The sequence below is a fragment of the Centruroides vittatus genome, unplaced genomic scaffold, assembly GCF_030686945.1.
Source record: "Centruroides vittatus isolate TY-2023 unplaced genomic scaffold, ASM3068694v2 contig_10, whole genome shotgun sequence".
NCBI classification, from domain to species: Eukaryota; Metazoa; Arthropoda; class Arachnida; order Scorpiones; family Buthidae; genus Centruroides; species Centruroides vittatus.
The window spans coordinates 790,804-851,751 of record NW_027120658.1 but is presented as its reverse complement, the minus strand read 5'-3'; the positions used below and the strand labels follow the sequence as shown (position 1 = coordinate 851,751).

General features: G+C 29.2%; 1 protein-coding gene across 8 annotated transcripts; it reads right to left on the bottom strand.

Moving 5' to 3' along the window:
• Window positions 1-362: 362 nt before the first annotated feature.
• Window positions 363-47,940, bottom strand: LOC136969120 (probable splicing factor, arginine/serine-rich 6). Of its 8 annotated transcripts, XM_067263747.1 has the most exons (10): window positions 47,729-47,868; window positions 47,517-47,643; window positions 37,406-37,458; window positions 28,902-29,000; window positions 22,637-22,720; window positions 14,530-14,660; window positions 9,478-9,633; window positions 8,859-9,030; window positions 6,470-6,523; window positions 363-1,282 (listed from the first exon to the last, which is right to left on the bottom strand). In XM_067263747.1, exons 3-10 carry the CDS (start codon window positions 37,448-37,450, stop codon window positions 1,058-1,060), a joined length of 966 nt encoding a protein of 321 aa, XP_067119848.1. In that variant the 5' UTR covers window positions 37,451-37,458; window positions 47,517-47,643; window positions 47,729-47,868; the 3' UTR covers window positions 363-1,057. The 8 variants fall into 8 exon arrangements, with proteins under 8 accessions (XP_067119848.1, XP_067119406.1, XP_067119347.1 ...); XM_067263305.1 differs by lacking the exon at window positions 47,517-47,643 and having other exon boundaries at window positions 47,729-47,938; XM_067263246.1 differs by lacking the exon at window positions 47,517-47,643 and having other exon boundaries at window positions 47,720-47,937.
• Between the last annotated feature and the right edge of the window lie 13,008 nt (window positions 47,941-60,948).

Genomic DNA, 60,948 nt, shown 5'->3' with positions numbered 1-60,948 from the left:
TTTCTAATTAACTTTTTAAGAAATTTTCTGTTTGAGTAGTTTCACTTACGTCAGAATAAGATTCGATCGGATCGGTTATTACGAAAGAACTTGACGACGTTGGCTTCGTCTGGCACCCCGTAAATGATGCCAGAGGAAGCCACGATAATCCGCCTAAAACGAGTTTCTACACTATACTAAAAGGTTTTTGTGGCCAGCTCGGTCTAGACACACGTTTTTGGTTAAAATATAAATCCACTCGCGGACGCATTCGAATTTTTCCTATTTGTGGTGGTAATGGGTTCATCCACAAATTTTCTCCATAATTAATATCGAATAATACGAGGTGAGATGATGACCGAACCGGGATAAATGAAACAGAATTTTAATATATCGAATGATTTTATTAAATGAAATGAATTACAAGGATAATTTCACATATGTAACAGGAAATAAAGTCGAAAACACTGGCAATTTTGGTGTATTTGTGCACTGTGAAACTCACTACGGAAAGAATAATAGTAAATACGTCTTATTTTATATTCTAGTTGGTTAAATTTTCCAACGATGCACGACGAAATTAATATTAGATTTTTAATAAAAAAAATTTTAATCGCACGATAATGGAAAATTAAGTTTATTATGAGAATGGAAGAATTATGATTAATGGAAATTTTTTAAAATGCGAAATGGGATAAATGAAATTTCCTCCTTAATGTTCCAATGCGTTGTATATTTTCCAAGTGAAATAATGAATAATTTCTCCAATTTCGTTTTTTTTCTATATAATTTATATAAAAAAAAACGTAACGGCCGATCTACTTCGGTCGTTTTACCAACTGAAATAACATTTACTCCTACCTCACCTAATGCACAGCACAACGTAACGTTTGGCTATTGTTCCGATGCAGAAATTTAACGCCGTTTCGTTTATACTCCTGCACACCGAAGAAAGTTTAGGATGTATGTGTATAAGTTTATATGTATATATAGTTTCACTGTGCACTCGACAGATATGTTTAATGTGTAAACTTTATCCATAAACATTAACACGAAGCACCGACAGCGTGTCTGTCTCTTAACGCGAACGACTTCTACTTCTGCTGTGGCTTTTACCTCGAACGCTTCTCCCGTCTTCTTCGCCGCTCACCCCGTCCTCCCCCTCTTTGCTGGCGCTGCGACTGCGGCTGCGACTGCGACGGGGCGACACGCTGCGACTGCAACTTCTACTCCGACTTCTACTGCGACTCCCTTCTGGCTCGTCTCTCTCTTCGTTCCCGTTCTCTTTGTCCGTGTTTCTCACCTGAAATTAAACAACGTTCGCAGTTCAACAGTACTCTTTACACACGCAAAATCGATCGTGTAATTATTTCACCCGTTCCATGCAACTATAACGACGACACAATTCAAATAAAATCGCTTTTCTATTTATACAATTCTTTCCTATCATTTACTTGCCACGATAATCCCTTGTCTTACATACTAAATACAAAATACAGTACGTTACTTTTAACTTAGAGTTAGGTAAATTAAAGCAGATTTTGCTAAAATGAAAAACGTTCCATGTGTCAACTTATATAAAGATGGATTACATTTACGGTGCCTTTTGAAGTACGGTTCCATAAAATTCAATTAAAACTGTAAAATGAATACTTTCTGGTAAAATCATTGTTGACTTTATTATTTTATGAAGTAAACAACATATATTTTCATAAAAATTAAAAATATCCGGCATTTTTAATATTCGAATGGTTTTCCTCTTGATATTTAATTCCCAGAGGAAAAACAAGTTTATTAATAACGACTGCCTTCTAATTTAATTCTTTAAATTTCTGTAGCATAAATAAAATTACTTAGAACCGGCAAACACGACATTTACATTAAAAATACCGTATAACTCGGCACATAAGACGAGGTATAAATTTTCGTGGAAGTTTTATAGTTTTAGCATATATCTGTCCTATAAGACGACCCCCAAACTATCAACGGCCTATGAATTTAGTTTAGATCAGCGATCATCATCTGAATAATAATACTGTATAGCCTACACGGAATTATATCCTATTTGTAATTTTTCGAATAAACAAATTTTATTTTCTTCCTTGCTATTGTTGTAAACGTTAGTACTGATTCGGGTAAGGACCTTGACTATTCACAAAACCGTCGTATGGACTATTCTATTTTGTGGACATACCCAACTCTCTACTAGTAAATAATTACGGTTTGTCCGTTTTTTATAATAGTTTTAATTTATAATTTGTATCTGTCGTGTAAGACGACCCCGGATTTTGGGAGTCTTTTTTTATGATTCAACTATCGTCTTATCTGCCGAGATATACGGTAGTTTTGTTTTAACGGTAACTGAAAACACACATTTAAGCGCGATTAAATATATTTTTTTCGGGAAATATCTTTAATTATAGCAATACGGTAATAAGTTTTGAATTTTATACTTCTAAATCTACAAATTATCAAATATTTTATAATTAGCAATTTATATCCTGTTTATTTAAAAATGTCAATAGTAAATAACAAAGTCAGAATTAAGTTAATTAAATTACTTAATTTCTACTGATCTCGTTAACTTCAATTCCCAAAAAATATATCGTCTGAAACAACTTCCGAACCATCGCACTGCCTCGAGTTCTTCCGTACCAAAAAATTCATTGTAATCATAATCCTCGTTTTATAACTAAGCTAAACGTTTATCATCTGCGTTGAAATCAAAAGTTAATATGTACAGTACTTGTAATATATTAAAGAATGTGTGTGTGTTAGTGTAAATATTTGAAAAAAATTATATACACAGTACATATACATAAACACTATCAAAATGAATAATTAAATAATTGCTGGAAGCTAGCAAACATCAAAACAAATTCCAATTAGTTATAGATATTTCCAATTAATCCATTTCTGTTTCTAATTTTACCTTCTAATCTCAAGTGTCAAATATAATTACTTCAATAATACATGAAATTAAATATTTAGTATTCCAATGTCCAATTTAACATTTTCGTTAATTTGTGATTATAAAGTTTGTTGTGGAGTTTATGAATAAGTAACAATTAGAATATAAACTTGTTTCCATTTGAATTCTACAAATTTAAATGGAAACAACTACCTTGAACAATACAAACACTTATTTTCCACAAACTTTTACAGTCCTTTTGTAATATTTTTGCAGTTGCAATTATCCTATTTAATTATATTAATTTTCCTCTAGTTGCTTCCAAACTACAATAGAATCAAATAAATAAAAGTACCATCTAATTAGCAAACTTAGCTTCACTGTTGTTGATTTAAAATGTATCAAAATGTTATACAAATAAATTTAGTATCATCCATTCTAGGTTAACACTGACAAAAGATCTAAAAAAGATCATCAAAACTAAGGAATTTGAATTAATATGAGGAAAGAATTCAATGAAATACTTTCCTGGGAATCTAACACTGTAAAACAAAAAATTTTAGAAAATTTCTTTAAAATAAATACCTGAAACATAAAACCTCCTTAAAAAATTATTTAAATTTAATTTTTCATCAATTTACCTAAGATGTAACATCAATATGTCCTGTTAGATATATAAAAATTCTGATAAAATAGAAATTAGAGAATATTCAATAATGTTTAAAACATGTTTTGACATCAATAAGCAATCATAATGTTATATTTCTGTCTTTTCTATTTCCCATATAATAAGAAATTGTTTATAAAATACAAATATTTTCAATTTCAAAAAAAAAAAAAAAAAAAACCCTGAAACAGCTTATTTTGTATCATATTCATTCTATGTGTATTTTGGATTATTATTCCGAAAGACATTGTATATGAAAAATTTCACAGAAATAATCAAATAAAAACTTGTTTTTTGAAGTAAAAATGTTTTATGCAGATTTACTTATAAAGTGTGTCAGTGGGTGGTAGAATTTGGGCCATATGGACCTCACTCTCTGGAGAGTGAGGTCTATATGGCCTGCAAGTCATGTGGACAACTGTTAAGAAAAGAGAGACAGATGTACTGTACAATAGCAGAAATGAGTGGTGAAAGAATTTTTGTGGTCCTATTTCATTACCTATGAGCATCATTTACTGGAAGAAACTGTAACTATGCTTATAATGTTTTAAATTCAAAATAATTATTCTAGGTCATTTTCAGCATTTCTTAAAATTGCATGTCAAAGTTCTTTTGAATATGAATTTTTGAAGTGTTCCCAATTTTTGGTTCACTCTCTATATATATATATCTTTATTTTGTACTTTTACAATGTACATTTTTAGTTTAATAACATGTCATGTTCACATGACTTAAAATGATAAAATGAATATAAAAATTATTGCATTTTCATTAAGAGAGAAAACCACTGATTTTATTCAAGCATTAAAATTTTGAAGGAAATAGTGCCAAACTTAATGAAACAAATTTTAGATAATCTGAAATAGCTTTAATATTATATATCAAGTATTTAAATGATCAAAATTCGAAATAACTAATTTCAATACATCAAAATTCAAAATAACTAATAGTAATTCTTTTATAAATTATTGTAAATGTACAATATAAATTAATTTAAGTACGGAGGTAATTTGGTCTACAATTTTTAGAAAACTTTTTATTTAGATACATGCATACAAAAGATGCAGATTATATTAACAAAAGCAACCATAACTTAGATTTCATGTTTAAAAAATATTTGTCATGGACATTTAACTGGAAACTCAATTCTGTTCAATGCATTCAAATAGAAAAAATGTTTTACATCATGAGCTGCATTAATGAATATTGGAAAAAATATTAAATTTTATATCAGTTCATAAATTCTACATAAATGCAATTATATTTTTTAAACAAGAAATTTTGAGGCCTTAACTAAGTTAAATGCATGTATTAATAACTCCGCTAGTACACATCTCCATAAACAAATACTTAGTATAAAATCTTTATGTCAAACATGTCCAATTTTATTTAGTTATACAAGCATTATTAATAAATCTATTGTAAATGTGAGTTTCATTTAGAAACTCACAATTTACAGTTATATCTATATTCACTTAAAATATTCCAATTATGCATTAAGAACTAAAAAACATTGTCTAAATGCAGATAGGTAGATTAGATAGGTAGTAGCTAGTGTTTAAGTACTGTATTTTAAAACTAAACTTACATAAATTTTACCTATTTTGATTAATCCTATAAAAAAAAGATTAAAAAATAATTGATCAATTTGCAAAATTACTTATTTAATATGCCATAAAAATTTATAAATACAACTATTAATTATTACAAATATATAGCAAATATTGTAATGCTTGTAACTTATGTTATTCTTTCTTTTAAATTTATAATACAATAATTAAGTATATATAACAATTCATCATTAAGTCAACAATTTTTCTTCATTATCATCTAGTACAGGGCTTCTTAAACTTTTTTTATTCACGACCCCATTTATGATTGTGATTTTTTTAGCCCCCCCAAATATAAAATAAAGATATATAAATATTTTACAATATACATATGAAATAGAATGAAAATATACATATATATTGAAGATATATACAAATTTGCAAAAACAATAATGGTGTACTACCACAGTTCACTCTTGTGTTACAATGGAACAGAGACAACTGAATACACTGAAAAGCAACAACACTACACTAGTTCACATTACAATCAGTGTTGCTAAATCATTGTCTCGCTGCACCAGAAGTGACATAAAGTGCAACTCACAAAACCTATGACACAAAGCATGCCATTTTCAAACTCTCACAAATTATTTTCAATATTTTGCATTAAAATCTCGTGACCCCAAATGGGGTCGCGACCCATAGTTTAAGAAGCCCTGATCTAGTACATAAAATTCAATAATTAAATTATTATTTTAATTAACACTTTAGTTTTAAAAACTTATAAATGTCAATCTTTTCAAATAATTATAGTAGTTAAGATGAAGTAAACATTAAATATTTATAAATCTGACAATTTTGCTACAATACTTCCAAGAAGAAAATTGTTGTTACAAAAAAAACTATCTGAGGATTGTTGACTTAATGAAATTATTGTATTAAGGTAACTATTATCTAGCTTTCAACATAACATAAAAGCTATTAATAAAACAATAAATCTATTGAAACAAACTAAAAATGCCAAATGTAATTTCTAAGCAAATACAGCAGCTGAATTTTAAATCATATAATACTAATTTTTTTGAAGACTAACACTGAATTTATACCAACTAAAAAAAAAGCAATGTGTTCTCTTAAGAAAAGTAATAATATATGGAGGAAAAAAAAACAACAAAATTTAAAAGCTCTAAGAATAACTTAATACAAATGTTGTTAATTAATACTTAGCAAGGAAAATATAAAAACATAAATGAATAATAAATGTGCTTATGGAAATAAATCAAATCTTCTAAAATGATGTTTCATAAATATTACTGTCTGCGAATAATTTTAGATGACACAAATCATTTTAAAATAACTTACTGGATCAGTTACAGGGTCACTGTTGGCATTCTGAGGTGGCATATCCGTTTCAGTCTAAAAACAAATGTTAATGCTAAGTTGAAATATTATAAATTTAAACTTCTAAGACCATGTGTTGTTAAGTTGTTCAAAGCAAAAAAGCTTTAAAAAGATTTAATATGCCTATCTATAATAAAATTATTTTGATCATCAATTATCTAATTTATATAATGAAATTCTGATTTTGTTTCTCTAGGCAATAAAAATTTACTGCACAAAATCAATGACAACTCTTTATCAAATGTATTTAAAGATGTCAATTAATAATTTAAAATATACAATTTATGATATTCATATGCATATATTTATTTAAAATTTTTTTCATGATTTTAGTTTTAAAACTGATTTATTTAAGATAGATTGTCAAGTATTAAACTAATATGAATGACAATTATTAACATTTTGTTTTAACTATAAATTTTAACTTAATACATTAAATAGAATAGATTCAAAACTACAGAAAGAAAATCTCAGAATATTGAATTTATATTTTTAGAGAAACATGCTTATGAAAGTTCTTATTCATTCAATAAATATAGTATTTTTTTTTTAATCTTCTAAAATTAAGAGTAATATTAGTGCAAGCAATGATAAGTTGAATTATAGCATCAAATTTAAAAAAATGTATGCAAGATACAAAACAGTAAGTTAGCATCACAAATCATATAGTAGTAAATTTTGTTTAATTCTTTTCACCCTGTGGGCACTAAGAGAAAAATCATATCCATCATGGATATGGTCAAGCCCTTAGTGGGGCAGTCAGAATCTGAAATATCCAGGACCACTCAAAAATATTCTGGTTTTCTTTGCCTACCTGCATAATGCACCACTTACCACTCTTGGTTGCAAGAGTGACAGCTGATGCCTTAATCATCCCCAGCCACCCATCCAACTGCTAATATTCAATAATTAGCACAGAAAACTTTATATCAAAATTTAAAGATAACTAAAAAAACCTATTAAATTTTTGACAAATATAAAGCTAGTTTAATTTACTGTACCTCTATTATATATTTAATAAAAAATGAAGAATTAAAATCTCACAATTATCAGAAATATCATAAAAGATATTTATGTGAAGTGAATGACTTCAAGCATCTATAAAGCATTTACTACTACTTGCCGTTTATAAATATAATGCATATTGATATGTCATAACTAAATTGCCAGTGTGTACATTAGCTTGTTTTGATTTAAATCCTGTTTCATTCTCAAACTCAATGAGCAACTTTAACATTCTATGCAACAGCTTTTTTCTTATTTTGTGAAATTTTATCTTTAGAATTATTAGACTATTAGATCTATATCTATACAGGATGAGGCAAAAGTTCCTTGCACCCTTTTTGTTCCACAAGTACTGAAGGTATATAAATTTTGTCAATGTAATTACACAGGAAGTTGTGCATTAGAAATTGAATGGTATTTTCTTCACCTTTAAAATCATCTTCAAAGTCACTTATGTTGTAACTTTTTAATGAGTAGAGGTAATGAAAGTTTGATCAACAAAGAGCATCATTTAATTAGTCTAAAACCACTTTCTGCACTCAAATAAATACATTTAGACTGCATAATTTGGAACATTAAATTTATGAGGAGTAAGAGGGTTTATAGCATAACAGTGTAAATGATTTTTAAGGTTGACAAAAGACCAATCCAATTGACTATGCACAGCCTCCCATTTTAATACATAAACAAAATTAATATATCTTCAGTACTTTCGGAACAAAAAGAGTGCAAGGAACTTTTCATTCCTGCTGTATATATGAAAACATGAATTAAAAGTGTGTGTACACACTTTTCATTCATGTCCTCTTAAAACAATTGGAATATATAGAATAATATCTACAAATTTTATTTGTGTTACAAAATGGCTGATTAATAGCCATATTATATCACAAATAAAACAGTATATTATTTGTTTAGTACTGTATGTCATGCTTGGTTTTGTAATTATATACAGTTAATACAATAACAATAATAGTTGAATTTTATTTAAAATAATTACTAATAAACTTCATTTTCAAAATTGCAAAAAAACAAAAAAAGTGTGCCTAATAATTTTTGTTTTGTATAATTACATCATTTGCTTTCTGTGTATTTTCAATCTTTATACTATTCTCTATATATTTTTCTAATAAATTATTTTAAATGATACAGTCCATTTCAATGTCAATAATTGTATATTATAATAAAAAATTTAAAGAAATATTTTCCTTAGTACTTAAGTGTAAAAACCAAAATCTTGAATTTTTTACACAAACCAAAAAAAGTTAATAATATAAATAATTGAACAAGAATTAGTGCAAGTTTTTGATAATATTGATTTTATTAAAAGTAATGATATAATTACCCTTTCTTCAGGACTTTGACTTTCTTGACGAGATGGCGATTCGTCTTTATGATCAGCAGATCGGCTACGACTTCTGCTGGGACTTTTACTTCTACTATCTTCTCGGCTTCTTTCACGACTTTTGCTACGATTTTTAATGCTCTTTTTCTTTTCTTTCTCTCTGCTCATTGAACTAAAATATTCAGTAATTTACATTATTACAGGAACTTCTTATATAATAAAATGTTTTAAAAAAATTATCATCTTAAGTATAAAAGCATCATGTGTGTATATGTAAATTCAGGTGTTTCTTACAGATGTTCCAAGATGTTGTTAGACTTTATATATATATATATGAAATCTAATGTATGTATATGCACACAAAAACAGAAATATACAAAGTTTCATTTAAATGCAAAAAGTTGATTTTCTTTTTGGTAGTGTTGATATTTGATATCAATATAATAAAGCTTAGCAATATCTAAGAGTAATATTTAAAACACAAAGAACTAATGATACATAAAGATGTAAATGTGGCTTTTGCTTGTAGATAAAATCAATTTCAATACGTGAATCAAAATTTTTTAACTTTAGATTTATTTAGAATTTTATTATCAAGAATTCATGAAGAGAAACTAACCGAGATCGAGAACGAGACATAGATTTGGATCTGGATCTACTCTTAGTTGGACTTCTTCGTCTATGTCTACGCTCTCGGCTACTTCTGCGATGTTCACGACTACGGCTTCTGCGACTACGATCTCTGCTTCTAGAGCGACTGCGGCTGTAACTACGCCTGTAATAAAAAGTATATTTCATACTTACAAAATAAAATTGTCATAATCTTATATTTAAAAAGCATCTTTTAATAAGGTGCTCCACAAAAGTATAGAACTGCTCAAAAAATTAGTCTTTTAAAATCAGAACATGCTCTAATAGATAGAAATAGATTTTTTTGTGTGTAATTCAGCACCTAACTTATAAGAACATAATTTTAGAAAACTAATTCGTGGCTGACTGCAAAATAGCAAGGAAGTCAATTTACATACTGCCAACATAAGTATAGAATTGCCATCTTTCTCACAAGTTTGAAGTGTGAAAGTATTTTTTTTCATCATGCCTCATGGTACCCATTTAACAGACTTTAAGAAAGGACAAATTGGTGCTTTGAGAAGCCTGGTTTAAGTCATCAGGCAAAAGCAAACAGCATCAAGCATTCGAAAAAAGCACTGTTATTTGTTAAATCCTGCAAATTATGGACCAAAGTGTAGAAGTGGATGTCCTTCAAAGCTTACCCTGCAAGACTACACATGAATTATTAATGTAGCTTCTAATTTCACAGCAACCACATGTAAAATTTGAGACGATTTGGGTATGCAAGTATATCACAAAACCATTTGAAGGGTTTACACAGCAACAACATTGTCAGGTCTCAAATGAGAAGTGCCCCCTGCTCTTAAGCCTGAGCACAAAGCTGCCGACTCAATTTTGCTAGGAGAAATATGGCCACTCAATGGAATAAGGTAAGTTTTTTGTTTTGTTTAGACCTATTGTGCTAACACAAGAAATAACAATTTTTTGTCTTATAGATAATCTTTTTGGACAAAAAAAAATTTAATTTGGATGGGCCAGATAGTTTAGTGTTCTATTGGCATGATTTACAAAAAAGACAAGTACTTTTTGCAAAGGAAATTTGGTAGTGGGAGTGTTATGGTTTGGGGTGCTTTTTCTGCATTGAGAAAATTGTATTTGGCATTTGTTACCTGTCACATGAACCATGCCGACTATCAACAAGTTCTGGAAAACAAATTGCTGCCATACAAACATAGATTCAGAAGAATTCCTCTTATTTTTCAACAGGACAACACATTTATCCATGTATCATGAGATACAAACAGTGGTTTGAAAATAAATCAATTGGCCAGTTTGTTCTCCTGATTGCAATCCTGTAGAAAACGTTTGGGAATCTTGGCTGACCGAATTTATGACCAAAATCATCAGTATGCCAAGGTTGAACACTTAAAACAAGCAATTGTCACTGCTTAGAACTCCCTTGAGACATCAATCATAAGAAGCCTTATTGATAGCATGCCAAATTGCATTTTCAATGTTATCAGTGAAGGTGTGCGAATAAATTACTAAATTAAACTATTTTGAGGTATATAATTCTTTTTGCATTCATTTACTAGTCGATTCTATACTTTTGTGGTGCTTAAAATCAGTTTTTTTTTTTACAATTTCTGCTGTTTGCTGCAATATAGGAAACTATGAGTTTTGACAAATTATGTTTTCATAAATCCTGAACAATATAAGAAAGGTAGCTACATCTTATGTGTAATTCCTAACCTTCATATAGTAAATTCACAGTGGTTCTATACTTTTCTGGAGCACCTTAGTATTCAAAATAATATACAATCTCAACTAAAATGAATTCTATTAATTACATGAATTAAATATATTGCTTTATTAACTTAAAAAGTTTGCACTTAATTTATAAATTACCATTTTTTACAAAAATATTCAATATATATTTTGATACAAACTTGAAAAAAATCTAAATTTAAATACATAACAATATGTCCAATTTAAACATAGTTCTTTAAGGGCCAGTTGCACAAGTTTCATCTCAAGGTTAAATACACTTTAATTTACAGAATTACCCTTAATTTGTTGCACGAGTGTAAATCTTTGAGATAAACTGCTGAAGTTAACTGGGTGGTTCTAGGTAGTTAAAATTAATTCTGTAGATTAGCAAAGAAACAAGATGGCCAACTATCTCCAATTTCAATGTAGATAATCTTTACTTAGAATATTTAAAGAAAGATTATTTTAATATTGGCAAATTATTCTAAGGAAGATCAGATCTTATTAACATAACATTGTAATGCATTATAAATTTTGAGAATTGATTTCACTTTAAAAAGCTACAGTTTTATGTTAATTGTCACAGTTAAGTAAATCTTTTATAATGTTAAAATATTAATTATTTTAATATAAAGTACTTATCTTCTCTTGTGTTGAAACATGCCTTTAAGTTACGTTTTGAGATATCATAAACTGGATGTGGAAAAGTCCAGTGTCTAGTATCTACACTTCATGGTGTCTCAAAACACAAAGTACTTATATTAAAATGTTGTACATAAAATCCACAAAATCTCCTAATATACAGTATATTTTCATGTATACATCATACAATTTCACTTATTTTTCACTCCATTGTCTTTTTTATCATTGCTCTTGATAACAAGACTTCACAATAAAAATTTTCTGGTTAATTGGCTGATAACTATCTGATGAGTCAGAAAAACTTGTGCAACGAGCATAGCTTATTCTTTAGATCAGTGACAAGATCAAATTTTTAAAATCACAGATAGTTATTTTGTAGTTTATATGGGAATTTATGAAATTGACCATAAAAGTTTTCACAGATCTGAATACATCTATTGAAATAAATCTATTCAATTTCTATTTAACACAGATGACAGTGACAGATCATAACTTTGTTGAAGGGAATAGATATAATATTACGTTGATGTGACAGCAAGCCTTAGCATTTAATTATTGCTATAAAAGTAACAAAAGAAGCAGTTCTTTATATTTTCTGTATAAAAAATATATTTACAAAGCAAAAATAAACTTTCTAAACATCTCACAAATTTCACTTCAAATAAGAAAACTGATATTTTCAGTAATTAAAAAAATTAATGAAAAAATAATTTTAATCAATAAACAGTCCTTATGTACTCCAAATTTAATTGACCACTAGCAATACACAATAAATCTACTGAGTTCTAGCCTGTTCTAGTAACAAGTTTTTGGTTAATGTGAACCTAGGTATACAAAATGGCGGCGCTTCTGGTAATCTCGATAGCAAGTGTTTTTAGAAAATAAATGTAGATGGTGCTGATAGTAATGATGCCTTCGTATGCAAATATCAATCAAAAAATTTCATTTTGGAAACATTACGAATAATGTGAATTTCGAATTTTGGTTATGATGTAGACGGATTATGCACGTTGTTAATTTTTTTAAGGTGTCTATGTTTTTTTAAAATTTGTACAATTTACACAAAATCTTTAAAGTTATCGAGGAGGAAAATTTGTCAATGGTAAATATCATGTTAAACGTGTCCTTAATGTGTTTAATGTGTGTTAAACGTGATAAAAGTGTATTAAAGTGTGTTAATAGTGTGTAAATGAGGTAAAAATTGTGTAAATGTTTTAAATGTGTTTTAAATGTGCATTTAAAGTGTGTAAATGTGTGTTAAACGAGTTAAATTTGTCATAACCAAAGATATGTAACAGTGATTTCCGAACCCAAAAGACAACGTAAATGACACATGGAAGGCAAGGTGGCCATGGATCACAGGTGCCACCCTCTATGGAGACGCTGCCTATTGTAGATGAAAAGGCGAGAGATGTGAATTTTAAGGCTGCAGTTCTTAAAAGGAGTAAAATTTATATACAATACAGGCAAATTTTGTTTGAACCACTGATGTATACAATCTCACAATTCACTTCGTCCATACATCGATTGAATTTATAGATAATATTATGACTTTTTTATTTTTCGTTTCTGGTCCAAGAGTAGGAAAAGTAACAAAAGCAGGGAAAAAGGTAAGTAGCAAATTTACGTTTTAAAAATGTTTTAGCTTTAAAAAAAGTTTAAATATAGGTGCGTTTAGGTTATTGTCGACAGTCGCCATCTTGTTTGCACATTTGCGTGTGCAAACAAGATGGCAACTGCAAGCACCGCCATTTTGTATACCTAGGTTCACATTAACCAATTCTTTATTCAACAAACATTTTCAGCTTTCTGAGTATCATATTTACAACACTTCCTTTGAGAAGTGTTCTAAATTTTTGGCTTTCATACTAAGAAAGCCAAAAATGTTAGATAAATAAAACATTGTTGTTAGAACAGGCTAGAACTCTAGATTTATACTTTACTCCAGTTTAAGAAGCTTATTAATACACAATAAAAATTTTTTAATCATTAAAAAGGTTTTCAACATAATTTATACTATGTTGCAAAATCAATTAGATGATAAGGAATTAAATAATTTTTTTATTTTATAAATTTATAACACAATAGACTTTACTTGTTGTAAACACAGATAATGCTATCAGTTAATATTAACAAAATTAGCAAGTCCCAAAATATACAAGTTATATTACATTATAAAAACTGCTCATTGTAATCAGACTTTGGTTATTGTTTTTACTATCTTTGGGTAAATAGGACATTTTACACTTTCTTTTCATGCTAGCATGAAAGATGTGATTGATACATTCGATCATTATCAGTTATTACTATCGATCTTAACCGATGCCTTAATTAAAGTAATCATTCTAATCATTTGCTCACAGTACAGTAGTTTAAATTGCTGGCATTATGCTAGCTAAACTGGATAGCAGAAAACATCAATGGATTATAATTAATAGTCTTTGAGTTATATACTTTTAAATTGTTTCAACATGACTTTTTAATGTTAAAATCAGGAAACTAAAATTTCTCCTAACTGTAATCTTATTTCCTTAATGTTATCAGCATTTGGAAGTCCCAAAATGATTACAATATGTAGAGTCTACTGTACAACAACATAACTTTAAAAAAATTTATTATTAAAAGACTTATTAATATGTAATTTACAAAAATTAATGCCATTCAAAGTTGCATGCACAAAACATACCTGCGGTGAGATCTGGATCGGGATCGAGATCTAGATCGATATCTTCTAACATAATATCGATCGCGTTCTAATTCAGGACAATCTCTTGCCCAGTGTCCTTGACGATGACATCGATAACATTCTGCATGAAGCTAAAAAATTTTAAACATTTAAAATTATTCAAATTATCAATTTTTTTTTATTAGTTTAAAAAGTAAGTAAGAATTATTAACTCTGAAAATTATATATTTTTATTTATGCAATAATATCCAAACTTATGTATTCAAAAATTACAATTTAAAACTTTAATTGTACTCATAGAAAAAGTCAAATTCTATTTAAAAAATCAAATTATTGAAGTACTTTTTGTAATTCATTTATGTGGTTATGTTTTAAATATAAAATAGAACTTTTATTAATACAAAATATTTTAATTGATTAAAAATTGTAAATATTAAATTATTAAATATGAATTAAAACTTTTGTAAGTATTCTCAGTCATTATAACTGAGAATACATAAGTATGAAATAAAATAACCATGTAAATTTGAATCTACACAAAATTTTTGCATATAAATATATTATAATAAATACTGGCTTTATTGATTAATATATTTGAGATAAAGTATATCTTTAAGTCTTTTTTATTATATTAGTTTTTATACCCTGTAACAGAGTTGCATCTGTTTAAAGTTTTGATTTAAATATTCAAAATGTAATATGAACCATGATTTTATAAAGTTTGTAGAACTACTTTCACAAATTTTATTCATCTGAAGAAATGGTACAAGCTAGCTGAAACAGAAATGATAATTCTGTATGATGATATGGAAATAACATATAAGAATAGATACGTTATTACTTTTCTGATGTTCTTATAATTTTTATATATTTAAATTTACTTTTTATTTTTATAATGTAAATCTTGAATTGAATGTCAGCTTCCTGACATTTTTGACTCAAAAATACTTTCTTGAAAATGCCCAAAAATTATTTTAATAAACTGAAAAAGTATTATTATTACATAAACTTTTCAAAGCTTCAGAAGCATTTAATGTTAAATTAAGTCCTTTACTTAATTAAAAGTGTTTTTATTTGCTTTTAAGAACTTTTATATCAAAACTATAATAAAAGCTAAATTAAATACAATTAAATTCAAACCCAGTTTTATAATTAAAATCTAATTCAACCATTCTTTTATCAATTTTCATTTTATTTTTCTTCTAGATGTATTTTGTATCTCTTTGATGTTAATAGAGATGACAGATAAAAAATCAAATGCACTTAATATTAACTAAATTAATTAAGCTTTCGTAAAACGTTTATCAAAAAATAACTTTACAGACTTGTTTAATTAGATTAACAACATATTTTAATTAATTTACAATAAAAAAAAAATTGTAATTTTGTGAAAATTTAAATTTATTTTTAAAAACAAGATTTAAGGCTGCATTTAATAATTAGGGCCTCATTTAGGATGAACATTAATAATCAAAAGTTGAAGTGTTGAAGATTTGAAATCAAACATCCTTACTACACCTGATACGTTTAAAGCTATACATCAACCAAAGTCGAATATTATCGGACTAGAAAATACTAATAATTTAATAGACAATTTGGCATTAGAGGTAGGCGTTATGTGCCATCTCTTGATAAATTTGATAATATTTGGCTTTGGTTGCTGTATAGTTGAAGATTTGAATAAACATCTGCATCTCTGTACACTGTAAAGTATTTTTAAAAAACCACATATAAAATGCACTGATATCAAATATTTATGACTAGTATCTTTAAGACATTTTGCAATATTTCAATAAAAATCTATCATTTTAAAAATTAAACAGTATAATAAATAATATACCTTTCATTTTCCAGTATTCAATCTATATTTTAAGCCAGTGTTTTCAATCCTTTTAAAGGATCATTTTCAAGTTTAGCACAGTATGAATTGTACAAATGAAACATAGTTCTTCTTACAACCTCAGTTAACAAGTTTACCTGAGTATAAATTTGTGTAATTTATAAATTTGTATTTGTATAATTTATATTTGCTTTGAAAGAATTGAAACTACTAGTTTACAGTATAGAATAAATACTGAAAAATTAAAGGTGTAAATATTCCAGTTTCATTACATTAATATGAACTAAGAAATCTTTTTCCAGTCCTGTGAGCACTAGAAAGGATTATTTTAACACAAAAAACAGTTATACCAGTCTTTTATTTAAACAATGACAACAGTTAAAAAATGATTCTATTTTAATTAAATTAATAGATTTTTACAGAATTTTAGATTGCAATGTTTATTAAATATTACTGTTTTTCTTCATTTGCCAAACACACAACAAAGAATTATTAACACAAATCTGTAGTACATAACAAATATAATCTAGACTTCAAGAATAGTAAATAATAGCAAAGTACAGCAATAAGTCAAACGTATCAGTTCAAAAATCTTATGTGCAAGCATCTATAAAAAATTAATACTGATAATATTCTGGATCAGTAAAACCAAAATGTTTAGCAAAATTTGTCTACTGGTAAAAATGACAAGAATAAATTCAAAACCTTAAGTTTAGTTTTGAATCATTTTGCATAATTTTTTCCCAGTTAAGTCTTTATTCAACAATTGAACTATTGTGTATTTTCACAAATATTTTTGCATTCACTGGTATGATTTAAAGCTTCTCTATAAATCTTATTCAAAGAATCTCCCATTTACAATACATCAAGTTTAATTAAATACTTAAAATAATATAATTTTGTTCGTATTCACTGAGAAATATTTCCATGTTTTTTTTTTTTAATTTATGTTACGATTTATACGAATAGTTAATTCACGCACACAGTTCATAAATTGTTTTTCTAAATACTTCAAAATCCATAATGAATCAAAAGAAATTTTATGAAATATGACTATTTTTGAATATTTAATTTCTGTTTTCATTCATAAGCTTTTCAAGATGATTGTTTTGTACATAAATTTTTAATTATCACAAATAAATGTATTATAATGTTTGCTCAGAAATAACAACTTGATTACTTTTTAATGTATAATATTACAATTGTTCAATTTATGATCCTTAACATTTTCCATTGAGAGTGAAAAAGTTTAAAAAATATAATACTACTATAAATTTTGACATGTAAGTCAATCGTTTAAGCCTGAAAAATCTCCATTACAAAGTTGACTTATATATCAAGTATAAAATGCAAATCTTTGCTAATGAAATGATAAATAAGAAAACATTGTTGCTTAGTAATTTTAGCTGGTTGCTACATACTTTTCCAACTAAATTCCTTATTGACAAACTGATTTAACATAAAGCTTAATATAATAAAATAATAATGACCAGTATAAACAGATATTACACTAATTAGTGCACATGCTTCCATTAGTTTCCATTAGCTGATGACGTCACAGGCTATTGGAAATAATAATTGGAAAGAAACAGGAGCTAATCAGACAATGTTTACAAAATATTTCATTTGTGTAATTTTATGCTTACTGGGTACCATGCTTTGTAAACCATTAATGTATTATTGGTACTGTTAATTTAGGCTTTGTTTAATGTTTTTACTGGTAAATCAAATGTAACACAGAAATCTTGCCAAGATAAGATTTTTAACAGTTGTTTGGTGTCCTGTATAGATCTTGTTGCCCAAATCCCTTTTAACACGAACTATATAATATAGGTACTATATATTGAAAAGTACTATGATCAATATCTGGACGAAAGTAGTTGTGACCTCATTATAAACATAGGCTATCATAGAAACTATATTTCAGTTCTAGCCTATTGGTCAATCACATATCTGGGCAAAAATATAAAAGTATAGGCTTAAAATCTGAAATCTGAGCTAAAACTTTTCAACAAACTTATATATAATTTACAGTAACATTTTATTTAAAATAGCCATTACCTATATTGATTTTCTTAGGAATTCATAGATTTGTAATGAGAAAATAATTATTTAAAAACTTTTTATATATAAATATAAAACTATCAAAATTCATTCACCAGAAACATTTCTAATGAATTTGAAAAGTTTACAGCTTTACTCTTAAAAATAGTAAAACAAATTCATATTAACTCTCTTGCTTCCTTAATTTAATAACAATTATACAAATTACAACAAAATTATACAAATAGTAATCGAGATATATTTAAATATTTCATTAATTACAACAGCTATTTTCACATATTCAAAGTACCATATTTCTTTGATTAAACCCCAGGGTTTCATTTTAAAACATATACCTGGGTTTTATCATCTTTCAACAGGAGAAAAGTGGGTAAAAATACCTTAATTTTTTTTTGACATTTTCCAAACTATCAAAACCATGTATGTATGGGATACAGCTACATTTGAAATAAATACTGCTTTCATAGTTAACCCAATTCAGCATGTGGTCTGGTTCTTATGTTGTCATTCGTGTCTGCTTCAACATTGTTGTGGGAATTAATACCTTGTCTACCATCTTTTGGTTTAAACTCATCTTTTCTTGGAAAGAGCTGATGGGTTTGAACTAATTTCCTAATTAGCCTTTGGCCAATAAATTCTCAATTTAAAAACTTGATTGCAACTTTCCCATGCTCAAGATTCAACAATATTTATAATTTTATTTTTTTTAAATACGTCTATGAATCTTGGAATAGAATGACACAAACACCAAAGGAACCCATGAATAAACCAAAATTTTATCATACTAACATTTTTGTCTACAATGAACATTGTCAGGTATTATATATTTCTTAAATAGACCAAATAAAATAATATTCGAAACTTTGAGAACAGACATGTGCAATGATACAATAGTTCTCAATGTTATGAAAATGAATGAAGACATCAGTATGATAAAATTTTGGTTCTTTTCATTAGTTTCTTTGTGGTAAATACAACCAATTTGTGTTGTGATTAATACTTGGAATAGAGTGCACTGTTTGACTCCAAGCAATATCAAGATTAAGAATTTTAGTTAAAATCCTTAACAGTCATTCTAAACTGTATTACCCTATACAGTTCAATGTCATTTTAACTCGGGATTTATTTTTAACAGCACTTTTTTATTCCCCAGAATTTAATTGAGAAAATATGATATACATTCATATTCTCCTAGCTGCATTTTATTTAATATAAAGCAAATAGAATGTAAGGTTTATATAAATCTTTATCTTTTGGAAGCCTAAAACAAAACATTTTATACAAAAATAATTAATTCTTTTTAAAATGAATTCAGTAATATTAACTTTATTACATGTATATAAACAAAATATAATCATACAGATTTTAGTCATGTAGCTGTTAAGAGGGGAGAACAGCAATATAAGTTTTTTTCAACTTTTCATTTTTAAAATGTGATTTCAATATGATGTATATTTTTATAATTGTATACAGCCTTTTTTTTTCTTTATTATTCTTTATAAATGTATTTCTATCTTAAAAATATAACTGTTATGTGTATTTCCCATAAAATAATAAGTTTTAACATGCTATGATCTGAAAGGAAATTTAATATGATTAATATTTATAATTTTGTTTTTTCATGATCATATTTGTAAGTTATCATAATTATATCAATTATAATTATGTATGTTTATTATATCTTAAACTTTATTCAGGCTGATGATCTAATAAAAATACCAATAAACGTCATTCTTATAGCATGTATGTTATATAACAAACTACAGTTAACATCAACTTTTAACTCTAATATTAAAATAAATCTAAAGATAATGTTTTCAGAGACTACAAGTAACATGTCATTTATTAATGATTAAACTAACTGCTGTCATTTTTTTCCCTTACTAAACTCAAATATTTTGTTTAGTAAGTGGTCTTTATTACGGATGAAACAACAAAAACAGCATCCTGTTGTTGTTTTAACCTGTTTGAGTGTTTCTTTTCATTCTATAAAAAGAATAATTTATAAAATGTCTTCATAAATTTTTAGAATGTCTACACACTTATAATTTAGGAAAAATTTACAACAGCAAATCACTAATAAATGAAATCCACATGTGCACAAATAAAATTCTTACACAATGATTTTTTGTTCATAGAAAATAAATTTTAACAATAATTAAATGGACATATATTGATTATATATCTTAAACATTATTTATTTTTATATTATTTTAAATATTTGTGTGATAAACACTTTCTTAAATTTTTTATATTTATAGTATAAAATTGTATTATTACACTTCAACTGTTTCATATATTAATGTTGCATGTAAATAAACTATTTGTAATATTAAAAATTTCATTCATCTATATTTAAGCATAAAAATTTTTTGCACAAATACTGTAAAGTAAGATTTCCATTCTGCTGGTACACTATAATAAAATATAGCATTGTAATATTACAATGCTATATTTTATGGCAAAAATGTATTTTCTAATGTAATCCAGAATGTTTTGCACATTTAATTTAAAAATTTGATAATATATATATGTATATATAAAGCAGATACTAGCTCAGCCAATAATTAATCTAATACACAAAAAATAACACCTTTTACTTATAGCTGAGATAATTTTAATGAGAATACTAACGTTTTCGGCTTACTCAATAAGCCATCTTCAGGTTCTAACTTTCGAAAAAATGGTTTTTTCGAAAGTTAGAACCTGAAGATGGCTTATTGAGTAAGCCGAAAACGTTAGTATTCTCATTAAAATTATCTCAGCTATAAGTAAAAGATGTTATTTTTTGTGTATTATATGTATATATTTTAAATACAGTGGAACCCCATTTATCTGGCTCAAAAGAATCCTGTCTTGATCCAGATGACTGAAAATCCATTTTATCATCATAAATAACACAGTATATGCACATTATAATTTATATTTCTAATTTCTTCTCCAATGTAACAACCAGTTTTTTCTTTTAGACATCATTTTCATAGTGTTTACTTCATGAAAGACTGAAGGTGACTGAAACTCAGGGAAATAATAGTAGCTGTGGGTGTTCAGTAAATATCATCTTGCAAATGATAAACTTATAATAAACATTAAAATGATAAACTTATTAACAGGTTAACATTTTTATTCAACAGCTAAGTAGTATTTTTTTATAATTGATAGTTTTGAAAGGTTAGAAAAGATTCAATAAGATATTAAGTAAACTGGAAGAACACTTCCACAGAATGCATAACAATGATCATCATATTCTGATTCCTAAAAAGCAAATGTATTCTCACAAACTGAATGTTATGCCCAGGCAAGAAACTTATATGAGTTCTTTGGCTTTTACACATTTATAGATTTTCCAGAAAACCTATAAATGCAATTACATATTTTTTTCTATTGTATTTTGTTTTACAATCTGGACAAACTGGAAATCTGGATTAACAGGATCCTGAAAAAAGACATTCCACTGTATATACGGACTATTTTTTAAGGTTTTATATAAAAAGCAATCTTAAAGAATTTTTGTCTTATTATTACTGCAACTATACTAATGACAAGGTTAGAATAGTGTATGTGATTACAACTAAAACCAAATGTAATTCACTATCAACAGAATGGTTAAAATTGGTTTTAATCTATATAATATAAATTAATTTAAAATTAAAACTTTCATGTTATTAAACCATTAAATTATAAACAAACAGCAATGAAAATAGAATTGTATATTTTGTACAAGCAATCCAAACATTCCAAAGTACATTTTCTTTATATATATACAGACTTATATTTATTTTTGGAATGTTTGTGATTTATACATTAAACTGTTGTCAAGGTTCTGAAATATAAAATTTTCCTATTTTTGTATGTTGTAAATTATTAATAAATAAGATCTTCACATGTTTGTAAAGTAAAATGGAATTTTGTATATATTATACATATAATACATCACACAAAATTCTATTTACATTTCTGATTTAATGACATTTATAAATTAAGAATAAATACATAAATTGTGTAATTACATCACATTAATAATAAAATAAAAGGATAAACCCAATATTTTAGCCCAATAATGTGCCACAAGATCAAATTTTATAACAGAATAAGTTTGAAAATTTATTGTATGAGATACTAGCTGAAATACTAGCATATGTAGATGATCTAAAATTACTATTTAAAGTTATCAAATAAACAGTAAGCAATAGATTTTCTAACCTTGCTCCAAGATCTAGCAATGACGTGCAATGAATATTTCGAGACGGAATCATCTGACACACGAGAAGACTGCAATTTCGTATACTGTAGTGCAAAACACCACAATGTTAAAGTCATGTTAATTTTTGTAGTTTATGGTAAATTAATGAAAAATTATGACAACTTCAGATAAATTATAACAAATCAGAACAGAAGTTTTACAACCACAAATAAACATGAAAATATCAATTTTATATTTATATCCTTTCAGATTTCCAATCTTAAAATTGTTTAAAGACTGGAAACCAGAGAAATTCCCGATCACACGTCATTTTAGTAATTTAGATTGTGATGTAAATATATTAATTTAAATATATACAATTATATTTAATTAATCTGAAAAACAAAAGAAAGCTTTTAATAAAAAAAAATTTTTAATTTTTTTTTAAATTATATATCATTAATTCATTATAATTACAGTAAAGTATGATATATAATCAACTTATGATTATTTGTATATTAAAAATTCTTCATAAATTTAAAGCAAATCAATTTAAAAAATATTTCCCAAATGATAAATTACATTCTCTCTCAAATAAATTATTAGATTTCATTAAGTACATTATATTACCTATTAATTGACTAACATTTAGAAATTTATAAATCATTTATTTTTCTATATTGTATTACTCATTCTATTTAATAAATAGATCAACTGTTTCAAATATTCTATATAAAATGTTAGAATATGAACTCTATCAAAAACTTAATTTCAAGAAATGTGAGAGAAAAAATTAATAACTTTTCAGCAAGCTAAATGCCAAATGACCATCTGTAGATATTTTCATTGTTGGTTTTAGTGCCACATGCCTACCAGTGGACATGATTTATATCTATTTTACTTATCAGTGACAATGTATTGGTCACATGGCATTTATCACTTTTACTGGATTGACCACTGCAAAGAATACATTTGTTCAAACACAATATATATCTCAAATGAAAAGAGTTTGGTATAATAAAACATGCAAACTTAATGCAAACTATTTATTTTATTTTGTGTTGTATTTGAAAATGAGTCAAATTGGATTATTACATTTTTCACATATGTTTACTTTTTTGGCACGTTTTCTGGTATAAGTAGCACCATACTTCCAACTGAAATTTTTATAATTAACATGACATCTCTCTATAATCAGCCCTTCAGCTTCCTTCATTAGTAAATTTAGAAAATGCTTTCATTCAGAGATTCTTATTCCAAAATGTCTATGTCCAATAATAGACACATGGTCCAAGTAAGCAAAACTTGTCTATTGGGTGTTGTGCCCACCTGTGAGCATTTCCAAAAATACACTTCATCTACAAAACTAAATGACAACAGTAAATGAAAAACATTAAAATAATGAGAGAAAAATATATTAGTCACAAAGGAAAACTAAAAAAGTTTGGTCTCGGGTTCCTGTAAATGTTTTATTGTGTGGTGCTCAACCTGTTAATTGTAACTTTAAATTTAAAAAATTATTGAAAAGATTCTGCCTACCTCAAACAATATAAATAAATATTAAAAAATAAGAAAACAATGAAGTAATCTGTGCAAATACTAATAGCAAAGCAAGTTTTTATTTAATTTCACTGATAATAGCAGGAATCATTAATGACTTCTGTACAGCAATTCTGTTGATAACAGAATTTTTTTCTTTTGTTTATTGTTTTATGTTCATTAATTTTGTTTATTCTACTTAAACGAGAAAAATAAAATTTTTGTTTATTCTGTTTATTTTAAATAATTAGAACATCATGCAGTAATATTTACAAAAATATCTCATCACTTAATTTACACAAATATATTGTTCCAAATGATTTCACCATTTAAAACAATACAGGTACATAAATATTAAGCCTGATTTCATTACTTTATCATCACTGTATGTAAATGAATCAAAATTTAATATTAATAAACAAGTAATTACTATTACTTTAACTTTGAAGTCTTCAGATGTCCTACTGTATTAATACATTTTCTAATCAGACATTATATACATTCTCAATAATATTTCATCATATAAAAAAATTATGTAGTGTAAATATATATACTTTTATCTCAAAGACTACTTTTAGATCTCCTTCCATTCAAAAGTAAACAGCCAGAGTCAAATATTTATTTCAATAAAACATTTGTTTTTTTGATATTTCCAATTTATCACTACTTCAAACTATATGCAAACTTTTTAAATAATAGAATTTTAGTAATTCAAACAAAAGCTTCACTCATGTATTATTCAATACTAAAAGTTTCAATGTATGAAACTTAACATACATCAATGAAACAAATAATATAAATGAAAATAAAATTTGTATTTATATATCATAGTAAAATATTACAAATCAAAAAACTTTTATTCTGATAATGTAATATTAACTTTATACAACTAATTAATATTAATATAATAATAATAATAATAATAATAATAATAATAACAACAAATACTTTTTTCATCAATAAATTGCAACAATTTTCTCACTTTAGTGCAGATATTGTATTTTTCACTTTTTGTTCACAAAATATATAATGATTGTGACTACTGCATGAGCCAAAAAGCTGTATCAGAACACAATGAAATAATAAAATTAAAATTGAGTTAAACAATTTTCTTAAAAAGTTATGATTACATATCATTTTATAACCAGACTTGTGGATAGTCAGGGAACCAAAACACAATAAAATACAAAATGGCAACACTCTCTACAAACAGACAGTAGTGCAAGATTTGTGCATGTGTTGCTCGTTGGAAAGTTGGAAATACGAATATTGTAAAATCGAATTTTGACAAACACATACGTTGAGAAGTTTGAAAAGCAAATGTTGCTAAATCGAATTTTGACAAACAAATCTTTGAAAAAACCCATTTACGTGTCACACGTTATTCTCCATATTTCTGGTCGCCATGTGCTAACCTTGACTGATTGACTGGAGATATCTTGTTTCAACATCGGAATGTTTTTGAAACTAGATGGCGCATCATTATAATTTTATATTAAAACTAACTTCTGAAATATAATTTGTTTTTTTTTACATTTATATATATATATATATATATATATATATATATATAATATATATAAGTTAGTTTTAATATAAAATTAACAAACAATATATATATGTTTTTGCTGATGCCAAATGAAAATTTCCCGTTTTTGAAAAAAATAATCGTGGCTATCGTATCATCTGAAATTATTATTATTATCTTGCACAAACAAAATATACATATTTATTTATTTTGTTTGTGCAAAATAATAAAATAATTTCAGATGATACGATAACCACGATTATTTTTTTCAAAAATGGGAAATTTTCATCAGGCATCAGCAAAAATTCAACCCAAAACAGCACGCAACGGAGAGAAATTTCAAAATTGGATAGGTTAATTTCACCAAAAATGCATTGTGGACAACTTTGTGATCATGGCCAAGGCTGGCGAAGTTTCAAAGATCACACTCAAAACCAGTAATACCAAAGAAGGTTGGAGAATGAGAATGAGACCTACTGTGAGTGTCGAAGTGATCCCGTTTAGCAGTGAGTCTCCGAGACATATAATCTTGTCCCAAATACGGCTTTGTTGTTTTACTTGTTTGAAGTAAAAACACAAATCTGCCTGCCCCTTTGTCCTTTAGTTACAAGCTTTCCCATCCAACCTATTTTTTAGAAAAAGCTCTTGCTAATAAAATTACTGTGATTGTTCCTAGTGCCAATCTTGTCGTTTCTACCATTCTTGAAGCAAGGGGTATCATAAATGATATTATTGGAGCTACACATCCAAATTTCTATCGTGTTTTTTCAAAATAGACATAGTTTCATTATACCCATCTGTTTCCCATTTTGAAGCAGTCATGCTTACCAACACTCTTTTGGTTGACAATAGGTATTCCATACCATAAACACTGAGCTAGAGAGAAGCTCTTTTATTAGTTACCGAAATTAACTATTTCCATTATAATGGTAATGTTTATTTACAAAAACCAAGAGTATTTATGGGCTTGCCTCTCTTGGCTATTTTAGCTGAGTTAGTTATGAGAGCCATAGAATTCAAAGTTTTTTGATCCCTGCTTTGTATGTTATCTTCTTCTATATCTGTGGTACATGGATGATGTGCTGCTAGCTGCCTTCATGCTAGAGAAGGTTCAGAGAGAAGTTATTATAACAATTTTTGTTGGCCATTTTCCCAACCATCTCATTTATGAGATGGTTTGGAAAATAGCCAAAAAGAAATAGGAAATAAATAAAGAGATCTCTTTCTTCTATACAGATCTCCTAATGGGCCTTCCTTTTCTGTTTTTCACAAGTTTGATGAACTACCATACATTATCCCTTCCACTGCCTTCCAGATATAAAAATTTGGTTATAGCCCTTATATGAAGGGCTTTTTTATACTCATCCTCTCAACTGCTTGTGAATGAAGAACTTATCCAAGTAAACTTTGCAATATGCAGGGCAGGATATTCTCTTGCTAAGTTTATTTATTGAGTCAACAGAGTCAAAAGTGCATTATTTCCACAGTCCACTTTATTTCGCAAGAAGGCAATAGTCTTTGTGTCACCAGCTTCCCATACCTACATCCCACTTCCTTATGTAAATGTGGTTTTTAAGAAATGTGCTTATACACTGTCACTGGCTCCCAGCCTACATTGCAATGATTTGAAATAAGGTTATGCTTTTTGAAAAATCTGGAGTTTACACTTTTCCTTTGCAAAATCCACTAACTGGATCAAAACTACTATATATAGATGCCATTGCCAGAATTCTCCGTATCCATCTAGCAAAGTATCATTAAGATATTATACACAGGTGTACAACTAATGTAGCCAAATAGTGATGGAATATAATTTGAATCCTCTTTGATCACAAATTTCACTGCTAAAATGCTATGGGGACAAGCAAATCTTGTTCATGAGAATCTTTGTGCATTACATCAATGTTGCATGCAATTTTCCCACACTCTACACACCAAGGCTGTGGGTTGAACTGTTCAACCTTTTAAAGTCATAAGTTGTGCAATCACGTGATAAAAAATATAGCATCAGGTGCTCCAATATTTGTGTTTTGTTTAAATTTTTTTTGTATTGCTACCAATTATTTCTATATATATTAATTCCATTAGCTATAGCCATCATATACCATATTTATTTTTTTAATACTGTGTAATTTTTGTATTTTTATTTCTGTAATGTTTATGTTCCATGCTTTTGCACAAACAGCAATTTGCAAATGCATTCTACCTGCCATATCTGAAGAAAATGGTTATATATTGTGGAAAGTACTTGTCAATTAAATGAAGCAGTTAGGGCAGGATTTTCTTGAGCCAATGATTTCATTTCAGAAATAAAAAAAAGGCTTTGATTAAATGTCCTGCAAATGTCCACTTACATAATGAGATAACTGGCTTGCCACTCCCAAACACCTTTAAATAACCATGTGGGGACATGGATTTGAGTGGCATGTTTTTATGCCAAAAATTTCTCATCCATACAAGCATTCATTGACAAATTGGATGAAAACTCTTTGGAATCCACAATAAAACTTCCAAATCTGTTGAAACAAGAAGCCATATTAAAAGAACTCTATACTATTCATTCAAACATGTTCATGTACAATTCAGTTTCTGAGCTTGACAAAAGATGTACTAAGTAGTGGGATATTTCTAGACATGCCAAAAACCAGTTGGATGAATTTACTTTAGAAAAACTGGAATATTCCATCAGCAAAAATCTGGATATTCAAAATATAATTCTAGTCTCTTCAGTCACAAAATCTGGAATTCTTAGTGAAAACTAAATATGCTCCTGTCAAATCAGTTGTTAATAAATGTTTTCTCAGTTAAAAAATTTACTTTCCTCACTGTCTGTGTCTGACCACAGATGTAATGTAGAACATACTGAGTATCTGCAAGTACAAAGTTGTGCATTTATAAAATATGAAGCTAATGGATTAAATTCTGGAAATGACTAATTTGAATTTCCTAATCATTTTCTCATACTTCTATGCAGAATAAACAGTTTCTACTTTTATACATTTTTAGCAGCACTGTTTTAGTCTTTTCTTTTTACAGAAAATTTGCATCTCAATTTTCCAAGTTTTACTTATTTATTAATTATTATTATTATTATTATTTATTATTATTAACTATAAAATATAGATATATTTAAAACTCAAAAAAGTAAAAGCATAACCTAATTCATACCTAATTTTAAGTAAAATTGTAATAATAAATTATCTAATAAATCAACTTACCCTACTACTCACAGCTGGACGATACGATGGTCCTCGTGCCCATTCTACAACAATGCTTTGCCCTCTAAGATCTCTTCCATTTTCATATTTAATTGCATCCTGATGATTAATTATATCATAATTGGAATTAAATTCATTGATAAATGTAAAAAACAAAATTCAAAGTAAGTGTTATAGTAATACTTTAATTCAAAAATACAATGAAATTCCATTCATATGTTTTTAGATAAATTAATTCCTTTTAAGTAAAAGTAAATGAAAAAACTAATTAATTTAAAATAATGTTTTCATATTAAACAAAATTTCATTGTAAAAAATAGCCTACTTTAAAATATATTGCAATATTTCTATAAATTAAAAAAAAACATTAAAGTACCGAAACCTCAAAATTTTGAAAATCTGAAAGTCATTATTTATTTAAAATAATCATGTTAATTGATTTAAATTATCTTAGAAAACTTAAAATTTATTTGTATTTTGAAACAGATTTATATTTTAAATTAATATACTGATTTGTTAGTGAAATTAAATTCCTGAAAAATATTAACACACCTTCCTTTAAACCATAGCATTATCCATTTATTTAATACACTGTTTCACTTTTACAAGAAAAACATGATTCCTAAGCATTTTTTATTTACATATTTTAAGACTATTGTAACAAATCATGATTAATTTCACCATAAGATATTGGTTGTTTTTAAAAAGTGAAGGATTTTTTTATTAAAAATAAAAATACTTATATTGAATTATGAAACATGTAATTAATCATAATAAATTATATTCATTTGATTTATTATTTAAAATTAGTTCTGTTTGTAATTTGATATGGATAAACCAACTTTCTGCTTCTCCAAAGCATACACTATTAAAATTTTGCTATTAGAAGTAAATAGATTTACAATGTTAAGTGAACTAATTATGAAAACAAAAACAAAAAAATCTATTACATGTAATATATATATTATTAATGGTTAAAATGTTTCAGGCAGACAATGAATGACATGAAAAAATTCTATTTCTAAATCATCTTTGTTTTGGAAAGTTTTTTTTTTATAAAAGTTATTCAAAAATTTTTATAAAAAACCAGAACATAAATATAATAGTTTATATTAATACAAGTGTCTACTTGTCAGACTACATTTAATCTAGTAATTTAATTTGATCTAATTTAGGCTTCATTACTTACGTAATACAACTGTAATTTTAAATTCATACCAGATAGGGAAATAGGGTTAGAAATTAATATACCTCACTTTGTTACAGCATTTTGTTCATGTTGAGTCAAACACTTTCAATGGTGCTTTCCTTTCCCTAATAAGCATTTACACTAGGGTTTCTCATTTCCCAGTCTTTTGCTTGTCCCAGGATTCTGGGATAAAAGTGAACTGTTTCCTGGGATCCCGGGACAAAATTAATTATTTTTAAGATATAAAAAATATCATGAAATCAAATGATATAATTATTTTTCGTTTTTTAAAGTAATTTAATACGTTCCGCAACCTCCAAAATCATATTAATAATGCTGTGTAAGATATATATTAAAAATTACCTTTGAATTATGTAGAAATTTTCACAAATAGAAAAAATTTATTAAAGTTTGCTGGAAACTGCATACAACAACAAAAATGACTTTGAATTGAGTTGAAAATTTAAAGAAAAATGAATTTAGATCAAACTTCTAACTTAGAAGGTAATTTTTGATTTTTTAAATAAAATATAATACAAAATATTGTAAATTTTTATAAGATTTTAAAAAGCAAAGATGGTCAATACTCCGATCACTCAATCTAATTCTTATTTTAGTAATGAAAAGTCTTGCTACCGAGAATGCCTTTTCCAATTCAATTGATGTGATTGGAATCGTGTTTAATGCATTTAAGAGAAGACAAATATTATGTGTTTTTCACCTGTATCCTGAAAGATTTCTAGTTCGTTTTTGAGATTGTAGTACTTCTTTTGTTCCCTAGTATTCTTGATTTGTCTACCTCGACTACTTTAATAGAAACATCATAGCCCAATAATTCGGCAGTTCGTTTGTCTTTAATAATCAGATTATGAAGAAAAACTTCATACTCGCTGACTTCGTACTCGTTTGTATCCTTGCCCAATTTGCACAACTTGGCGTTACGCAGTCATTGAAGCTACTGGGCATGGTTAAAAATTAAGACAGCATAAGCACAATTATTCCAGATATTACTGGTAAAGAATTTTGAGAGTCCTGCCACAAATAAGCTACGTATTGATTATTGACCATTTGTGACGTGCCATAACGAGCAAAAATTAAAAAAAACTAATAAGTAGGTTTAAAATTAATAAATACAAATGTATTCTGACAGTTTATGAGTTAATTATACTTTCTATTTGCAAAATTTCCTCAACCTTAACGTAAAATAAGAAAACAGTGAATTTTTAAGAAATCTGTGGGATTTCCCGGGATAAGAAAAATTTCCTGGGTTAAAAACACAACCGGGATCCCGTTTGAGAAACCCTAGTTTACACCACAATTGTTGAACAAGTTGATGCAAACATCTTTTGGGTTTTAACTTAAATTTGATCCTCAATATGTCTGTGTGGCAGTGTGTATGTAAGGAGCACATCAATGCCAGTCATTTAGGAGTCACTCTTATTATCAAAACTTATCAGATTTTGTGAAAATACAAAAACAATCAATAATCCAGGGGACCACTATGGTCCTGTAGGTACTAGATTAATAAACTTGCACTGTACTTAATGTCTTTTATTATTTACATTTAAAACAATACAAAATTCTTTTATATTTTATATTCCCATGTTTCATAGGATTATGTGAAGGCTATGAAAATCACATTAATCTGTATGCTATCTGAAGTTAATATTAATCATCCAATATGTCCATGCATTTTTTTAGGTGAATATAAAAGGTTATTTTTTTCGTAGAGAATAAATATTTTATTCAATAATATAATGACCGTTTTATCGAGTACTTTTTGCCATCTTTTAAGGAGCTTCAATAATACTTCATTCAAAAAACTGTTCCAAGTGCCATTTTATGTTGTCATTGGAAATGAAGCACTGTTTGTTTACAGAACTTGGAAGGGAGTGAAACAACTGGTAATCAGAAGAGAAGGTTGGATGAATATGGAAGATGCAGAATGATATCCCAGCTAAGCTCCAACAATTTTTGCCAGGTTTTCAAGATGCATGTGGCCAGGTGTTATCATGGCGGAAGATGATGTCCTTGCGATTCATCAATTTCGGATGCTTCTCCTGAATTACTGTTTAATTTGTCCAGCTGGCCAAAGTATACATTAGAATTTTTGTTTTTCAGAAGCAGCTCATACAACAAAACATCCTTCTAATCCCATCAAATTGAGAACATAACTTTTAATGAAGTCCAGCTTTTGAAGTGGTTTGTGGCAGTTCACCATGATGTGTTGCACTTGATGTCAATGTAAACAATACTTTTTTCATTCCCTGTCGCCTTTCACTTCACAAATAAGTCACTTTTCTCATGTGTTTTGAGTGAATCGCAGATAGAAATATGAGCGATATGACTGATTTCACTAAGTAGTGTGGAACCAAACATCAAGCTTCCTGATGTAACCAAACTGACAAATAATTTTCCATGCTTGATTTCAATATCTGAAGAATATCTGCAATCTTTCATGTTGTATAGCATGGATTACTATCAACTAATTAATCCTTTTATTTGATGGCTATCAATCTCAACTGACTGACTTGATCATGGTGCAACTTGAATGGAAAAATCTCAAGAACAAAATCTTGCAAACCACTTCTGGCACACATTCATGTCATCCTTACCATACCCCTCATATTTTTTGGCAGGTCTGGCACACCATTTTTGCCTTTTTTAAAATAAAAAGCATAATGTGTTGATAATGCATGTTTTGTTCACTCATCTTTAGAATGCTGACAAACAGACAAAACAAAACTAATTGTCAAGCTTTATTTTTCACATAAGCATTGGTGAAATGTCACTTGTAACCTTGAAAATGTGATTGACAACTGATAACAATAATAATAAATTTTCAGTGCCTAACTCTATCTATTGGCAAAAACTGCACAGACTTATTTGAAAATATATTGGGTTGGCCAATATTTGTTGAAATCACACGAAAACCAGAAATCATATATATCCCTATCCCTTATTAAAGAATGTATCAAGTCTGAATCTTTTTCGTTAGATTGCTTGGCTACTATTGAAAAATGTTTATCATGCCATAGAGTAAATATTAAATTCATTTATGACTCACCTGTGAATATAGTGTTTATATACATAAAAAACACTGTATATTCACAAGTACAGTACATATGTACAGTACATTCAATTTAATATTTACTCTATGCGATATATATATATTCTTAATGAAAACTGCTGACTTGCATCTTTTAATCTTTATCTTAAAGGTTATTATTTCATCTTTCATTATTTATTTCCAAATTTGGGACAATGAAAACTTATTATATCTTACCAATGGTGAAATGTCTTCTGCTCACAGCTACTATCATAGACATGACAATAAAACATGACAGATTTCTCTATCAATTTTTAAAATTTCCCATTTCCAATTATCTGTTGTAATATAAATTAACCTTTCTGCAGTCAGGTATGGTGCTATCCCCATGTAGTGGAGAATAAACACAGGAAATTTTTAAAGTATTTTTCCACGCATTTTTTTTCTCATTACCGTTTTGGAAAAAAATTTTGTAAACAGTTATGTCTAGTAAAGTCTTTTTTTATTGTCACATAATTCCTCTTTTATGTAAATTTTTTTTTTGTGGTAGTTTTTGGCAATATATGCAAAAGAATTTTGCAGATATAGCCATCATTCACAAGTGCCACACGATCGTCCTTGACAGATATATCCGTCAGTCACTGCAGAGTGGTTAAAATACACAGGTTTTCTGATGATTCTTTATCTATATTCTTAGATAAAAATTAAAACATGAATACTACATAATGAATCATTTAATGTATATCTATTACTATTGTTTCCATTATATCTATCAGAAATTACAAAATTAATTTTCTGCAATTAATATTCATAAAAAATTTTTGAAGAAGAGTTTTGTCATGTTCTGTTTTATATGTAAGTGTAGTGAAAATCTTTAAAATCTTACTTAATTTCTTATTATATTTATCTTTAATTGTATTGTAATAGTTGTACTCTCATTATATATGAATCTATTTAATTATTTCACTCATTCGATTTGTTCAATTGTACTGTATGTTTATTTTACATTGTCATCATTTATCATAATTTTGTTGTAATCACCAACTGTGTAAAAATCAAAAAATCATCTTCATTTAAATTTAAGTTTGTGTTCTTACTCAATTCAGTTTAATTACTTGTTACTATCATCATCATGTTAATTATCAAAAGTGCATATGATAAAATCTTGAAAACAAAAGTGTATCTTGTGATTCAGTTGTGAATTTTAGCACTAAAGACAGTTCATTTTGCATTTAATGATATATCCTGGTGAGAGTCTCTATTGTCTTTAATGTATTGTAACTCAACACAACATAAAAATTTTTAAATTTTAATATACGTGATTAAGAGAGATAATAATGAAAAGGCCCTGATAAAAACAAAACATTATCTTAAAATTGAAATTAGAACAATTTCTTAATACCTATTTTACAGTAAAAGTTAAAACACTAATAAATTTGATAGTTATTTTTAACTATATGAATTTTTATTCTCAAACATAACTTCTCATTTTAAATCCTAGGTACATATCAATTAAGAAAATGCATGCATAAATTGCATTTTGGCTTCTATTTAACTGAATCTATTTTTGAGAAACCAATTATTGTTCAATGAAGTTATAAAATATCTAGAAATATGAAAATCAAAATCTATTAAGTTACATGAACATTTGTAATGTGTATATAATTTCCTACACATTTTTGATTTTCAGATTTCTAAAAGTAAAAGTATCATTTATTTCAAACAGAAATATATTTAACCTATCTGCATCTGATGTCATATAACATGTATTTTACTGTAGTCAGAGCTTGCATGTTCACATAATTTTAATTATGCTTCATGGGTTATAATTTGAAATGCATGGAATTGTATAAAACACTATAGAATCTCTTTCTGCATTCAGTTTTCTGCTTCTTTTTAAAATGGCAATGAAAGATGATGTTTTAGTTCTAAGAGAGTACAACTTTTACACATTAAATAAAACATTAAGAAATAGTTTACTGTAAACCATTCAGCAAATGAAGGAATTTGAAAATGGACTACTATACATTGTGTTCTTCAATGTATTGAGAGTGGATTACCATACAGAGGAAAGGTATCTGTTAGAAAAATGAAAATTCTGAAGAAAGCCAAGTAGGAAGAATTGAAGAGGTCCTTTGAAGACACCAACAAGGATCCAATTTAATCTTTAGCCCTAAAACTGAAAATTTCAAGTAGTTCACTCCACAAAGCTTCAAAACCAAAAAATAGATTGAATATCAAAAGAAGCAGATAATTCCAGACAGAAAAGACATGCAAAGATCATTGGCAAAGGTGAAATGCAGAAATTCTCTGCAAAGTTTATTTTGGATGATGAATCTTACTTCAACCTCTCACACTCAATGATCAATGATAATAGTGAATTCTATACTTGTACCAGTGATATCTCCTCTATGTTTGCCAATGTGAAGTTTTCCAAGAAAATAAAATTTGAGGACAAAGTTTCAGTTTGGATTGCAATGGAACCAAAAGGATTGAGTTAAGCCCTAATCAGAAAAACAAGCTTTGCTATCTATGCTCAGCAATATTTAAATGAACATACATGACATGACGTTGCTCAATTCTTTACATTCAAAAGAACTATTCTCCAGCAAAACATGTCTTCTGGCCAGACGAGCAAGTTCCCACTGTGACAAAACCATACTGAATCACTGTACTGCAACAAGAAAACATCACTTCGTCAAGAAAGAGGCCAACCCTGCAAATGTGCCAGAAGTTTGGTCAATTGGAAATTTTTGAACAATTCTCAATGCAGCCATTTAAGAAAAGGAGTGGAAAGCAAAAAACATGGATCAGCTGACCAATCACAAAAAGTACTGTCTGAAAAATGTGAATCAAAGTCTTGTACTGAAAATGCATACTGAAAATAAAATCAACTACATTTAACAACAGAGTCTTGTAGAATTACAAAACTAAAAGATAATGAACAGCTTTTCATCTCCTTTCAAATGACTAGTCTATAAAATTTTCTTTTTTCCAAAAACTACATGATGCAAACTTTGTAATCTTTTCCAGACATCCATTATATCACAACTGATTGGAATAAAGTTAACATGCTCTCGTTATGAAAAAATGCTCTCATCATAGGATAACAATACCAACTAGCCCTCAATGAAGGAAAATTTAATTTAATCATATATAATGACACTTAAAAGTTTAGTTAATTTTGTAACATTTCAATACAAAAATCTATTTTAAGTACTTAAATTTTGCATATAATTCTTTTAATATTTGTTAACCTTTTGTTAATTCAAATTTTTTCTTTTACTTAATATTTATTATGATTTAAAACTTCTATCTCAAAGACTATTTATTTACAATAATTTTAATAATGATTATATTTAGTATTTCCATAATATCATTTAATAAAAGACACAAGAGTCATTACTCAGAAATGAATTTTGACATTAAAAATTCAAATAAAGTTTCAATATCATTTTATTTCAATATATTAGAAAATTCAAAAATTTAATAAAATTAGGAAAATTACAAATTAATGTTTAATTAATAAAAAAATATAAATATGTATAAAATAATAATAAAAATCTAAACAAAATTAAGAAATTCTTTTCATGTGTCTGCAAATTTATTATAATAAAATGGATATTGCATATGGTTAAAGTTATGGTGGTTAAAGGAAACTTAAAGCCTCCCAAATAACTAATATCCTAAATCTATAATATAATTTCAAATGTTTTTGTGCCAAATTTAAATTATAGGGTTGCTGAACAAGTTTGTTTTTGTTTTACCAGAGGCAGACAGACATACAAGACTGTAGCACGTACGCTAGGCCGAATGGTCGGAGCATGTCTCTCCGGTCTCGGCCGGCATGAGAATAGGATCTCAGAAGCTTTCTGTGTCTGTATAAGTTCATTGAACATTCGGAACAGATGGGAATTGGGAGGTTCGGAACCAACAGTCAGAGTGTGGCAAGAATCAGAACAGTAGACAATGGCATGGCTTTCATTGGCTAAGGGTCTATCATTCACTCTGGACTAAGGACTCTGGTTCAGCGTGGTCTGTTCGGATCGGACTCCTCATTCTCCCATTCGGAAATTGCAAGAATAGTCAAAATCATTTTGTTATTTTTCAATTATATAAAAGTATAAAAACGAAAAATAATAATAATAATTCAAAATTAAAATAAAAATTATATTTCTCATTTTAAAATTTAAAATAATTATCCCCATTGCTGCTTTAAATTATTAAAAATCATCAATGAAAAAACCTTAAATATAAAATACCTACCTCGGCATCACGACGATCATCATAATCAACAAATGCATATGCCATACCAGTTCCTGAAATTTTTTAAAACAATTTGAAAATCAGTTTTTTAATTTATAAAAGTAATTTCTTAAAAAGTATTAAAGTTAGCACAGAAAATACAGAATCAATTTTTTAAATAAAATATTCAAATAGGAAAAAATTACAATATAAGTTCATTATTGACAAAATAATAATTATTATTTTCCAGTAATTTATATTAATGAATGATTTTGTATGTTATATAAAAGTAACTTTTATATCTTAAAATTCATTCATTCAGGATTGTTTGAATGTGAAATTGAACATATTTAAAATTAAGAAAAAAATACTTTATTTCCATAATCTTTTTCTCTAATAATCCCTTTGCCTCATATTTCCTACCACATCACATGTTTATTTGGCATAGAGTAGGTTATAAATATATAATTAGGAATTACAGCAGTCATTATACTCTATCATATATCAAATAATAAAAACATGGGCTGAAATAAAAGGCAAAGGGTTAAAAATACATCTTAATTTATAAATTTCAATATTTATGAGATACTTATTTACATAATTGCCTTTATAATCTACCTAATGAATTATGACAATAATACAAACCATAGTCTGAGTTTTTAAATTATGAAGCAAAAATATAGATGTTCCTTGTATTAATATATCTGTACAAGACAGCCAATTGTTAGGAACTTAGTAATTGATTAATTTAAATTTACAAAAACTAAAAATTTATTACTTAAAATTAAATTAGTTCAAGTTCAATTTCAAATTTTTCAGTGAAAATATACCGAAGCTTACCTCTGAATTGTATGACATCCAATATGTCAGCATTACATTTAATGGAATGGGACCTTGTCTTAATGAAGTTTTTACACTAATCAAAAATTGACGTGTCTACTTTCAAAATGAAATGATGATGAAAAATAGATGTAATAAGAGACAATAAGAAAGAGAAAATCCAGTCTAAACAGAAATGCTGGAATAACTTCATGTGTTTCTTTTTCTTGCTGATCAAATATTTCCTAATTATGAATTACAGTTATTTTATAAATCCTAATAATTTTTGAAATTCTATTGATTAAACATTTGGAAGTTGATACTTTCATCACTACCATAATATATAAATATAATAAATAAAATATAAGTATTTGAGTGCAAAAATATATCATTTCTTACTGTTCACTTCTATTAGAAAAATCATAAATTATTATTAACTTTATCTATTATCTTTCTTTCAACAAAGAATATACTGTTTGTTATAGAAAAAAATGCTTATTTAAACTTTCAATACACAAATATTTAAGAAAAAATTATCATCATTGTTATATTTGTATTATTAACTTATATTTAAATGTATTTTAATATTTAAAATTAAGTGAATTTATTCAAATTCGAGAGTTGGATGTCAGGCCAATTTTTTACTTAAACAAGAAAAGATTATCCCTAAAGGCATTATGTATGTATAAATATCACTTTATTTGTTAGCACTTTTGACGTATTATTCAAGTTTGTTTCTGCCTGAGGATAACGCCTTACAATACATGGAAAGTGGTAGCAAATACAGTGGTATTTATACATAATTAATGCCTTTTGTGATCATTTTTCTTGTTTGATTTGTATTAGCAATAAATTCACTTATTTTATATTATAAAAATTTACAATATAATGAATCAATTCTATACAAATTAAAAATTGAAACAAAACTCACACAGAATTTAATTTCTATCATTTCTAAGTTTTCTATATACATAAAAACAGCCAAAACCTATTTTTCTGAATCCAGTTCATCTGGATTTCTGAACATTCAAATTGGTTTGAACAGTCATTTTTTTAAATTTTTACAAATTTTGTGAAAAAACTGTTTTGTAATGTTTATTAAATCATTGAAACATCATTTACAACTTTCATATACACCTACATAGCAATCTCATATTTTCAAAGATAAAAATACTTATTGTTTGCATCTACTCAACTTTTTATGTTCCTATTTATATAATTTCAATGATCCTATTGTTTAAGTCAATAAACTATGTAAGTTAATTTACAATCATTAAAAAGTGTTTTCAGTATGGAATTTTAGACTAATGTCATTAAGAAAGTCTTAAGTGTTATTCTCACATAGGTACTGTTACTGAACTGTGCATTGGCAATATGGTTCTGCAGGGCATGAAATAGATGGTAGTCAGTTAGTACCAAATCTGGGAAATAAAGTGGATGAGGCAGACTGGCCAGCTTCTCTAAAGGTCATCTTTGATGTATGTGGTGGCATGTTGTTGTGGAAGTATCAGTCTTTATCAATTTTTGGATGAAGTTCTTTGATCTTAGTGTTCAAACAATCTAGTTGTTAATAGATTCTTAAGCCAATGCCATCCTGTTGAAATCAGATTCTGGTATTCAGAATTACACTAGTGCAACTCTAATTCAAGAAAGTTGTGAAGCATTTTGATATTGTCAGCTGAACTTACTGTCACAGCCTCACCTTTTCTGTTTTCAAATAAATATGGACCAATCATTTCAAAAGTTGTACACCACACCAAGCAATAATCTTAACACTATGAAAGGATTGTTCTTGTAAATCATGAGGATTCTCATAAAATAAAATGCATTATTATTTCACACTAGTTTCAATTTGTAACTAAGTGACTTTGAGTTAAACAGTGTATGTGCTCAAGATCACTCTCTCCCTAAGGTTTGTCACAGCCATAATTAAAAACAGCCAGGTTAATCTTTCAAACCATGTATAATACATAATATGAAAAACTAAGGGTAAATTTTCAATGATGTAAATCAATAAACACATTTAACTAAATCTTTAACTTCAAGTAACAAAAATTTTTAATGTAAAATATTCTCTGATGAACATTTTTGACCTTAACCAAGATCTCATGTCTTCAATGATAATCCAAAATTGGAATGTGCAGAACAAAAATTTTTTCAATATATTTTAACCACCGATTAATTTGTTGTTGTTTACATTGTTTTTGTTCTAATTATTTAAAAAATATATTGAAAAATTTTTTGTTCTGCACATTCCAATTTTTGAATATCATTGATGACCTGAGGCAGACCTTGGTTAAGGTCAAAAAGTGTTCATCAGAAAATTTTTCACATTAAAAATTTTTGTTGCTGGAAGTTAAAGGTTTAGTTAAATGTGCTTATTAATTCATTCCAGTACTGAAAAGAATGTGATTCTATTGACATGAATCAGCAGAAAATAGATACATTAAAGCAAATACACCCTCAACATCCGTAAATGAACAGGCTAAATTTTGGCTAACAGATTATAGAAATAAATTTGGTACTAGAGCTAGGCTTTAGTGCAATCTCTTGTTAAAACTAGTAATTATAATATTTTAATTAATTTAGAATAAACTGGAAGAAAAGAATCAGCCCGAAACGGGATTCAAACCCACAATTCTCACTTACCATGCAGACCGCACGGTAAACGGGAGTTTGTAATTACTAATACTAATTAAAAAGTAATCAGTTTAAAATATAAGACACAGTATTACAAAAATGTAGAAAAATTCATTTATAAAAGTTGCTTGATTCATCTAAACTGATAACATTAAATTGGTAAATAATAACAATTAAAGATTCTGGTTCTTAACCCTGATATTGAAAGGACAAGTTAAAAAAATTAGAAAATGTAATCTTGATTATTTCTCAATTATAATTATTAATTAATAATAATTCATTCAGTTCGTTTGCCTGCTACCATCATTACCTATAACTAACATATTATTGAAGTTAAAAATGCCAGTAATTTAAATTACTATATTACAAGCAAATAACAAATAAAACAATTTAACATTTCGGCCAGTGATTCTCAACTTTTATTTTTGTCACGGTACACTTTTAATAATTTAAAAATTTGGCGGCACACGCAATTGCTTTGGTAAGGTAAGTACTGCAGGACAACTGGTGACGTCATAACAGTGATTTTTAAACACAGTTGGTTTAGGTCACATTTTCTAAACACCTTGGTAACTACTGGCAGTTACTGGTAACATCAGTTACAATTTCCAAATGCACCCTAGGAGGGTAGAATTAATTGAACTACTTGTCTGGCATCGCTTATGTATGGGTATTCACAGTGGGGCACACTTCAAAAATCTCACAGCACTTTATTAGTGTGCTGAGAGATTTTTGAAGTCTGTTGGTAAACTATTTGTAATATATTTGTTTTCTGATATACGGCTGAGAAATTTGTTTATTTTTATGTATATTTATAATTTTGTAAACTAGATCAGTGGTTGAGAATCACTGATTTAGGCAATGGATAAAACTGATAACAATTGAGCATTATTAGTTGTTTATTCTAATCATATAACCATCATGTGAGGTCAATATTACAAGAAGCTTAAAAATATCTATTTACTTGAAGATATTGTTTCAGTTGCTCATATTATGAGAAATTTTATAAGCAGAAATCAGATTTGTTAGCAATTGCTACTTTTTCCTGCTCAGATATAGCACTTTCCTGATGACATTTTTATGAGACATGATTAAGAGCCCTTCTGAATAAATCCTATATGTTACTTAAATTATCGCTACATTTGACTCTCTAAACATTTTGAAGCTTTCTAGTTTTCTTGTAAAATTTGTATTCCAATACACTACCCTGTAACAAAGCATTAATACCAGTTTATCATTTTATGTCACTAATTTTGACAGTGCAGTTGTAAAATCTACAGGCAACTTCCAATATATACAGAACTATAAAACACGAAGAGGAAAAAACTTTTCAGCTTTTCTCTTTTTTGAAACAAGTAAATGGATTTTAAACACTAGAAAAAATGTTATAGAGATACTTTTCTGTTTTGACAGACCATTATATCTCATCATGAAATTATTAATGCATTAATATTATTATTTATTAATATAACTAATTGTCCAAAACTTTAATGTCAGAATGCTTTCAACAGTGACCTGAACTTTATAAATGACTCTACAAATCTTATGAGGAATGGGTCCAGGTGGATTTGGCTGATATCTTTAATGTTTTGTAGCTCTAATAGTCTTATCGTAAGCCTCCATAGGCACATGACAGTTGTTGGGAATGTACTATATATTCACTGAGTTTGATCAAAATTTGCGATCTCATCATCGTGTTGTCCCCTAATCAGGTTATCAATGAATCCAAATCAACCCTTTTCTTCTTTATGTTAATTACATAGTCCTTTTTCATGTTTATAAGTATATCCTCTTAGAGATAGCAATTTCAACTCTGATATTATTGTTTGTGCTTAGAAAGTTACAAAAGTAGCAGCTACCTTTTTACAGGAAAAATAATATACTTAAATCTATCTATATTTATTCTTCTAAAAATGGTAGAGCCAGCACTCATCTGATGCAACAACTTTATTTAATTTTTGATAGCTTAGAAGAAATACTATATAGATGTTACTGTTATAGAATTTTACTGTTGAAAAAATTTTTGGAGACTGGTTTTAGAACATATATACATACTTTGGATTTAAGAAAATGCATCCATAGTAAATACTGTTGAAAATGATGAGTGCAGCTTCTTTAAGATATTTAGTTCAGATATTAAACTTTGTTCTATGAGAAATGTTATAAAAAGGGATTAAGTAACTATATTAAGAAATATCTGACTGAAGATGAGTGTTAAAGGCACTCAGAATGGCTATCATCATCAGAAAAATTAAAGTTGTTGCATCAGTGCATGCAGTGGTTCTATGTTCTTTAGAAGAATAAATGAAGATTACTAACAGTGCAGTTATCTAAATTTAAAATTATAAAAGATACTTAAATCTATTCTTTCCTAGCAAATTTCTAAGCAGAAATAATTATTTAGAAATAATAAGTGCTCAAAACATCTCATTAAAATATCTTAACATTGATAAGACACTAATAATCACAAGTAATAATCACCATTAAAGTCTTGCTTATGATCTTTTCCAAAATTCTTTGATATATATTCAATGTATTATTCAGCAGATTATTTTTCCACTTTCAACTCATGAACCATTATTTATTTATTAAATATAAGTGGAAAGACAATTTGCTAAATTTTTAATTCTAAACAAATGTCTGATTTTTTTTATTATTATTAAAAAAATAAAAAGACTGGTATTATTTGGTTGTAGCACTTAATCAGTCATCCATTCAGATATAACTTTCTGATATAATATACACCTTTATCAAAACAAGGATGTTCAAATTCTAATTTCAATTGCAATTCTTTGCATATTTTTTATTGATCAACTTTACATGAAAGCAACACCATGCTTATGTATACGACTATAATCATTATGAATGCAAATTATAATGCACTTAGAAATTCCACAAGATATTTCTAAATATTTTTTCTATGTTTTTAGAAACATTTTATATTTCACTGATTATAAGCTGCGATATAAAAAGTCTTCCAAATATTAAAGAGTGTGTTTATTAAATAGTGTGTGTTTCAATCTTCCTTACACAATATATTTATGACAGAAGAATTTGAAAAACAATCTAAAATCATTAAAATATGCTTTGATCCTCTGAGACTTGACATTGTTTTTTACAACATAATTTACACTTAGTTTGCAAAACTTTTGTTCCAGCTTTTGGCATCTTTTTTTAAGCACAACAAAACTAAAATATTATACAATTCCATTATGTAAAATAATCAAAACAAAAAAAAAATATTTTAAAAATTGATATGTTCATGTATATTTGAAAACAATGAAATACATAAGTATTAGGAATAATGAGATTTATGCAACAAAATATTAAACACTAATAAGCAATTACTTACTGTGACATTGCCTCAATGTCAGGCTGCAATTTTTAATTAAAAATAAGCTTTCCATATCTGGTCTCAATTTTCATCTATCTAACTCTGTTTTTGAGATTAACAAAAGACAGACAGGTGGACAAAGGTGGAAATGTATAAGTCTGCAATTTGCCTGATAAAATGTATGATTAAATATTTATATAATAATTTGTAAAGCTGCATACCTAAATAATTGCCTTTAATGAATTATTGCATTATTATAGTGATCACAGACTTAGTCATTTTATGAATCAATCCAATTGATAATGGTAGATATTGCAGGAAAGATACTATTCTATGAAGATCTGAAATAAAACTTCTTTCAATCTTCCTTACACAATATATTTATGAAAAAATTCACAATGCCAGGTTGCAATTTCTAATCATACTTTGTTAATTTATTTAAAATATATGCTCTCCACTTCAAATTAGCAATGTCTTGGCTCTGTACATAATACTTTTCCTGTTAGAAATAGAGCCATGCCAGTCATCTATTAACTCTTTTTGGGGGAAAAGTTTTGAATTGAAATAACATGACTTCTGGTTTGGATTGGAAATTCGTATATTGTTAATCGAGGCCTCCTGTCCCTAAGCTTTTCATTATCTAGTCTCGTATTTCATCTATCCAACTCCGTTCTCAAGATTAAGGAATGACAAACGGATGGACAGATGACAGTGGAAATTTATAAATCATAAAAATTTTTTCAAATTGCAGCCCAACAAATGCATAATTGTTGATTCATGACAATGCCCTCTCTTTTATTTCACAAGGGAATCAACTTCCAGCACAATTAGGGACTCAGAAACTTTCCACTTTGGTTACAGAGGTGCAACCTTTGCATGGATTTTCTAATGGACAATGTAATCAGAAACATTGCTGCAATAGACTTTATCAGCCAATAAAGAGCATTCCCATGTCATTGTCATGATAGATATTCCAATCTGTATGGTTTCTTGCAGGTCTCCAGAAAAATGACACCTTAACTTAAAAAATAAAATATTTCTATAAGATTTGAAATCTTATAAAACTATTTTATTTTTAAAATTTTATGCAATTTTCATGGCTACTACTATAGTATTTAAGTTATGCCACTAGATGGGCTTACATTTTTTTTTATCTAATTTAATCTAATAAGGTCATTTAGGCTTTTATCTATAAAAACTTCTGATGTTCGTATATTTTATCATATATTTAATAAGATTATTAGAAATTAATAAATATTCTAAAGAATACAGAATAACTAAAAGTCTATTCACATTTTTCACTGGATGCTCGCCCTCTGATGCTTAAAAACAAACTATTCTATCTGGGTCGTTTGATTCATTCTTGTGTATTATCAGCAGTAAAGATAAATAGCAATAGAAAAAGCAAAGCTTCCTGATGCATTCCAAATTGCAATTTCAAAGCCTTACAGGAGCCTGATATAAGTTTTTGTCTATTCCCAAACGAAAAACAGATGATTAATTGGAAATTGGTCAGTTATATTTATGAGCTTCTCGGAATTTTGAAATAGTGGAGTAGACTGTTAAGAATTGGCAGTTTCCCAATTGTCCAGCTTTACATGAACAAGTTATTCTGTCAATTTTAAAAGATATTTTCTTAAAGTTTAAAATGTCAGTAATTTTGTGTGGGACACAGGGTCGGATTTAAGCATTTCGAAGCCCTAAGCTGAACTTGTCCTTTTACCAAACATAAAAAGAAAACAATTAAATCAGACCATGACTCTGATTTAATACAGATATTGGAAGAAAAAGATGTGAGATTTCACTAGTCTTCTGTTTTATAACTGAATTTAATTAAATTTTTATACCCATTCCATTAAAAATCTTTTTTAAAAATGGTTTTATCAATTTTTTTTAAAAAGATCTAATGTTAAGAATCTTAGAAAAAAAATTAATGAAATACTACACAAAATAAAAAGTAAAGTATATTTTGTTGGTTTGTAAAAAAAAAATGTTTATTGCAAAATTTGACTTCAATTTTCTTTTTGTACAAATGTTTGAGGTCCTAAGCAACAACTTACATAGCTTTTTACTTGTAAATCTGGCCCTGATGGGACAATGTCAAAGCTGATGTTTTTTAACACAAAGGGCACAACTATATATAGAACAATCTCGCTCATTTGATTCAATACCACATAATGACGTGTCCCGCTAGCAATAATTGTTCTCTCCTATAAAATTTCTCAATAAACAGCTACAAGCAGCATATATTATTATGTCAGATAGTGATATATGATTAATTTTACATTACTAGTTACAAGCAACCCAGATAAAGTAGCCATTTTGTAAAAATGCAGTGCCCTCCCTAGCTCATGAAAAACATGAATTGTAGAATAAAACTTTATCTGTAATTATAGCAAGATAAGTAAAAAATGCAAACCGATAATAAGATCGATTAAATGTCAAATCAAAAAAATTTAATTAATTCATTAAAATTTTCCAAATTCAACACGAGTAACTTCTACATTAACTAATCAACTAACATTGGACGACCGACATCACTGACTCGGCACAAAAATTCACTTTTATAGAAAGAATTTTTCTCCTCTTTCCAATTAATTTATGAAACATTCAATTTTTATACTTTTAAGTAATTGCATCACTTAAAAATAATATATATAAAAACTTGACAATTTGCAATTATGCAAATTAATTGATGTACCTTTAACGGTGGGTGAAGTTTAAAGAACACCACCGTTTTCGACCCAGCCAACAGTCTCCAGACAGGTAAAGGCGACCATCTCGCACTCGTGTAAAAAATCAGAAATTCTCCCGCATTATCAAAGCCGCTTACAATTTAATAGACGCGAGACTAAATCTTAATTAAGATCTAGCCCGAATCTATTAACTAGTTACGAAAAAATATTTGCAGAAATATCCAGATTTAAGAATATCAATGCTAAGTTAATTCTCAATATATAATCTTTGCAAAGAAATAAAATAAAATAAAAAAATAAGAAAAATACTAATTAAAGTTGTTTAATAAGATTGTTTACAATATAAAGAATGCCATCTGATAAAAAATATCAGATAATGAATTCGATTCACCGTCTTTGCTTTATACTCTAATAATTAACATCACATAACGTAGATGAGAGCATATTTACAGCAAATTGAGTGAAAAAGAATAAAGAGAACAAAGAAAGTACATAAACAGAAGAGTCTAACAAAATGGAAAAAAGTATATAAAGCAAAGAAAAAGTTTTTTCGGTAATCAGACGTCTGTAAGGCAGCACGCTGTACGAAAAAATAAAGAATAATTGGATTTGATCGTCCTCTCGACACGATTTATAGTCTTACATCAAGATCGATCTTTTTTCAAATTAAATAATAAATTCTAAACTAGAATTCGGTAAATCAGGTCCAATTCGGTCTTCCAGCGGCACTGAAATGGAACTCCTTTAGGTGGTAACGAGTACAATGATCACTTAATACGAAAAAATAAATTAATATATCTAAGACGCCATGTTGAATAAAAACACTGATCCATTATCTGAACTTACCGAACTTACCATACTTCACATCGCATCTTAACAATCTTCCGTACTTTTCAAAAACCTGCTCCAAATCACGTTCTCTCGTATCTAGAGGTAAACGACCAACAAATAACTGCGCCCGAGACATCTTTATATTTAAACACTATCTTCTCTCACAAAATGGCGGACAAGTTTCTCTCCCGACCCGACTACATACATTCCTATTCCCACGACTAATCGATAACGTGCGCCTATCGTTAATAGCCAAAAATCCGCCGAACAAAGCGATTTTTGAAAAAGCGATAAATGTTCATTTTTATCTCTGGCTTTATACAATTAAATTGAATAAATAAATATTATTTTTTCTTTTTTCTGTATCTTTAAAATTGAAAATAATAATGATACAATTCTTCGAAGTGTATGGTCTTCGATGATTCAGAAATGACCAATTATTTTCAATATAATTTTTCATGATTGGAAAATATTTATTGGATTTTCGGACGTAACTCAAATTAGATTAAATATTCGGTTATGAATCACGTTTAAATTACTAATTCTATTTTCGTTGTTGTTTTCTGATCTGGTATACCCGACTTTTCCTATTTCGTTTCAATTAATGTTGCAACGAATAGTATATTTGGCCTTAGGCCGAATATCGAATATTCGGCCAAACTATTCGACTTGATTAACGCACGTACGAAAATTGGCGCGCAAACCGCATTATGGCAAGGACTCTGCTCTCTATTGGCTCGCTGCCACTACGCTTCGCCAATCGCGTTAATTCTTGACAGTTGTAGCGGACAGATAAGAGCGTCATGGCATATTTGATAAATGATGATATCAAATGTGGATAACAATGAAATGCACGTGTAAATAACGGAAAAAGAACAGAGAAGGACCGCGAAGTGAAAATGTGAAAATAAATATGAAATTCAGGTGATAACATAATCGAACAAGTCGAGGAAGCTTATTGGCGCAAAATTCGCGGCCGTCAATGCGAAATAATTGTTCTCACAGACTTCGGAAAGCTAAATGCGTGTAATGAAAGTCACTTAGCGTGCATAGGTGAAAGCCTGGACCGTTCAGGCTACCAAGCTGTCTCGAATCTGTGAAATCATAACTGTGACTCAGTGGCGTAGCATAGGTGTCAGCCGCCCGAGGCAGAGGAAAATTTCGCCGCCCCGTTATTTAGGTAATTCAATTTAAAAGAATAAAATATACAGTAATTCTAAAGAATTTTTCGGCAACGACAATCATCATTATTGTGTATTGTACAGGTTACAAATAAAAAAGTCATATATATACAGTAGAGAGTCGGAAATCGGAATCAATTGGGGACTGTAATTGTTCCGATTAGTCATTTGTTCCGATTACCCATTATGTACGAAAAAATACATTAACCTGTCCGATGTACAAATTTTTCTCCACTGCGTGTCGCGTCGTGTTGAATTTTTCTCCGTTGCGTGTCGCTTCGCGTTGAATTTTCGTCGATTTTAAGCCTAACGAAAATTTTTATAATAATAATCGAGGCTATTGTATCGTTAAAAATTATTTCTTTGTTTTGTACAAACAAAATAAATATATTGAAGAATATAAAAACATGAAAATTATACTTTAGAAGTAAATCTAGTATCAAAAACGTTCGATTCAGCATGACACAGTCCGACTGAAAATCGTTCCGATTACCGGCCATTCCGATTACCGGCGTTCCGATTAACGACTCTCTACTGTATATGTTTTACAATATAAGAATCAGATTTATTACAAAAATTTTTACACGTATGCCACTTACATTAATATAACAGTTATAGAACACTTATGATTATACCTTGACAAACGACAAGATTAAGTTATTAACGAATTGAATATAAAACACAAATCGACTTCCAATTAGAACTAGAACGATACTGCCACTATTTATATTTTTCCATTTTAATATATTATATATTTTCATTTCAATCGGTCCGAATCGTAGATGCGACAAAAATATAAAATGAAATGGTTCAAATTTTGACAAGATATTATTATTATTTATTGTGAAATTTTGTCGCCCCCTAAAAGTGCCGCCCGGGGCGGGCCGCCCCTGCCGCCCCCACTACGCTACGCCACTGCTGTGACTTATATCGACGTCCTATCTGTCTCTTTTCTCCGTTACCACCAGTCTATGAGTCACGTGATTGTAAAATGGAAAATCTACGACGGAAAAGTAACGAATCGAAAGTATCGTGCGCGCAGGTTATGATGTATGCATAGGCATACGTGGACTAGAGCGATAGAGGAAAGAGAAAGGGAACAACAAAGACGAGCGCTTATAAAGAAGGATAGGCAGGGTCAACCCTCAGATGTGCGACGATTCTGGAACGAATAGGTGTGTACGTATGCTGATCTTTGAAATTATAAATTGTGAACACATGTGACTAATATTATTTTGTTTTTTAATTTTGTGCAGGTTTATAAGTTATAAATAAATATAAACAAACAACACTAACCCGATAACATTAAATCTAAATACCAGAATGATTAATTTACTGTGTTTTTGTTATTTCTTACTCAAGTTTTAGGTATTTGACCGAATAGTAACTGAATATTCGTTGCATCATTAGTTTCAATATATCGGCATAATGCACATAAATTCTCTTTCGATGATCAGTTATACTGTAATAAAATTTAATTATGTTTGAAAAGAAAAAATCGAAAAATGTTAGTGTGTCTTCGTGTTATTAAAGAATAGAGCCAAAGCAAGCAGCCTCACTGATGGCCGAATGGATAAAACCGTTCGTTCTTTAGCAACGGAAACCTCGGCCGGTAAAGTTTTCTGGGTCTTCTTCGGGCCAAATGTCCGAATACCTCATACTTTTGTCAAGGGAAGTAATGGCTTATGTAAATTCGAATACAGCTCGGAAAATTAATTTTTAGGAAATTTACAAGCGTATTACGTTGTTGATGGCAGAAGATGCCGTGGAAGAACAAACCTACTTTAAGATAAGCTATTATGAAGAAAAATATATGTGAACTAGCGGGTGGGCCCGGCGTTGCTCGGGCAAAATTAACGATTGCTAAGATCAAGATTATTACATGATAATCAACTTTACCCGTTTTCACGGAATGCAAGAATTGGGTTCCCCTGTATCCAGACTAATTAGAGAATTATTACATAGGTCTAAAAATATGTTCGATTTCAATTCAATTTCCCGCAAAAACGAAAAAACTGCATCTGCGTCTTGCACGTCGCTTTCTCTTAACAATTCCATTGTAACGTAACACTTCCATTGTTACTTTGTTACATTGTTACAGGATTAAGGCTTAACACTTCCATTGTTCATGGAAGTGTTAAGCCTTAATCGTGTCCCTCTCCCCGTGGGGAAGTATTTCGAAACATCCCTTCTTAGTGTGAGTTCTCGTGATGTACCCTAACTGTGTACCAGATAGCGGCCGAATGGCCTAGCGGTCAAGGTTAGCAGCCTGCCGCCCTGGGGGACCAGGGATTGAATCCGGACGGGTCGAAAAATCCCCAGGAGTTTTTCGGAGGGTGGTCCGTCCAGATATGTCGGTACCCGTCCCTCACCACCCGGCCGCCCCATTGTGGGCCTGGCCGAACCCATAATGGACTTGCTATAAGAGGCACTCTTAGTGCCCACAGGGCGGAAAGAGTTACAAAAAAAAAAAAAAAAAAAAAAAAAACTGTGTACCAGATTTCAACTTTCAACTCCTAACCGTTTGGGCTCTGCACTTATTATTATTATTATTATTATTATCAACTCGTCTCGATTATATATATAGATTCTATAGACACTTCACATCACTTGCTAAAAATTTGAATAATTAAATAATTTCTCTGAGTGTGTGAGATTAGATAGGGTTGGCATATTTAAAAGTGCTTTACTTTCCTACCTCTTAATGAACACAAGACCTTGGGATCCGATCTCGCTTGTCCTAAAGGATGGCTTTAAGTCGAGCGGAAAAGATCCTGAAGTGAGATGAGAACCGTTTGATCTTCACCTCACGTCAGGATCTGACGCCAATCTATCGATTTATCTGCGGATAGATATGCGTCTTAAGTCGCATCGGTGAGTAACCCCGTGATCAAAGGGTCGGAATCTAGATGATACTTTGTCGAAATGAGGTCACTGTATCTCTAGGATATAAACGAATGGCTAAAAGATGACCGATTAAGCGCGTGCGATCTCGTTGAGGCTTCCGGGTTCGGAGTGAAAGAGATGTGGTTTCGCAAAAAGAAACGTACATCAGCAAATTAATTAACAATAATATACCGGTTTATTAGTATCCATAACGCATATACTTTACAGAGAACACCTTCTCTAAACTGGACTCAAGAGGTAAATTCCTCTATCAGTATAATAGTTATTGAGATGCATATCTCTCGGAATCTAAGGATTCGTTCAGTATTTGGAAAAGTTATTAACAATGAAGAAAAGTCCGCGACCTTGAACGCGTTCACGGAAAGAACTCGAAAGAGAGCTTACATATCATCGCGAGTAGAATAAATACCTCGGAATAAAATTCAGTAGTCTTTCAACGTCAGCAAAAAGTTCTCGGCAGTCTCGACGGAGAACGTATGTTCGTTTACGTCTGGATAAGTCGAAGTAAAGAGAGTTCGGTGAGGATATGTTGATCCGTCCGAAGTGAGAGAAGTTGATGTGGATCATTTTGGGAGGACGAACGGCGACGGCGGCGTGAGGCGATAATCCAAAGATGTGCACACACTAAAGAAATGTTAGTACTCCTCTCTCTGAGATGCGTCATCGCTCTCTTTTTATTTGGGGGCTCTCTTCCTAAGATTTCCCCACATACGTCAAGGGTGACGGTCTCTCTGGACCAATTATGGATTAAATGACACAATCACAACACAACAGTTAACTCATCTTCTACAAGAAACTATTTTCATGGGAACGGATATTTTATGGTAGATTTATTTATGAGTAAATTTGTCAGTTGTTTTCCCCTTTTTGTAAGTTTGTAACCCTAAATTTCCTAAAATTTTTTTTGTTTGTATAGAACGGTAGATGAAAATGAACAAAGTGTTCAAATTGAATCTCATCATCCTGGCCCTCACAATAAGCTATTATGAAGACAAGATATATGTAAATTCCATATGCACTTCACCTCACTTGCTAAAAAATTAAATAATTAAATAATTTCTGAATTAAAATCGTCTGTTTCTTTACAATATTATTAGTAAATGCTTAAATAATCATTATTTTAATAATATACGCTATAATTTTAACCACAAACACAAAAAAAATGAAGAAGTTTAAGACGATCGCCTACTCGCTGTTCTAGAGGTAGCAAACGCCATTATCGACCGCATAGAATTGCCAGATGGCGGCGATCGTCGGCTGTCGCTCACGTTTTGGGCTGAATACGTGCGCCTCAATCTCTCTAATATCCCATGAGTCAGTGCGCGACGAGAACGTGTGGAGCAACGTGTTTTACTTGGAGTTCAAACGTCAAACGTATACTTCTGCTTTCTGTACAAGTTTAACTTTTGAACTTCGGCCGCAACCTCTGTAATATTTTATCAAGAGACACGGCAGTAAAAACGTCATTGACTGACTATATACAGTAGACCCTTTTATAACACGGGTTCATATAACACGGCGAAAAAATTGCGATCGTGTTCGTATGACACGCTAAAAAAAGACTCGTATAACACGGTAAAACGTCATCGCCGACTCGTGTCGCGACAGGATTGGTCGAATCTGTACCAATAGCGGATATTGTACAAACCATTGAGTTTAAACGAGCACTGGACCTACTAGAAAACATTTATTATTCAACGGCAATAAAAATTATATTTTTATTAATGATGTCTCTAAAGTTAAGTTTTTCTGCGAAAATTTCGCTGATCAGGAAACACGCGCCCACCGTTCGATGAGCCGCTCCGCGAAGAAAATAAGCATAAGCAATGGCGTCGTTGAACAAAGCACACTCGGTAAGTAATTCTACAATTCTTTGTTTATAGCATAGTTTATATGGATAATTCCCAAAAAATTATATGTGATTTGGAAATGTTGAGTCAAATTAGTCTAGAATCGATTAATTTTATGGAAGAAAACTTTTCAAACAGCCGTAGCCCCTAAACTGCACACGTGTCCGGCTGTGATTGACTCATGTATTTAAGTGACTCGTACAACACGAAACGTATCTACCGTATTATAGGGGATCTACTGTATATATATGTTAAAAGTGATTAATCGGGCATTATGAATAATGACCAAAAAGAGCGGACAGTCTGATAAATAATGATTAATTTATCAAATTGACCATTCATTATGAATACTGCTATCACGTAGTCGAGCAAAGTGATAGTAATAAGTTGAGGAGTGATCATTTGACATACGCTAGCAAATCGGCACTCTGAGTTGCGTGTGAGTATCGTGTTTAGTAACGAATTTTAAATTTGATTAGGTAAAATAAGTTTCACTTACTTCATTTAGAAATATTTATTTTTTGTGAATTATTTCAAAGTACTATTAACTGATATTCTTCCGGTAACTTAGAAGTAACTTTCATTTTTGACTCTCACTTTTTGTAACATTGACAAATACGCTGATTTTGTAAAAATTTCATTGCTCTCACTTTTTTCTGCTATTAACTCGTTTAATCGGTTGTTGAAGTGATTATTCGTATCACTTAATGATTCCTCCATGATCGTTACTTTTGTCAAAGATAAAAGATTAACTACTAGTCACATAAATTTAAAATTCAGTACTAAATGCAATACGCATGCGCAACTAAGATGTAAGTTCTGATTGGTAAGCGTATGTCGGATGATCACTCCTCAACGTATTATCATCACTTTGCCCGACTAGATGATAGCAGTATTCATAGTGACCGGTCAATCTGATAAATTATTGAAATTTAGTACAATGCCCTATTTTGTTGGCCATTATTCATAATTCCCGTATTAATTAATCACTTTGTCCATAACATAAATACACAGGAATCGGAGTTTCCGATTTTCGGGACCGATTTCTCGGCTCTGGAAACGTCTAAAGCCATTCCGAATACATCGTTCCAAATGCAATTGTTTTCTGTGCAAAATTTCAAGATTTTCTGTAAAGCGGTGCCAAAATGTAAGTAAATGAAATGTGCAAAAATCGCCAAAAGAAAAGCTGTATTTTCTTCTTTGTCTTCTTCATACGGCACTGCAGACATTCGTAGAGAAAATCTACTGGATCTAGAAAGCTCAAATTTTAAACTTAAGTCTTTCTCGTTATCAGTGTGGGGCTCGTGAAACTTTCGGGTCGATAGGTCAAAGTTCACAGGGTTTCCCATTAAGGTATTATGAATGTAACAATAAAATTAGATGGAAACAAATGAATTTTGTAAAAATGTTATTCAGAATAACAAAAAATGCAATTTATGAAAATTATCTCTAAAAACATACCTGTAAACGCTACAGATACAGAAACTGCCGTCAAGCATGCGTTTTCAAATTATTACTATTTTATCTTAGATGTAGAAGAAACAGAATATAGTATGAAACCTTTATTCAAAGAGTACGTTTTACATTCATACTTATTTGGCTACGGAAAGTCGTGATATCGGGGACGTCAAGTAATCGTTCCGATGTTAAAAGCCGTAATAGTGGTGATAAGGGTTCCAATGTCATTTTTAATAAAACAATGTTTGGATTTTCAAATTCTCTCTTTGCGGTGCGTTCATTACAATTCCTTTCACTGTTTCCAAAAAAAAATTATATCTAAACTCGTCACTATGATATTTTTGGTGTTGCAAGCCACAACTTTTATCTTTTATCAAACAATCGCTATAAACAGACGACGAAATGGCTACAGCTATGTTCCACATTCTGAATGTGTAAAAATTTGAAGGCCACGAACAATACTTTCGACGGCCGACCATAATTGATTCTTTGTGAGGCTGCTAAATGGGAGGGTGAATTTTTTTACCGATCTTTATACTTTCTTTCCATCTGTTATATATAACAGCTGAAAAATTAAAAACGAAAGACAAGTGGAGAACTGAGTATTTACCGGACTTAGTAGTGTTATTTGCTTTCACAGACAATTATTCCTTAAATATGATAATAATATGCAGCAGTTTAGATGTTTTCAGTTATTCCTTTCTTCAAGTATATCTGTCAGAATCTGTTGAATCTGTTTGAATCATTTTGGTACTAAAATTACCGGATTTTATCTAGCGATATTTCACTAGCGTCGAAAGATTGTTCCATTTCGCAACAATTTCACTTGAAGAAAGTAGATGCACATTGATAAAAATATGCTCACGATCTGTAAATAGATAATTTTCAACTGATTAATAGGTATTATTATTTAAGAAGCTGTATTTTAAACTTACATAAAAATGCAATTTAGAAAGATTTGAAATTTATTAAGGATTATTAAAATTACAATGTTGCCTAATATGTTTACGTATAAAAATAAATGTGCCAAATTCTGCGCTTACATATCACCATTTACAAACACATACAGTAAATGAATATTTTGCGCACGTAAAGTAATTTCCGCACTGTTTCGAACAATAAATTTGAGCACAATGGAGTCAAATCAATTTCCCTATCGACTATAATTATAAAAACGAAATTTATCAATATTTCTATGATTGCGGATCATCATTATCGCATTTAGTTTACTACGATTATTTTATTTTCAGCAGTTCTTTTACATATTAATAATTTGTACATAATACACGTTTACAATCAATTTTAGTGCAACAGATCCTTGATAGTCCTTGATAGTCACGTTTTATCGAAGTTAAATCTTATTTGAATAAGTGATTTTTTTTATTTGATAAAAAGTATTTTTTTTATTATATCAAGAAATGAATGATATATTTATATACCAACTGTCATTTATGAAAAGTATCAAAGAAAATTCAAAATAATTATCAAAACGATGGAGTCAGATTTTTATTTTCTTTAATTTACTTGTTAAAAGTATACGGAAAATTATTTTCCCCTTCTATTCCGACTTATGGATCTTAAATATAACTAAAAAATTTTCTCAAAACATTTATAAAAACGAACTTAAAAAATCTTAAAGTTAATAAAAAGTTAAAACGAAATCAATTCGCAGAGGAAAATATCATTTATTACTTTGACAACGTTCCTAAATGCATTTCGCCTTTGCATTTAGGAACGTTGTCAAAGTAATAAATGATATTTTCCTCTGCGAATTGATTTCGTTTTAACTTTTTATTAACTTTAAGATTTTTTAAGTTCGTTTTTATAAATGTTTTGAGAAAATTATTTAGTTATATTTAAGATCCATAAGTCGGAATAGAAGGGGAAAATAATTTTCCGTATACTTTTAACAAGTAAATTAAAGTATCAAAGAAACTTTGATCAATAAACTTATCAATTCATATTTTACAAACTTTATGTAATATTGTGTAACATTGTAATTTGAATAATATTGTGAGACTCAGTGTTCACTTAACTACATTCTAACGTAACTTTCTTATTTTGTCGAATAACTGTCAACTTTCACACCTGGGAGTTAATCGTTCGGTAAGTTCTCAGCAGTTAAGTGACGATATCTCATAACCTCCCGACCAATTGTCGCTAGTTCATCAGTTGAATATATCGCGGGACCGAATTTTTTTGCAGTCGCCGACCATTCCTCTCCGACTCGAGAAGTCATCACCCGTTCTTCCGAGTCGTCGCCAATTCTTCGCACGCTACCGTTAACTCTGTGTCTCCGAAACGGATATACGATCGACTCTGACCCGAAACATTATCCATAACTCTTCTAACGTGCCAACCTCCTCGTTTATTCAACCTTCCTAAGGGACAGACCGAATCCTCTCCTGTACCAGGTTTAAAACGGATACTTCAAACCACAGGTATTTATCTCCACGCGAACCTTATGTAAACTCTCTCTCGACGACCGGGAAATTAGGCCTATCTAACCCTGTTTTAGCTATTACACTCACTATCAAAAATTAATGTATTGCAATATAATGTTTTACGCCCTTTACAAATAAACGTTGTTTCGTTAACTTAGTCTCTGCGTGAGTCACTTCCGGAGCTCAGTCTCTCACTCCATCCCGAACCCGATCGGCCGCGCACGCGGCCGCTCGCGTGACCGAATCAACCGTCTCGGCTTCCGTGTCGATCGAGACACGGTAGTGTCTATCCTGACGAGGCACTACAGAGGGGCCGACCCTCCGGTCACAATATTTATCTAGATAAAGATATTTGACTAAAAAAATATATATTTATATTTTCTATAAATATTACAGATAAATTCCATGAAATTTGATTCATTCTTATCGTTTTCTTACTGGTATCCACGTGACCACTCCCGTGGTTCTTTGGTTGGACGAACATAGAATAAATCTTTTCCCCGCTCCTTAACTGAGTCTTTCTACCCTCAGTACTAGATGACTTTCTGTATAATGAACGAAGTACATGTAAAATCTACAAGCATCCGTGCAATTTTAATTCTGCAATATTTTTCAATATATTTATATTAAAATATATGTTGTCCACCTCAAATAAATAGTGGTTTGTCTCCGTACATTATACTTCTTGAACAATAAAAGTCGTGCCGATCATCTATCTAACGTCTTTCGGGGAAAAGTTTGAATCGAAATAACGTGACTTCCGGCTTGCATGGGAGGTTATTATAAAGCTAATCGGGGCTTTCTGCCGCTGAGGTTTTCAAATCCATTCTCGTGTTATATCTATCTAACTTCATTCTCGAGATTAAGAAAAGGTAGACAGCGGACGACAGTGGAAATTTATAGGTCTACAGTTTTTTCGAATTGCAGCCCAAAAAAATATTTTTTATTAAATAATATTTGCTAATAGTTTTTATTTTTCTGCATATATTTTATCGACTTTTTAATAACAAACAAAACATTACTTACTCTTAACAGTAATAATTTGTTGACGAAATGGCCCCAAATCTTGATATTTATCGGTGTCTTGTATATTTTTATGGTGATTAACAGCTAGTAATAAATCGTTAATTATATTATTATTAATAAAAGCTTTAAAAGTTCTACTATAAAGTTTTTAAATTCTTAAAAAAAAGGCTTAGCCTATATATTCAAAAATTATAAATTTTTATAATAATATAATTTTAATTAATAAAATGTGATATAAATACGTTAAAATACTGAAATATTAATTAGACTACGAAAAAATACGGTATTAATAAAAGTCGATATAAGAGATTTTTAATTAAATTGTAAAGTAGTAAAATTTGTGCATATATATATGTTATAATATATATATTTTTTTACAATAGAACGGCACTGAAATCACCAAATGAAGACGAGAAAATTCTTATACGTTTATAGAAGATTTGGATTCGAATTCCATCAAGAACTTTTGTTGTGATTATTACGAATTGTAAGGTCGCCGACGGTGAAGATAAGGAACTTTAAAGACCACTTCTCGGCACCAATGTGAGGTTGCCGTCTTTTAGGTGGGAATTAGTTAATCTTGCGTCAGGATGAACCTAAATGAAGTTTGCATGTGGGTGTTGCATAGGAGGCAATTGATGACAAGTGTTTTACAAAATAAAAGCCGTCTATTTGGTAACATTTATGCTTACATCTATGTGACAGTTCAGTGCCACTTCTTTATTGTCTTTCGAGATGGCGAGGATTTTCCTTTTCGTCGAAGCTCCGGGGCAAATGAGATGAGATCGCAGGGTGTTGGAGATGATAGGAGAGTCGCAGAGACGTCTTGGACGACCAGACAATTCACTGTATAAAGCACACGGTGAGCTTAATCCAGAGGAGACTGTCCTTCGACCTTGAAATTCCTATTTTTATAGTTTTTCTTTCACTATCCGCATTTCGGATTGGTCCCTCGTCTCATTCCTCGCTTCCCGATTGGTCTCCATTTTGTTTCCCGAGAAACCCAAGACGAACTCAGGCCACGAGAAAGGTCCGATTCGAGGTGTCTATTTGACACCTTTTTGTCGACTATGCTAGGAGATTGTTGAAAACCGTAACATTTGCGCTCATAATTTAGCCCGTTGTTTGTAATTGCTGTCATTTTGGAACTCTAACGATCATACGCGATGTTTTTCTATCCATCAAATCTTTTCCCCTTTTCCGAAATTGTTTTCCTAGATTGACTATTTATAAGTGCTTGCGTCAGAGTTCTTCTTTTCGGTTTAACAGTGACAGGTCACCTAACACGTGTTGGAGTCGTTCCAAGACTCGTTGCTTACATTTTGTGTCACGTTGTTTAGATCAAGAGTTTTTCTATCTTTATTTTATATAATCTATGGTTATAATTTAAACACAAGAATTCCACAATTTACGCGATTTCGGACCTCGTTTGGGTCCTCACAAATAGTTTGGCGCCGAGGATCGTTGTCCATTCACCATTCGTATAATCAATCTAAGTATACGTTATTGTACTTAATGGGTAAATAAATGCTGACAAAGTAATTTATCTGGAAGTTCCTTAAATTATTACGTTTGTTTCGTGGTACAAAAAAATTTAAATGACAGTGTAATATAATAATAATCGTTGATATAGGAGAAAGCGAGAGAAGACGAGATCTTCTTTCAAGTTTTGAAGCATGTGGTACCAGTGACAACGAACAGCAAAGGAGCGATTGCGTAGTTAAATTCGTTTCAAAATCTGCACACTTTTCTGCATTTTAGAAAGTTATATAGCTTTTCTTTTTATGCCTATTGCTTTCAAGTGTGAATTTTTATGCAGTCTTTGTAATATTTTTAATAAGAGTATTTATAAAGCATATAATAATGAAATTGTTTGTTCATGACAGATGAAATTACAATGGTAGCCACGTTACAATAATAAATTTTGTGTTGTTTCGCCACGTTTGTACCGAAAAGTCAAAGTGCTTCGTTTCTCTTCTCTATTTGGGAGAGAAGGCTTCTTATGAGGGGATGAGAGATGACGCTAATTTCATATACAGTCAAACCTGTTTTTGTGCGGTGGATAGGGACCGCATAAAAAAATCGCACGAAACTTCACCAGTGGCTGTAAAAAATAGTTTTCGCAACACAATTAAAAAAATATTTTTTTATGCGGTGAATAGGGAACGCATAAAAAAGTCTCACGTAGAAAATAACTCAAAACCGTACGAAATAACTAGAAATTGTTTTTTTAACTCCTTGGGCCATTTTCTGCAATCCCTAATGGAGAAAAAATTCTCTAAGAATTTTATTTTTTATATTAATTAGTTACTTCCACTTAAATACGAATTAACATTAAAAAGTTAAAAATAATCGTTAAAAAATTATTTTACTTGATA

Excerpts from the sequence above, each read along its gene's own strand:
- LOC136969120 (XM_067263246.1), bottom strand. The coding sequence starts at position 47,840 with ATGTCTCGGGCGCAGTTATTTGTTGGTCGTTTACCTCTAGATACGAGA. Across the intron at positions 37,459-47,719 it reads TGTGAAGTATGGTAAGTTCG|GAACTGGTATGGCATATGCA; the intron begins GTAAGTTCAGAT and ends AAAAAATTTCAG. Across the intron at positions 9,634-14,529 it reads CGATCCAGATCTCACCGCAG|GCGTAGTTACAGCCGCAGTC; the intron begins GTATGTTTTGTG and ends TTTTTATTACAG.